This window comes from Hemicordylus capensis, chromosome 6, assembly GCF_027244095.1.
Source record: "Hemicordylus capensis ecotype Gifberg chromosome 6, rHemCap1.1.pri, whole genome shotgun sequence".
NCBI classification, from domain to species: domain Eukaryota; kingdom Metazoa; phylum Chordata; class Lepidosauria; order Squamata; family Cordylidae; genus Hemicordylus; species Hemicordylus capensis.
The window spans coordinates 7,833,765-7,905,685 of NC_069662.1; the positions used below are offsets into that span (position 1 = coordinate 7,833,765).

At 44.4% G+C, this 71,921-nt stretch overlaps 2 protein-coding genes, 1 long non-coding RNA gene and 2 gene segments (V, D, J or C); 2 read left to right on the forward strand and 3 right to left on the reverse strand.

Annotated features, from left to right (window-relative positions):
- Window positions 1–15,247: 15,247 nt before the first annotated feature.
- On the reverse strand, window positions 15,248–19,020 carry LOC128329651 (immunoglobulin heavy variable 1-46-like). The segment is given in 4 exon segments: window positions 15,248–15,461; window positions 16,327–16,361; window positions 17,021–17,052; window positions 18,663–19,020. Coding segments are annotated over 4 exon segments (639 nt in total).
- A 10,878-nt stretch (window positions 19,021–29,898) lies between these two features.
- LOC128329654 (olfactory receptor 6X1-like) lies at window positions 29,899–30,858 on the forward strand. The gene has a single exon (XM_053261199.1). It carries the CDS (start codon window positions 29,899–29,901, stop codon window positions 30,856–30,858), a length of 960 nt encoding a protein of 319 aa, XP_053117174.1.
- A 5,692-nt stretch (window positions 30,859–36,550) lies between these two features.
- LOC128329657 (Ig heavy chain V region 914-like) lies at window positions 36,551–39,936 on the reverse strand. The segment is given in 4 exon segments: window positions 36,551–36,554; window positions 37,983–38,289; window positions 38,816–38,973; window positions 39,882–39,936. Coding segments are annotated over 3 exon segments (372 nt in total).
- Window positions 39,937–43,167: 3,231 nt separating this feature from the next.
- On the forward strand, window positions 43,168–44,112 carry LOC128329658 (olfactory receptor 6X1-like). The gene has a single exon (XM_053261203.1). It carries the CDS (start codon window positions 43,168–43,170, stop codon window positions 44,110–44,112), a length of 945 nt encoding a protein of 314 aa, XP_053117178.1.
- Window positions 44,113–53,113: 9,001 nt separating this feature from the next.
- LOC128329202 (uncharacterized) lies at window positions 53,114–55,809 on the reverse strand. The gene is made up of 3 exons (XR_008309563.1): window positions 55,675–55,809; window positions 53,576–53,671; window positions 53,114–53,192 (listed from the first exon to the last, which is right to left on the reverse strand). It is a non-coding gene; the product is annotated as an uncharacterized LOC128329202 (long non-coding RNA).
- Between the last annotated feature and the right edge of the window lie 16,112 nt (window positions 55,810–71,921).

The following is a 71,921-nucleotide window of genomic DNA, read 5'->3' on the forward strand; positions in this document are numbered from 1 at the left end:
TTCTTCATGTTCTATTTCTTCATTGGTGTCTTTTACAGGGCATTATTATTAAGGAGCCAATAATCTGGTGGTTTTGCCTTCAGCTTTGCAATAGCTGTGTCCAGCCAAATTGAAACAAAGCACCACCACCACCACTCTCACCAGTATATAACGGCAGTTTCGCGTCACTTTGAAGGAAGCTGCAATTAGGAAAATAATGGGGAAAATCTGCATGCATGCATAGCACTGGAACTGATGGCTGAGACCATTGCAATCATCATGGAATTCTGTCCAGGCCCAGTTTGGAACAGATCATCCCATTTGTTCTCTTCGTTGTCTCTCTGATTATGTATCATCAGGTGATTGATAGGTGATTATGGGACAGTGGTCATTTCACTGTCTGGACAACTAATTATCTGGTTGGAGGCATTCATCTTTAGAATGGATCTCCTCTATTACCTGCTAATGCAGCTGTCCAAAGGAGAAGATATGACCAAAGCAACATGGCTTCCACTGGGCTAGGGAGAAAGGTTGACTACATCCTGGTGGGGAAAACCTTGCTTTAAAGTATTTTAGAAGAGGAAATGCATCTTTTCAATTTGCATATGGAGAGGGCAGTGGCTTCAAAATGCATGATCTGACTGAGTAGGGTAGCACTCCAGTTTGAGGGAGATAGGGGATTTAATATCCAACGCTCCCCTCATCATGTGATTTAAATACTGGGATGTGAAGAATCTGCTGGATAATGTTCTCTGATGTTTCTCTTTGGAAGGAACCCTGAAGTTTTCCTTCAAATGTCAGCCTGTCCCGGGACAGACTTCAAATATCAGTCTGTCCCAGGGAGACAGAATATGCCTGCAAGCACACTCCTCCATATGGGATTGGAAGGGCTGGTTACGAGGAATCCATGCTGTGGAATAGGAGACCTGTCCAGAGCTGACATGCTCCATGGCCACTCCTCTGGATCATTTCCATGTGCAGCTTTTCTGTGCAGATACAAACACTGACCATGGGGAGCATTTTTTTCTTGCTTATGAACCCTGGCTGACAGTATGACCAAAAAAAGGAGGCAGAGGGATAGAGAGAGAGAGAGAGAGCAGGCAGGAAGATGTTTAGAAGGAAAGCCTAATGGGTTGTATGGCAGGGTACAGGCAGATCCATGCTGGGCTGCCTGGGAGGACAATAGTGCCCCTTATTCCTCCACTTGGAAGCCTTGGGTGAGTCGTAAGAAGACATGGCAATGTTAGGAGCCTCTTCTATTGAACTATAGCTGATTCTTCTACTCTGTACCATGTGTCTCAAAGCACTTCTGCCTCTGCAGACATGTGTGATCTCCTCTTGGAGCACTCTGTGGTTTGGATGGCAACTGTTAATCTGCTGGATGGCAGATGAACGAATATGCCTTTGGGCCTCATTGGGTTTGGCCAGTTGACTGGACCAGGTGGCCTTTTGACTCATCTCCACTTCTGTGAGTCTAGGATATTCTGGGGCAATGATGAAGCTGTTCATTTTTGCTTTCCGTGTCAGAACTTCCTCCTCTCTTTTGCAAAGGGTTTAGGCATACATATACATTTGGTTTCCAACACTGTGCATCTTGCACAGTAATACACAGCAGTGTCTTCAGCTTTCAAGCCAGTCAGCTGCAGATAACCAGTGCTGATGGAGGTGTCCACGGAGATGGTGACATGACCTTCAAGAGCCTTAAGATAGATTGTCTCAAAGCTTTGTGTGTTAATCCTACCTACCCACTCCAGTCTTGTCCCTGGTGCCTGTCTGACCCATTGCATACCATGGCTGGTAAATGTATATCCAGATGTCTTACAGGTCAGTCTCACTGTCTCTCCAGGCCTTTTAATTTCAGGACCAGACTGGACAAACTGGATTTGGGATTGGGCACCTATAAACAAGAAGTGCAGAAGAGAATTTGTTCAGCTACAGTTGTTTCAGCTGAAAATACTGATGGTTTGTTTGCATTCTACCAACATCACTGCAGTCTTTTATCCAAGCTACATTACACAGGAGTCAGTGGGTTTTGCCTTCATTTTTGCTATAATTGAACCAAGCCACCACTGTCTACAGTATAATTGGCAGCTTGGTAGCACTTTGCTGGGAGCTGCTATTAGGAAAATGATGGAGAAAATCTGTGTGCATGGATTGATCTGAAGACCAAGGGCATTGCAGCTGCATTGAGATTCTATCCATGCCTCCACTTACATCAGTGGTCTCTCCCCTTCTTGTTGTCTTACCTGCTAATGAAGCTGTCCAGAGGAGAAGGCATGGCCAAAGAGACATGGCTCCCATTGGCTATAAGGAAAGGTTGATGAGATCCTGCAGGGGAAAACTTTGCTTTAAAGCCACTTAGAGAGGAAATGCATTTTCCCCATTTGCATATGGAGAAGAGAGTTGCTTCAAAAATGCAGATTCTGGGTGAGCAGGATAGCACTCCAATGTCAGGAAGATATGGGGATCTGTTTATTTATTTAAATGCACCCACTCTGAGCTGGCTGGGCTGGAGTCTGGCAGGCAAAATAGATAGCAGGCCACACAACCTCTCCATTCCAGGATTTTAGTGAACATAATTGAATTGCAGAGGGCAGGGCACCTTCCTTGCTCACATATGTTGCTTTGTGGTTGCCAGTTGGCTCATCAGCCATTGTCTGTGCAGCCCAGCATTGGCTGCATTTCAGCTACGTGTGGGTCTTCCACAGCTTTCCCCTTCTTCAGGGCTGGAAGGAACCAATCGGCAAGTAGGGGAGCAGGGAATCCAGCAACAGGGAATCCAATTGCAGGGAAACCAGCAACAGCCAACTGGATTCACATGTATGCATAAATCCCTACATGCAACACCGCAGGAACTATCAAGCTGGCTTTAGCAATGCCATGGTGCTGTTCCATGGTGAGCCCCCTGCTGGGACAGTGACCTTGGTAACTGACAGACTTTAGCCCTATTCAGAGATTCTGTTATATTGGCAATCATGTTCAAACTAGATATAGGCACCTCAAGTACAGAGTGCAAATAGGCAGTGTCCAATTGTATGTTTATTTAACATAATGCTTGAACAATTGTATATACATACAGATCTGTAAGTTGAATTAATAATAATAATTATTATTATTATTATTTCTTGTTTATACAGTCAGACAGGTGTTATTGACTTGTTTGTTTTATCCAGACATCGAGTCTTTCCCAAGGACCTGGGATGGCTGAATTTTATTGTCAGTTGTTATAGATATCGTTGCAGAATATAGGCTGTTCCTAGTAAAGCTGCTTTTTGTAATTGGCTGATGGTGATTTCTGTGGCCCCTATGGTGTTGAGTGCTCTTCAAGGTCTTTTGGAACTGCACCCAGGGCACCAATGACCACTGGGATTATTTGGGTCTTCTTCTGCCACAGCCTTTCAATTTCAATTTGTAGATCTTTGTATTTGGTGATTTTTTCTATTTCTTTTTCTTCTATTCTGCTATCCCCTGGTATTGCTATGTCGATTATTTTCACCTTTCTCTCTCTCTCTCTTTCTTTCTTTCTTTCTTTCTTTCTTTCTTTCTTCTTCTTCTTCTTCTTCTTCTTCTTCTTATTATTATTATTATTATTATTATTATTATTATTATTATTATTAAATTTGGGGAACTGTAACTGCTCCCCAAATTAGATGCTAAAAATGACTTACATGACAAGTCATTTATGAAAATGAAGCAAAATAAAATTCATAGCATTGAAAATGGTGGAACGGGAGGCCTGAATGCCCACTGAAATGATCAAAGCAGGTCAAAGAGATTTGTCCAGGGGGTTGTCCAAGGAGCTTCAAAAGAACCTCTAAACTAAAGAGGAAATGAGAGTGTTTGGTTTTGCATATTGTGGCCAAGATTCATTGCACCTGTCTTTAAAAGGGTGGAGTCCATTGAAGCCAAGTGATATGGTGTAGAGAGCAGGACTGCCTCAAGACATTTTGGCGCCTGAGGTGCAATTTTATCTATCCACCCCCAACACAGTACCTCCAGTGACTGTTGCTGGTATCTATCTGATGTTTCTTTTTAGATTGTGAGCCCTTTGGGGACAGGGACCCATCTTATTTATTTATTATTTCTCTGCATAAACTGCCCTGAGCCATTTTTGGAAGGACAGTATAGAAATCAAATGAATGAATAATAAATAAATAAAGTATGGCAGAATCGTGGACCTTTTGGTCTTGAGTGACCTTGCAGTTGAGCACAGGAGGGTCATGTTGATGTTCCTTGACCCACCAAATGCCAGTTCATTTCAAACCATCCAATTCTGCTCAGACTTTTCACTGGCATAACAACCTCTGGTTGATAGATTGATTAAGTGCCATCAAGTCGGTGCCAACTCTTAGCAACCACATAGATAGATTCTATTTTGTCTATCCATGTGGTTTTTTTGGTAAAACACAGGAGTAGTTTACCATTGTCTTCTCCTGCGCAGTGTGAAATGATGCCTTTGTCATTGTCACTGAAGTGATTGTCCACCTCCTGCACCTTCCTATATCTCTGATGACCAATATAGGTGCCTGCTCTCTTTAGCTGGGCAGCTGGGATGGCCTTCATGATTTGGGTGATCCTACTGGGAATATACTTCCCGAAGTTCTTTGCTCCTCCCTCCCAGGAACACCCACCTACCATGATGAGGCAGCATAGCAGGACTTGGGTGGGGGGGATAATAACCTCTACCTATATGTTATTGGTATATGTACTGCATACCTATAAGACATGCCACATAATATGCCCAGATTTCACAGCAAAAGCTTGTCCCCATTTTGTGCACTCTTGTGGTGGAGGGCAGACGGTCTTTCAAATATGCCAGGAGTTCTCAAACATCAGTCCCAAGGTGCAGTTTGACTACAACTCCCATCATCCTTAGCCACAAAGGCCAAAGGATGATGGGAGTTGTAGTCTAACAACATAAATAAATAATACACTAGAGAGGAAAGGCATGGCAAGAAGAAGAGGGAAACAGAACCAGTGGTGGTGGTGGGTGGTGGGATCCAGGGTGAATACCTATCACAGCAGCATATCTATTTCTCTGGCTTCTTCCTGTAGTGGTTGAAACACCCATCTATCTCCCTTCTTCAAGTTTTTGGGCCCAACTTCATAAGGGAGGTGCAGAGAAAGTCATCATCCTTGATACTGTTGTGGGTTCTGAAATGGCTTCAACTACTCAGGGGACAGAGTTCCGGGGGGAAGCTTGCATAAGCATGCCCCTGCTAACTGGGCAAAGAGGCACCTTTAAAGTGGTGATTCCCTTTATTTAGCAGGGGGAGAGTAACTGGCCCTATCCACTCCCAGCACAGCGTCCCTCCAGTGACTGTTGCTGGTGTCTGTCTTGTGTTTCATTTTAGATTGTGAGCCCTTTGGGGACAGGGATCAATCTTATTTATTTATTTATTTATTTATTTATTTATTTATTTATTTATTCTTTCTCTGTGTAAACTGCCCTGAGCAATTTTTGGAAGGGCAGTATAGAGATCGAATAAAATAAAACAAACAAACAAACAAACACAGCAGGGGAGAGTTCTGCAGAGGGGAGATCCAAGTGGTAATTGGTCTCTGCCAGGCTGATTGGGGGGGAGGCTTACATCTCAGAATCATAGAATGTTAGAGATGGAAGGGACCTTGGAGGTCTTCTATTCCACCCCCTGCTCCATGCCTACAGCATCCCTGAAAGATATTTTCCATCCTCTGTTTGAACACCTCTAGGGAAGGAGAGGGCCATTTGCTCTATGAGGAAGACGGTTCCACTGCCAAAATGTACCCCCACAAGCTAGCCAGTGGGGGGAGGAAAGGGGAGGCGAGGGGGCAAGGCAGCCCCTGATAGGGCAAGGTGGCTCCGGGAGGCCAGGTAGCATGGGTTCTTCTTCCCTATTGAAGATCCACCCTTGCTCCACCCCTGCACACCACAGAACGAGCACTTGTGTGCAGATGCACTGGAGATGAGGAGACTTTCTTCCATGGCTGGCAGCTGGTCCAAAAGCAGCTGGAAGGAGGATATATGACTACGATTACAAAAGTATATAAGCCGCCTAATGGAGCAGAAGGGAAATAGTTTGACTAGCAAGCCAAAGGTTGCCGGTTCGAATCCCGGCTGGTATGTTTCCCAAACTATGGGAAACACCTCTATCGGGCAGCAGCGATATAGGAAGATGCTGAAAGGCATAATCTCATACTGTGTGGGAGATGGCAATGCTGAACAGCGCAAGGAGCTGACACTGACTCGATGGCACACTTTACTTTACAAATGTGTATATTCCACTTTTCAATGAAAGTCAAAGCAGATACAGAAAAATAAATAATTATATAAAAAGAGAACAGGCAGGAAGATGGTCATAAAGAAAAGTTTTTTTGCTTATTTATTATTTATAGTTATATCCTGCTCTTCCTCCGAGGAGCTCAGAGCAGTATACATGCTTATTTTTATCCTCACAACAACCCTATGAGGTAGGTTAGGGTGAGAGATACATGACTGGCCCAGAGTCACCCAATGAGTTTCATGGTTGAATGGGGATTCAAACTCAGGTCTTCCCGGTCCTAGTCCAACAACACTCTAACCACTACGCTATGCTGGCTCTCCAAAATGCATTTGGTTGCCTAGGAAGGTAGAGGTAGATGCAGACTGGACTTACTAGGAGGACAATAATGCCCCCCTCGTCCTCCACTTGGAAGCCTTGAGTGAGTCACCAGAAGGGATGGAAATATCAAAAGGCTCCTGCCCTGTCCTTCAGCTGAGTCTTGCGCTCCATAGCTTATGGCTTGGCCTGCTTCCCATAGAGCTTCGGGCTCTGTAAACACACATGATCTCTTCTCTTCTCACTCTATAGTCTGCTTAGTAGCTGTTGGTCTGTTAGAGGGTGACTTGAATGAAACCCCTTTTGGGACAAGTGGGGTTTGATCAGCTGCCTGGACCAGGTGGTCTTTGGGCTCCTCTCCAGTTTTGTCTCTCTGGCATTTTATGGCTCAATAGTTTAGCAGTTCCTTTTTTCTTTTTTCCTGCTTTCTCTGCCAGAACTCTTTTGCAAGAGTTTTAGGGGTGCATATACATTTGGCTTTAACCACTGTGTCTCTCTTGCACAGTAATATACAGCAGTGTCTTCAGTTTTCAAGCCAGTCAGCTGCAGATATGTGGTACTGATGGAGGTATCCACAGTGATGGTGACTCGACCTTCCAGAGCCTTAAGATAGCTTGTCTGAAAGTTGTCTGTCCTAATCCACCCTACCCACTCCAGTCCTTTGCCTGGTGCCTGTCTGATCCAGTACATACGATAGCTGGTAAATGTATATCCAGATGCCCTACAGGTCAGTTTCACTGACTCTCCAGGCCTTTTAACTTCAGGACTAGACTGGAAAAACTGGATCTGGGACTGAACACCTGTAGGGGGGAAAACACACTAGAATATAATTGATTCAGTTTTCCTAGTGTATATTTCAGCATGCACTATTGATTGACCCCACTCTGCAAACATTCTCTGTCTTTTACATGGGTTATATTCTCTAACTTTGAAAGTGGGATAGAAATATTTGCTCCTTCATAGGGGCTGTAGCAGTGCAAAGCCAAATTGAAGCAAACCACCATTCTCCCCAGTATAAATGGCAGCTTTCTGGCTCTTTGGTGAGAGCAGCACATACAGGAGAGCATCTATGTACATGGTTAGATCTGGAGTTTAAAACTGAGGACCTTGAAGTCATAGTGAATACAGTTTGGGTCTCAGTTGAATTCTGAGATCTTGTTCTTTTTTCTCCTGTTCACTGCCTATTTCATCCTCTTTGGATTCTTTCACTAGCTGGGCAATGGAGTTTTTGAAGGAAGGTATCTGTCCTTAAGTATTGTCTTACCTGTTAACGAAGCTGCCAAAAGGAGAAAACATGACCAAAGAGACATGGCTTCCACTGGCAATGCAGAAAGATCGATGTCATCCTGCCTGGGAAAGCTTTGCTTTAAAGCCATGAAGTGGAAATGCATCTTTGCAATTTGCATACGAGGAGTGCAATAAAAATGCAGAATCTGACTGAGCATCCTGGCAGTCCAGTCTGAAGAAGAGAAGGATACTGATCGTTTTCATCATATATCCAGCCTAAAGCCATTTCCTCTCTGAAGGCTTGACAACTCATTCCTTGAAAAGCTCTGCTACTTTTGCAGCTTATAGGGATAGGGTCAGAGTCAAGCCTGCAAACCTGTCCATACGTTCACTCAACACTATTGCATCAATAAATTTGTCTACAATGCAGCTTTGGTAGGTTGTATCCAAAAGATTGTTCTAGCAAATGAGATTATATTCCCACCTGTGGGATGAACTGCTTTTCCTCGTGCCAAAAGTAAAGGCTGCTCCCAAATGAAACAACTGGAGAAATGACTATTTCAGCTTATTGGGTATTTCCATTTGGAGGGGTTCTGGGGTCTGTGAGTCTTCCCACCTAGGTTTTTATTTCTTTTATTTCTTTTTATTTCTTTTTTACATTTTCTGTCCCGCTCTTCCTCCAAGGAGTCCAGGGCAGTGTACTACATACTTAAGTTTCACCTCACAACAACCCTGTGAAGTAGGTTAGGCTGAGAGAGAAGTGACTGGCCCAGAGTCACCCAGCAAGTCTCATGGCTGAATGGGGATTTGAACTCAGGTCTCTCTGATCCTAGTCCAGCACTCCAACCACTACACCATGCTGCCGCTATAGGTGGTCATCTGCTGATTAGGTGTTCACAGGGGTGGAGCTACCATTGGGCGAAGGGGTTCAAAGAACCCAGGCTGTGCTCAATCAGGGGCCATGCTTCGCGGCCCCGACATGTCCCGCACATCAGACATGGGGGGCGGGGTTAGTGGGGGTGTCCGCCGCAGCTGCACACGGGCCGCCGGCAGTCCCGCTATGCCCCTGGGTGGTCATCTGCTTGGGCCAAGTGGGCCCCCTTTTTTATCGTCACCTGACATAGGAACAGACCATTAGTCCATCAGGCCATCCTCAGTATTGTCAACACAGACTGGCAGCAGCTTCTTCAAGGTTGCAGGCAGGAATCTCTCTCAGCCCTATCTTGGAGATGCTGCCAGGGAGGGAACTTGGAACCTTCTGCATGCCAGAATGCAGGTGCTCTTCTCAGAGCAGCCCCTTCCCCTAAGTGGAGTATCTAAAGCAGGTTTCCCCAACCTGTGGCCCTCCAGATGTTGATGAACTACAACTCCCAGTGTCTGGGTATGCTGGGAGTTGTAGTTCAGCAACATCTGGAGGACCGCAGGTTGGGGAAACCTGATCTAAAGTGTTCATGCATGTAGCCTCCCATTCATATGCAACCAGGCAGACCCTGCTTAGCAATGGGGACAAATCATGCTTGCTACCACAAGACCAGCTTTCCTCCTGATTTGATGTTGATGAGGATTTTTTTTGGGGGGGGCTACTTTACACTATGTATTTATAGGCTCTGTCCACTCTAGTGGCAGTTGACTAACTAGCATCATCCTTGGGGAGACTCACAGGTTTGGGTGGATATTTCAAGCATCAGCACAATTACAGTGACAGCAGGTTTTAATGGAACCATTTGGGAATGGACGCCTTTGTGGAGCTGGTTGCCTCTCCCACTCAGAGCCTTCAGACTTTCGGAGTGGTGACTTCTGTAATTCTCCCTGTAACCAGTAAACTCTTTGGCATTGAGAGGGCCCAAGTTTGACTGCTAACTATTTCAGATCCCTGTTGGATCATCTGATATAGGGAGAGGCAATTACTGACCATGAGGCTGCCTCCCCTTTGGGTTTCGACCACCACTCTAGTTCATTGGTTCCACCGCAGTTCCTTTAAGAACATAAGGATATAAGAAAAGCCCTGCTGGATCAGGCCAAAGTCCCATCTAGTCCAGCAGCCTGCTTCACACAGTGGCCAATCAGGTGCATAAGGCATCCTCAAGCAGGGGAAAGAGAGCAATCACCCCTCCCATTGGTGTTCCCAGGACAAAGTGTTCAGGGGCATGGCACCTCTAATTCTGATGGTGATATACAGCTATCCATGCTAGTAGCCACTGATAGCTCTATCCTCCATACCTTTGTCTAGTCCCCTTTAAAACCATCTAGATTATTGGCCCCCAGCTTCTCCCTATGGGATACTCTGTTGTGGACTGGAGCACATGAGAGGACGTGGACGGGGAAGTGGAGTGACTGTGGTTTGTAAAAACAGTATATCCCTTAACAGGATCCCTGTCAGAGCACCTGCCTGTGTACTTGAGTCTTGGGACCAGGGATAGACTGGGACTTCTATTGGTGTACCGATAACTCCGCTGCCGAACAGAATCCATAACCGAGCTGTCAGATTTGGTTGCAGAGTTGGCACTAGCAATGCCCAGGTTGATTGTGGTGGGTGACTGGATGTGCACTTTGGGACTGAATTGACAGGAACAGTTCGGGAGCTCATAGTGGCCATGAAAACTATGGGCCTTTCCCAAGTGGCCTCGGGGCCAATGCATGTTGCTGGTCACATGCATGATTTGGTATTTTGCTCTGATCAGGGAGGTGTTCCATTGGTGGGGACGCCAATGATTTCCTCATTGTCATGGACAGACCACCATTTGGAGAAGGACTTGACTCGAATCCAACAGATTACAGCACAGAGCATAATTGAAGATCAATGCTCTGGCAATACATGTGGCAAAGAAACAATTCTTTGCTACATGTATTGCATCCACAGGTTCACATCCAGTGGAATTGTTGATGGTGGCGGGGGACTTATATGGGCCCCTTCTGTTCCAGCTTTGGTGCCATCAGTTAGCCACTGTGAAGCTTTTAATGAAGCAGCTGCAGGCAGACCGTTCTCAAAGATCTTAATAAGCAGTGAGGGTCTTGAAGGAGAAGGCACTCTCTTAAATATCCCAGCCATTTAGTGCTTTATAGGTATTCACCAGCACTTTATATCTGCCTTCTGTTGTTTAACCAGTTACCAATCCATTGGAGGACCGTCCTCTTATCCCATAGCAGCTATGTTTGCTAATAATTTTATATATAATATTTTATATAATATTTTAATATCTTAGAGAGCGCCTTCTTTTACATGACCCCCACCGTACGTTAAGGTCATCTGAGGAGGTCCGTCTGCAGTTACACCGGTTCGTTTGGTGGCGACTCAGAGGCTGGTCTTCTCTGTAGCTGCTCCCGGGCTGTGGAATGCACTCCCAGCAGAAACTCGTAATCTTAATTCCATAGTGACCTTCAAGAGAGCCCTTAAAACCCATCTGTTTGGCCTGGCCTTTCAGGGATTTTAATTAGTTTTAATTGTTTTAATGCTAACCTGGTTTTCAGGGTTTTAATTGTTTTGCTAGTTTAATTGGTTTTAAAGATTTTTTTAAATTGGTGTTCATATTTATATTTCTGTTTTAATTGTTATTGGTTTTAAATGGTTTCTGTTTTTAATTGTAAACTGCCCTGAGCCATTTCGGAAGGGTGGTATAAAAATTGAATAGATAGATAGATAGATAGATAGATAGATAGATAGATAGATAGACAGATAATTTTGAAAGCCCAGGTATACAATATCTCCTCGATCAGTGCTATATCGATATGCTTGTAGACATTTAAAAAGAAGTCTAGGACTTTGATGAGCCAAGACTTGCCCTTGCAGATACCATACTGGTTCTTCCTCAGCAAGGTTTGCTCTTCTAGCTTCTTGAATAGGTAGAAGAGCAAACCTCTTTAATAATGCTAACTATCAGCTCACCCGGAACAGACGTTAAACAAACTAGCCTGTAGTATCTGGCCTGTAGTTAAACTAACTGGCTTTTGTAATTAGTTAATAAAGTGTGACTCAAGTTTCAACCCATTAAAAAGTGGTGTTGCCTCTTATTGGAACCTGGATGCAAAAAACTCATGCGTATTGCTGGTTTCAAGTCTGTAGTGGCAAGAAGCTAGTGCTAGCCCCAAACCTATGGCTTCCTTTAAAACTAAGGATGTGGAACGTGTCCTCGAAGTGGAAGGAGATTCAAAACCATTGTGAGGAATAGAGTGGTACTTATTTTGCATGAGTTCAATTTAGTGTCATTCAAAGCTCCTTAGTGCCACCTAGTGCCAGACATTTCCTTCCATAAGTCAGGGTTTTTGTCTGAGCTTTGGGTCCATTTCCACCACTGTGTGTCTGGCACAGTAATACACGGCTGTGTCTTCTTGCTTCAGGCTGTTCATTTGCAGATAGAAATTGGAGGTGTCCTTGGAGGCAGAGAATCGGCCCTGGATGGTTGGGGAGTAGCTGTTGCTACCGGATGAATAGTAATAAACGATCCATTCCAGTCCTTTTCCTGGAGCCTGTCGAATCCAGTACATGTTAGTGCTGCTAAGAGTAAATCCGCTCACAGAACAGGTGAGCCTGGTGGATTCTCCTGGTTTTTTCACTTCTGAACCAGATTGTGTCAGAACGATCTGTGAACTGGCCCCTGAAGCGAGACGAAACAGATAGGTTAATAATGTGTAAACATTGGATGGAATGAGGTTTTGCAGGGGGAATAAAATATCACCCTAGCCCCTCCCAAATAGCTGATGTTAAAAGACGACAACTTACATGGCAAGCTATTTATGAATATGATGGAATGTAAAAGCCATAACATTGTGAGTGGTTGAATGGATGATCTGAAAGTCCCCTTAAATGACTCCAGTAGGTTGAGGAGATCTGTCCAAGGGATTTGTCCAAGGACGTTTAAGACAGCCTCTGAAGAGGAAATGAAAGCACTTGCTTTTGCATATTGTGGGCGGGACAGGTTTCATATATGTTAAAAGGTGTGGATTCCATTGAAGCCAAATGATAGAGTATAGGAAGTAGGACCGTCTGAAAATATTTTGGTGCCTGAGATGCAACATGGGTGACACCCCTCTCCATCTCATAACCACCAGGCATAAGTCACAGGAGAATTACCCTGAGCAAACTTCTGCAGAAGACTATTACTGTGTTCTTGCACATGAACAGCCCTATCCAGGTAGGGCTGTGCTATCCTGGGTATGGCTGCTTGTGTGCAGAGCCTCATTCTTTCTAAAATATTCTCTTGCCTGCTGATGTTGCTGCCCAGAGGAGAAGGCATGGCCAAAGAGACATCATTTCAAGGGCTGGGGAAGGTTTTGCTTTAAAAGCCTGTGGACAAGGACGTACACATTTTGAATTTGCATATGGATAATACAGCAAGTTTTAAAATGTAGAATCTGAGTAAATAAGAGGGTGAAATGTTAAGTGTTCCATCAAGTCAATTTTTACTCCTGGTGCCCACAGAGCCCTGTGGTTTTCTTTGGTAGAATCCAGAAGGGGTTTACCATTGCCATCTCCCATGCAGTATGAGATGATGCCTTTCAGCATTTCTCTATATCACCGCTGCCAGATATAGTGCCAGCGGGGATTCGAACCGGCAACTTTCTGTTTGTTAGTCAAGCATTTCCCTGCTGCGCCACTTAAAGAGGGTAACCCTGTGCTTATTGAAATATGTTTTAATAACTTGATCCATATGAGAGAGACAAATACTACAAATCACCCCACTATCATGTTATTTTGTAGGGGGGGTGATTTGTAGTATTTTACTTACTGGTTTTAAAAACAGGTCTTTTCTAAAGGGATGCATTAGAGTGCAGTGGCAATATTAATTAGGGCTGAGCAGTTGGGTTGGTCTGACAGGCATGCTGGACCCAATAAAAAATGAAATTGTCAGCATGCAGCATGTAGACCTGACCTTCATGAGCAGGTAGACCTGGCTCCTGGCAGACCCCTGTTTTCTCCAGCAGGTTGGTAGACTTGGAGGCTATTCACACAATGGGAGAAAATCGGGCTAGCGGAGGCTAGTCCAATTTTCTCCCATCGTGTGAACCACTGGTCTTGGCTGCGAGCCCGGTGGTTCTCAAGCGGGTCACCCACTTCTGTAGCCCGGTGCTTAAACCGGGTTTGCAGAGCGAGCACTCCGAAAACCCAGTTTAAGCAATCGTGAGTAGCCCTGGCGCAGCTCCATACCATGGCTACTCATGAGTAGACCCCTGGCAGGAGGCTGAAAAGCAGCCTCCCGGCTCTGGGGTCTCTCCAGTATGCCCTGTGCACTCTTGCAGGGCATACTGGAGCTTCTGGGGGCCGCGAGAATTTGTCTAAGCCCTTTTTAAAGCCATCCAAGCTAGTGGCCATCACCACATCCTGTCACAGACAATGCCAGAGATTAAATACATACTTTGTGGGAAAGTACTTCCTTTTCCACACCTGGGTGCAAGGATTTCATGACAATTGCTGATGTCAGGTCTACGGTGGCAAGAAGTTCATGTACCTCAACCAATGGATTACTTTAAAAGTATGATAATGAGGTTGTTCTGGATTTGGAAGGGAGGAAAACTATAGCAGGAACTGATATGTAAAGGTAAAGTGTGCTGTCGAGTTGGTGTCGACTCCTGGTGACCCCAGAGCCCTGTGGTTTTCTTTCGGTAGAATACAGGAGGGGTTTACCATTGCCATCTCCTGCACAGTATGAGATGATGCCTTTTTAGCATCTTCCTATATTGCTGCTGCTCGAGATAGGCATTTCCCATAGACTGGGAAACATACTAGTGGGGATTCAAACTGGCAACCTCTGGCTTCCTAGTCAAGTCATTTCCCTGCTGTGCCATTTGTTGGAACCCAGGAACTGATATATACTTACTAGTGATTTGAGGCCCGTTAAATAACGGGTGCTAGTAGAGTTGTGCGCTCTAGGCCCCCCGCCGCCATTCCCCCTTCCGCCGCCGCCAGCCTCCATGCCGCGGCCGGTCTCCCCGGCCGGGCAAGGGCCCCAAAGTCTCCCCCCCGCCTGGTTTCGCCGCCGCAGCCAGGCCTCGGCGGCGGCTCTGCCACTACCTCGGCCGGCTTCCCCCGCCGCCTCTTCCCCCCGCCCGGCTTTGGCGGCACGGCCAGTCCTCGGCCATGGCTCTGCCTCCGCCTCGGCCGCGCCGGCTCCCGCCGCCTCTTCCCTGGCTTCCCTGGCTTTGCGGGGCTTCCCCGGCTTTGCCTCTTCCCCAGCTTTGCAGCGGCCGCTTCTGGCCTTTCCGCAGCCGGGCAAACAACCGCCCAACATGTCCGCCTGGTGCCTGTGTCTGTTTTTGCCTCGGCTGTACTGGGCATGCGCTCCGTGCATGCCCAGAACGACCGAGGGAGACACGGACACACACCTGGGTGACACGGAAGGACAGGCAAGGCTTTTATTATAGAGGATTTTCAGTTGTACTTATTTTCATTTGTGTTCTGTCCAAAGCTCTCTAGTGCCACCTGCAGCCATTTCCATTCATAGGCCAAAGTTTTTGTCTAAGCTCCAGGTCTATTTCCACCACTGTGCATCTCTGGCACAGTAATACATGGCTGTGTCTTCTTGCTTCAGGCTGTTCATTTGCAGGTAGAAGTTGGAAGAGTCCTTGGAGGCAGAGAATCGGCCCTGGATGGTTGGGGAGTAGCTGTTGTCAGTGGGTGAATAGTAATAAATGATCCATTCCAGCCCTTTTCCTGGAGCCTGTCGAATCCAGTACATGTTATAGCTGCTAAGAGTAAATCCGCTCACAGAACAGGTGAGCCTGGTGGATTCTCCCGGCTTTTTCACTTCTGGGCCAGACTGAGTAAGAACAACTTGTGAATTGGCCCCTGAGGAGAGAAAAAACAGAACAGTCATGTGAAAATGGATGAAATGATTTTTGCATGGAGGATCTTTTACTACAGTCTGAACAAAATATCACACTCTGCTCTCCAAAGTAGTTGAGGTTAAAGAACAACGACTTACGTGCCATGCCATTTATGAACATGGAGATATGTAAAAGCCATAACATTATGAATGTCAGAATGGAAGCTCTGATAGCCCACTGAAATGACTCAAGCAGGTTGAGGGGATTTGTCCACTGGATTTATGCAATGAGGCTTTAAAAAGCCTCGACAGAGGAAATGAGGGCTTTTGCTTTTGCATATTTTGGGCAGGTCTGCTTGCCTTAGTGTTAAAAGGGGTGGAGTCAATTGAAGTCACGGGAAAAGGTATAGGGAGCAGGAGGTGCTGAATAGATTTTGGTGCCAGAAATGCAGTGCAGATGATGACACCTCTCCTGTGAATGGCCACAAGGCATAACTCACTGGGAAAATATTCAGTACAAACCTCCATTAAAATGAATGGGGACTGTGGAAGAACAGCACAGCGTGCTTACATGCATTTCCTGATTATTAAAATGGTTCTTTACCAGGAGAACATTCCAATGGATTGTGCCCAAAAGGTCAGGCAGACTCTAAGCATTTAAAAAAAATGGAAGGGATATCAGTGGTCTTCTAGTCCACCCCATGTTCAGTTCTAGAAGCTGCTACATCTCTTAGAGGTGGCTGTCCAGACTCTATCTGATACTGTCTAAATGTGAAAGAGCTCACCAGTGCATGACACAGGTTGTCCCCCGGCCAAACAGCTCTTAGGCAGTTCTTCCTAATATCTAGCCTGAAGCTGCTTCCTTGTAATTTCAACCCAGTGATTCTAGTCCTGACCTGAAGAGCAAGAGGGAACAAACCACCTCCTTCTGTGTGACAGTCCTTCAGAAATTTGAAGATGGGGATATCTCCTCTTAGTAGTCTCTCCTGTGAGCTAAATATACCCATCTCTTCCAATTGCTCCTCATCATCTTTGATGCCCTTCTCTGAACCTGTCCATCTCCCATTCTGCCACTGCAGCAGTATCCAGAATCTGCCACCTTGAGCAACCATTTTATTTTGCCTCTTCAGGCTACCTTCAGAATATATAATTTTTAAGAGTGCGCAGTGGGAAGAGCCTAAAGTTTCAAAGTGCAGTATAAGAATTAGAAATGGCTCAGAGTCTGCCGAAAGATGTAGAAGCTAAAAATAAAGATGTCATACTAGGGAGATAAGGAAACGAAAAGGGAAACAATTGATTTGGAAGCCAATAGGTAAAGCTAGCATGAATTCCTGAACACACTCTAAGAGTATATCTGCTTCTCTGACTGCTTCCTGTGGTCATTGAGAGACACACCCAACCCTCTCTTTACTTCAGTTCTCTAGACCCAGCCTCTGATAAGAAGTCTATATGGTGGCACCCCATTTAAGGAATACTAACCTCCCCAGTGGGGCTTGCACCATCACTTTGTTCTTTTAGATGCCAGGTGGAGATCTTTCTGTTCACTCAGGCTTTGTAAAAGTGATTTTTTATTTTTATTTTGTAAATGTTTCATATTATATTTTGTATTTTGTTTTGTTTTGTGTTTGTGATTTGTTTGTCCTGTATTATTTCCTTTTATTGGATTTTTTGAATGTTGTTTTGTGAGACCCGTTATGGCAGGTCTCACCGATCGTGAGACCTGCCTCTGCATGTGTGAGCACTGTAAGATATTCCCCTCAGGGGATGGGGCCACTCTGGGAAGAGCACCTGCATGCTTGCATGAAGAAGCTTCCCTCCCCGGCATATCCAGGATAGGGCTGAGAGAGATTCCTGCCTGCAGCTGTGGAGAAGCCACGGTCAGTCCACGTAGACAATACTGAGCTAGATGGACCAATGATCTGACCCAGTAGAAGGCAGCTTCCTATGTTCCTATGCACATGCCCTGATCTTTTGTACCTTTACCACCTCTCTGTAGATGCAGGCACTGACCATGACAAGAGTTTATTTTCATGCTTAAGAACCCTGACTTTTGCCTGGCCAAAAGCAGCTGGAAAGCGAATGCAGAGAAACAGCAGGCCGTAAGTTGGCTACATTGGGAAACCAATAGGATTTCTTGCAAGGTAGGGGTGGATGCTTGCCAAGCTGTTATTGAATAACTGGATCTTAGAACTGGAAGGGACTTTGGAGGGTTTCTAGTCCAACCCCTTACTCAGTGCAGGGCTGCTAGAGCATCCTTGACATATGGCTCCCCAGCCTCTGCTTGGAAACCTCCACCTGGAAGTCCAGAGTGGCTGATAAGCAGAATTGGATCTATCAAGAGGAGGCTTTTACCTTGAGTATTGGCTGATTCTCGCATTCTGTAGCGTGCTCCTTGGCTTGCTTGCCCCTGGAGCTTCTGGCTCTGCAGATACATGTGACTGCCTCTTGCAGGACTCTGTGGTCTTAATCTGTTGATCTGGCTTGATCTGACTGAATGAATCTGCCATTGGTGCTATTGGGGGTTATATATTTTTATCCCCCAGTTAATTTTAGCAAAGCACTGAAGAAGCTACCCACTCCAGTTACAGAGTAGTTTGCAGAGTTTAGTTACTGCAGCTACTTAGAGAAGACACATGGAGATTCTTGTAGAATAAAACACTAAGTAGATTTACTGGTGAAGTACACCTTTGGATAAGAAAGACTTAACCCTTAATCTATAGACTACATAATAAATACTTAGGGAGAGAGAGAGATGTTTCCATCTGCTCTCTAAGAGGAAAGGAAGAGAATCTGTCTCTCACAGGGAATACCTGAAGAGTCATAGCAGGGGTCATAGAGTAGAGACAGGTTGAACAGCTAGGGAGACCCTTACTCAACTGTTTCTACTCTCACTGCCCCTAGTGGTCATTAGGATAGTTGGTGCAAAAGGTTGATGCACTGGATCTCCAACAGGTCCAAGTGTAGTTTGACCAGATGGCTGGCCCAGGTGGCCTTTGGGCTCCTCTCCAGTTCTGTCTCTCTAGGATTTCATGGCTCAGTAGTTTAGCAGTTCCTCTTTGCTTTCTCTGCCAGAACTTCCTCTTCTCTTTTGCAAAGGTTTTAGGTATGCACATGTATTTGCTTTTCACCACTGTGAGTCTTGCACAGTAATAGACAGCAGTGTCTTCAGCTTTTAAGCCCGTCAGCTGCAGATATGTGGTGCTAATGGAGGTGTCCACGGTGATAGTGACTCGACCTTCAAGAGCCTTAAGATAGAGTGTTTCAAAGTTACTTGTAAAAATACGTCCAACCCACTCCAGTCCTTTGCCTGGTGCCTGTCTGATCCAGTGCATAGAATAGCTGGTAAATGTGTATCCAGATGCCCTACAGGTCAGTTTCACTGACTCTCCAGGCCTTTTAACTTCAGGACCAGACTGGACAAACTGGATCTGGGACTGGACACCTGCAAGGGGAAAAACACAGAATATAGTTTGTACCATTCCACTGGTTTATTTCAGCATTGCAGTATTAATGGTTTGGTCCTGTTCTGCAAACATTGCCTGTCTTTTACATAACCTATATTATATAAGAGTTAATATTCTGTGGGTTTCACCTTCATTTTTGCTATAGTAGTGCAAAGTCAACCAAGACACCACCCTCCCCAGTATAAATGGCAGCCTAGTGGCACTTTGCTGGGAGCTGGACATAAAGGAGAACAAGATGTACATGCATTGATCTGAAGTTTAAGAATGAAGACATTGTAATTGTAATAAATTCTGTCCAGGTCTCAATTTACTTCTGAGGTCTCCTTCTTTCTCCTCTTCTTCATTACCTGTTTCATCCTCATTGGATTCTTTCACTAGCTGGGCCATGAATTCTTTGGCAGAAGGCATATTTAGGTATTGTCTTACCTGCAAATGTAGCTATCCAGAGGAGAAGGCATGGCCAAAGAGGCCTGGTTTCCATTGGTGAAGGTTGATGGTAAGCTGGTGGGGAACACTTTGCTTTAAAGTCTCTTAGGAGAGGAAATGCACCTTTTCAATTTGCATATGGAGAAGGGAGAAACTTCAAAATGCATGATCTGACAGAGAAGAGTAGCAGTCCAGGTTGAAGAAAAGAATGAGATTTCCTTTTTTAATACTCCCATCCTTGTAGCTGGGGACTAATGGGAGTTGTAGTTCAGCAACATCTGGAGTGCCACAGGCTGGGAAATGCAGGAGGGTGGGAGGGTAGAAAGGAAATTGGCAGGAAGAAGAACCAATCGCATGCTGGATGTAGAAGTATGGAGATCTGCCTAAGAGGGTGATACTAGGGCAATTCACATGATCCACACTGGGTTAGGAGAAGCCTCCTACCCTAATAAGGGAGCCAGATACCCAATTTTATATTGTGTGTTAGATAAAAACAAGGTGGAGGCAGGGAACTTGATTGTCAAGGGTAGGATGGGTTGGATATTTTCCCCACCTACCTCATTCAGAATCTGGGGACAGAATCTGGGGACAGAGAGGAGGGCTGGCCTTGTGGTAGCAAGCATGACTTGTCCGCATAGCTAAGCAGGGTCTGCCCTGGTAGCATATGAATGGGACACTAGAAGTGTGAGCACTGTAAGATATTCCCCTTAGGGGATGGAGCTGCTCTGGGAAGAGCAGAAGGTTCCAAGCCCCCTCCCTGGCACCTCCAAGGTCTTGTGTTTGGGGTATATAACATCATCACAAACTATTTTGTTGAGGTTTCCCATGTGCCCCTACAGCTGTAGCAAATTTGGTTCGAATTGGTTGGCGGTTCACAAGTTAGCCCACTTGCACTTCAAAAGTTTATGCACCCACCATCTTGGATCAGTGTGGATGACATCATCACAGTCTATGCCATTGAGGTGTCCCTGTGTGTCACTCATTGCAACTGTACCATACGTGGTTCAAATTGGTTTGGTTGAACAGACCACAAATTAATACACTTGCGCCTCAGATGTTCACATGGCCACCATCTTGAATTGGAGTGGATGACATCATCACACACCATGCCATTTGGGCATCCCTATGTGTCCCTGCAGCCATAGCAAATTGGGTTCAAATAGAATAGGCAGTTTATAAGTTAGCCCACTTGTGCATCAAAAATTTAGGCATAGGCTATCTTGGATTGAGGTGAATGACAGCCTCACAAACTATGCCATTGAGGTGTCCCTATGTGTCCTGACAACTGTACCTGATTTTGTTTATATTGGTCCAGGCATTACGAAGTTGATAGGGGGGACTCACGAACATGCAAGCAGAATGCCGGATGATCTCATAAGCCTACTGGAAGGTAGGCTAAAAATTAGCATTTCAACATTCATTTCATAAATGTCTCATTCTAACTTTGACTTCTGAAGTAGGAGATTTATCACCATGTATCATTTCGCACATGATATTCAGAACAGGGACAACTTCTCAAATACAAAGTGAACAGTACCAAAGCTAGACTGAAGCTTGAATTGGTGTGAGTATGTGGAGAGATTACCGTGTCCCATGCTACGGTGGTTTCCCCCTTAACGATGCAGTTGGTTGAACATATTGACCATACATTTTCCAGGAAACAGGGTATGCACTTTGCTGTATTTTTCTTTGGGGTATTCGCACTGGAGGAAAACACTGTGCTTGCTTGTACAGTAATATACAGCAGTGTCTTCAAGTTTCAAGTTGTCCAGCTGCAGATATAAGGTGCTGATGGCAGTGTCCACAGTGATGGTGGCTAAACCTTCATAATCTGTTGCATAGGCTGCCACAAAGTAATCTGTCCTAATATCCCCAACCCACTCCAGTCCTTTCCCTGCTGCCTGTTTGAACCAGAGCATCCTGTTGTTGGTGAATCTATTGCTATGAGATGCCTTGCAGGTCAATTTCACTGAATCTCCAACAGGTTTAACTTCTGGACCAGACTGGACATACTTGATTTGAGACTGGGCACCTGGAAATAGACCCAAAACAAGGTGGTTATTTATCCCTATCCTACTGCATTTGCCTTTTTTGATTTTTGAATTTTTAAATACACTACACTCCAAGAGACTGAAGTTTATCCTTCATGCTTGTTATACTGGGTTCAGGGAAAGGAAAGACAACCATGGAATATAAATCACAGCTTTCTGGCTCAGTGCTGAATGCTGCACAGAAGAAAGTAAAGAATGAAAACTGAGTGCACTTTTGGATCAGGTTTTTAATTTAAACTAACTTTAAACTGTTTAGTTATTTTTATTCTGTGAAATTATTTTTATTGTTTCCTTTTGTTTTATATTTGTTATGTTTTAAATTGTGTACACTGCCTAGAGATACACATATATCTGGCGGTATATCAATACGATCAATAAACAAACACATAAATAAACCCTCTAAGAAATTCGATCTCAGATCGTGGCCTGAGAAAATCCAGTTTGCACTACTTCTACTTCTCATTTAACTTAGCTCTAATACCCAAGAATGAATTGACACCACACTTAACCCCTCCCACTTTTTTTGGCAGTATCCAGATGTATCTATATCTAAATATAGCCAGTTTTTCATGATCCTTTAGTTACTCATATGCATCCATAGTGCCAGTAAGGCTGGCATCCTTCCAGTAGCATTATGTGAGGCTATAGCAACAATGTCTGGTTTCTGTACAGTTCTATTTCACTGTGGCCGCTACAGTAATAGAGGCCACTGTCTGCAACCTCCAGCTTCCTTATCTCTAAGTAAACTGCATGTATTGTGTTGTCCCTGGAGATGGCGAATCTTCCTTTCAGACTTTTCCGTACTATTGCTGAAGTGCCATCTGGGTTGATCTCTCCAATCCACTGAATTCCCTGGTCACCAATTTTCTGAGTCCATTGCATCCAGTGCTGGTTGACAAAGGAGGAGGAACCTTTGCAAGACAGGGTCATGTTTTCTCCTGGTTGTTTAATTCCTGAAGCAGGTTGGAGCAGGGTGTTTTGGGACTCAGCAGCTGGAAACAAAAGGATGGAAACAAATGTTTATGGATTTTGTTTAAAACTGGCCTATTGCCTTTGATAAGGTCAACGGTTGTCTTGCTGTTCTTTAACTCACGCAGCTGTACAGGAATGTACTTGTCTTATTAGACCAGTCAGAATGGCCATAAAATCATAAGTGGTGAAGTGGTCTAGGAATGTATTGTGTCCAACTTTTGTTCCAAGCAGGATTGTCCATGAGACCACAAGTCTCCCAGGTTCTGCCTCGACACTTATGATGGTTACTATCCTGATGGCTGTCATATAACTGGATGATACAGATGCACAATAAACGGACAGAAATTGAAAGAGTGGTTGAAGGAAAAGGAGGATGCGTTTTAGACAGTTTTATAGCAAGCAGTGCAGGATACTACAACAGAACCAAAGAAACTGTGGTCAAAATCAAGTTGCATTCCAGGCAAAAGATCTAATTCAATTATTATACTATATGGTCTCCATAAAGCATGGTTTCCATATACCAATTTCATTGGTCTAGAATGCATCAAAATGGCCACTGCCACTGGAATCTTTTAATTCAATGGATAACCTCCTGGTTTACATTGATATATTGGAGACAGCCATTTTAGGATAAAGTCAAGGAATAGTTAAATCTTTAGACACCTGAAAAGAGCATGAGTAGAGTCTTGCTAGATCAACCGAAGTCCTATATAGTGTCCAGGGTCTTGTTTCCCACAGTGGCCCACCAAATGCTTCTGGGAAGCCCACGAGCAGGAGAGGAAGGATGCCCTCTCTCCTGTTGTTGCTCTCCAACTGGTATTCGGAGGTGTCCTACCCTTGAATCTAGAGTTAACCTATAGCCATCTGGAATAGCAGTAGATGATCTACTGTGAACATCTTCATATGATTGCCAGACTCTGGACCCTATTTCAAATAAGGATCAAGCCATCTCATGCCTGCAATTCCCAACTAGCAATACTCACCTAAGAAGATACCCATTAGTATGCAAAGGTGTATTACAGCCTGCATGATAAGATGTGATCATGAGCGAAAATCACAACTGTATATTGGGAGGAAGAACTTGCAGAAAAGTTTCAGCCTACTGAGTGGTAGACTTTAAAAGAGCCACCATAGGAAGTGCCATTTGCATTGCAATGTGTATAACAAGGATCCGCTTGTTCTGGATTGTGGGTTCATCACCTCAACATTGGACAAGGTCCATAGCTCATTGGCAGAGCAGCTGCTTTGCATCCAGAAGGTCCCAGGTGAAATTCCTGGCTTCAACATTTCGAGGATCTGAATTAGCAAGGATGGGAAAGATTCCTCCCTCAGACCTTGGAAAGTCGGTGGCTGTCAACCTGACCATTGCTGTCCTTGTGAAGACATTATTAGTCAGGTTGTACTAGTCCAGGAAGAGTGCATAGCTGCTCTGATTGATTGATTGAGTGATTAAGTACCGTCAAGTTGCTGTCAACTCTTAGTGAACACATAGATAGATTTTCCCTAGGATGAATAGCTGCTCTACATCATGTGAAATTACTCTATTGCCCAATTGATTGATTGATTGATTGATTGAGTGCCGTCAAGACGGTGTCGACTCTTAGTGACCACATAGATAGATTCTCTCCAGGATGATCAGTTTTCAACTTGGCCTTCAACTTAAAGGTAAAGTGTGCCGTCAAGTCAATTTCAACTCCTGGCACCCACAGAGCCCTGTGGTTTTCTTTTGGTACAATACAGGAGGCCTTTTACCATTGTCTCCTCCCACACAGTATAAGATGATGCCTTTCAGCATCTTCCTATATCGCTGCTGCCCGATATAGTACCAGTGGGGACCACTGCTATTACACAATTTCAAAATTACACTATTGCACAAAAGTTTCTTTCAAAATATATGAGGTGTGCCACAGGTTGTGCTTCTTATTTGCACAATAAGACTGGGGGAGAGTCTTCTCTTGACTTTTTGGTGGTAAACAATACATACGGTTATTGAAGAAGAAATCTGCTGACCCTCTTATGTCCACAGCGATGTAGCCAAAACAGTGCAGAAGAATTACAGAGTGCATTCACATTCATGTTCCTTGGGTGCTTCCGCCCTCTAGTGGCCATGAAATAAATTAGTAGAACTCATAGTTCAGAGGTGATTGGTTGATCCTTTGGGGCTGGTAGGAGACAGAACTCCCTGCTCTATTTGTAGTAAAGAAGGAATTTCCCCTATATACAGATGAGGACCGGCATTCCATGTTGTCTTCTCTTGCAACATATTGCTTTGCCTCTTTGTGTAGGTCCTCTCAACCTGTGTGCCTTGCAAGCATCTTCTACTGTGCACAATGCTCTGGTTGTGGTATTCTGAGATATGGAGTGTGTGTGTGTGTGTGTGTGTGCACGCGCGCATGCACACATATGCACATGTGTGCTTGTGTGTGTAAAGAGTTTATAGCCCTACCATGTGTCCATGGTGAAGTAATAGACCAGTGATTCTCAAACTTGGGTCCTCAGGTGTTATTGGACTTCAACTCCCATAATCCCCAACCAAAGGCCACTGAGGCTGGGGAGTATGGGAGTTGAAGTCCAATAACACCTGAGGACCCAAGTTTGAGAATCCCTGTAATAGACCTTTGAGGCCCTTCCAACTCTGATACCATGAAGCGGAGGGGGGGAGAGAGAAACTGATCATTTTTCAAATAGCACAATTTGGATTTTTATGTCAACCTTTTTCTGGATGTTTCGAGGCTGTTCTCATGACCAGCCTAACCCAGCCTGGGGCAGCCCAGCTGGGTTTAGGCTGGTTGTGAGAAGCAGCGGGATCCTCTCTGATCCCTCGGCTCCCTGCCCATCTAACCCTCTTAAGAATCCCAGCTGTTAGCTGAGGCTAAGGGTCCGCTTGCACCCTTACCAGTTTCCGGGTATTGTGTGGCTCCTTGGGCTGAGTTCAGCCTGAGGAGTCACAGAGATGAACACATAGAGCGCCCATCTGATGGGGGAATCCCCAATGCAATATGTGTGCCACATTTTGCATTGTGGGATGTCTGGAGGCCAGAAGAACATGTTCTGGCCTTGGATACTTCCACCCTGCTCCATGCCTCATGGAGCGGCATAGAGCAGGGCTGTGCTGGAGGCACGCCAAGGACAGATGGTTTGGTGGTCTGGGGGGAAGCTACATTAAAAGCAGCCATCCCCATCCCCTCCCAGCCACCCCCAGTGATCATGAGAATCGCCTCTTCATCTTCTGAATTTTGGAAGCAAGATTTGATGTCAGTGTTCAAAGCGATGCTCCCTGATGACTTTTTAAGTTCATTCAGAACGTACTTATTCCTGTTACAAGTTATCTAATTATTAATTGTGCCTGAAAAATAATATCTCTGCACAGGCACAACAGCATGTACATACTAAACATTTCCAGTGGGGGATTTTTTGTGATGCAACTTTTCTCATGTCAAGTTGTGAGCCGTTGACTTGCTTGATCATCCAATGGGATGCGTGCTAAGCAACAATTTGAACCTCGGTCCTCTGCCCCCCACTGTGGTATGCACCACCTAGTAGCATACTGCCAAGAGCATGAGTTCAGCAAACCCAGTTACCCAAGTGGGGAAAATCTTTACAAGAGTGTCTGCTTATAATGAGGTCCCCAAAGGACCTTCTTATTTGCTTCTTCCAAACTAATTTGTTGCATGCACAGTTCTTCACAAAAATCAGTCACAGATAAAAGGAAACCAGTTCCAAGGTTACCCTGTTTGTAGTACTGATGATTGGTAGCTAAGGGAATAATCCACATTAAAATCTAATCAGAATCCACACTAGCCATTTCTTTCTCGAATTCATTATGGCTTACAGTGTGTCTATTTCTACAGCAAGGTCTTCATATTAAGCCTCTTGATTCGAAGAAGGGGGGGAAATGTAGGGAGAAGTCTGAAAAAAGAGCTTTAACTATTTTTTCATGGTCTTGATTCATATTCGTAAGTACCTTCTATCTTCTGTCTTCAACACTGTTTTTTGAGCCAGTGGCTGATGTCCAGATGAATGCTTCACTAATGCAAACATGTTGTGCTGCTGCAAGGATTTTGCACTAGCTCCTTCTGGTAAGTTGGGAGCTTGCATTCCAAATTAGAGTTGCCCCATTTGGACCCTGTTGTGCACCTCCTGCCTGGACACCTCTTCCTCATTCCATATTTGTTGCAGGGAATGATGCAAAGTGACCCACTAGTAAGCTACAGCCTTACTTTTTGTGGGGCCTTACTTTTTGTGGGGCTTCTGAATACCCCAAAATGACTAAATTTCAAGTTGTACATAATTGCTTGAAATATAAAGAAGGGAGGAAATACTCTAAAGGAGACATTATCATTCCGGTAAGACAAAAATATACTTATATAGCTAGTTACCCAATTATTTATCTCATTTAATTTATAAATCTGTGCAGAAATATCAAAATTTTATTGAGAGAAGAGCTTGTCTTGACTTGTCCCCTTAGCTAAGCAGGGTCTGCCCTGGTTGCATTTGAATGGGAGACAAGAAGTGTGAGCACTGGAAGATCTTCCCCTCAGGGGATGGAGCCACTCTGGAAAAAGCAGAAGGTTCCACGTTCCCTCCCTGGCAGCATCTCCAAGATAGGACTGAGAGAGATTCCTGCCTGCAATCTTGGAGAAGACGCTGCCAGTCTGTGTAGACAATACTGAGCAAGATGGACCTATGGTCGGACTCTGTATATGGCAGGTTCCTAGGTTCCTAACATGCTTCAGTACAGTACAGAGGGAGCAGTTATGGCTCTGAGCACATTAAATGGTCTGATTTGGGCTTGGCCCCACATAAAGCAGTCAGATTACACATTTTAAGATGCAGGAAGGTCATCTTTGCTTCCTAAGGACATAAGAACAGCCCTGCTGGATCAGGCCCAAGGCCCATCTAGTCCAGCATCCTGTTTCTCACAGTGGCCCACCAGAGGCCGCTGGAAGCTTATGTTCCTATGTTATCAGACCAGGACTCGCTTTAGACTAACATTCGCCATCATGATTGCGTCTTCAGATAGATGCTGTAACCAGGAGCAGTGCAGTGGGATAGTGCAGATGCACTGGGGCAGGGCCCATTGGTCCATCTAGCTCAGTGTTGTCTACATCGACTGTCAGAGTCTCCAAGGTTATTATATATCTGTTCTTATAGACAAATTTATGGAGGACAGGTCTATCCATGGTTACGGGTCAGGGCTATAGGCCACATCCAGCCTCAGAGGCAAGATGCCTCTGAATACCAGTTGCAGCGGAGCAACAGCAGGAAAGAAGGCATGCCTTCATCTCTTGCCTGTGGGCTTCACAGGGGGATGTGGTTGGCCATTATGTGAAACAGGATGGTGGACTAGATGGGCCTTGGGCCTGATCCAGCAGGACTATTCTTATGGCTGCAGGCAGGAGTCTCTCCCAGCCCTATCTTGGAGATGCCAGGAAGGGACCTTCTGCATGCAGGTGCTACTCTCAGATCAGCCCCATCCCCTAAAGGGACTGTCTTGCAGTGCTCACACATGTAGTATCCCATTCAAAAGCAAACTGGGGTGGAACCTGCTCAGCAGAGGGGCCAATTCATCCTTGCCACCACAAGACCAGCTCTCCTCCCTGCAAGTAAATGGAAGTAACTGGAAATGTATCTCGTACTTTGATCAAAAGCTAACTCATGGCTGTGTGGTTTCCAGTAATGAGCTGACTTTCACAACAATATTTCTATTATCATTTCCTTTCCCCAGACAGAAACTATTCTAAATATACAGGTCTCTTTCCCCTTTTCGGTTGCTGGCATCTCTGTTTGTGTGGTGCAGTAACTAAGACAATAGATCAGGGCGGCCTAGCTTTGGCCCTCCTGCAGATGGTGGCTCAAAGGTAAAGATAAAGTGTGCCGTCGAGTTGGTTTCGACTCGTGGTGACCACAGAATCATGTAGTTTTCTTTGGTAGAATATAGGCTGTGTTTACCATTGCCATGTCCCGCGCAGTACGAGATGATGCCTTTCAGAATCTTCCTATAGCCCTGCTGCTTGATATAGGTGTTTCCCATAGTCTGGGAAACACACTAGTGGGGATTCGAACCGGCAACCTCTGGCTTGTTACTCAAGTCATTTCCCCACTGAGCCATTAGGTGGCTTACAACTCCCTTAATCCCTGACTGTTGTCCACTGTGGCTGGGGATTCTGGGAGCTGTAGTCCAGAAAAAGCTGGAGGGCCAAAGTTGTGCAGCCCTGCAATAGACCATGGCCGACATCCTGCTCAAAACTGAACTTGAACAACTACATAGTGCTAGTGCAAGACTGTTGAAGAAGCTGCACTAACTATGGAGCTCACGTTCCAGACTTGTGATTCACCAGCACAAACAGGGTGCACTACCTGTGGCACAATTCCAAATTGCAAGAGCACAGTTCTAAAAATCTCCTTCCGGCATAAAGTGCTTGTACTACCACAGAGATTCCCAACCCTGACTGAACTACAACTCCCATCATCCCCAGGTACAATTTATTTTTATCATCATCCATGATCACCATCTCCACAAACCCATGTACTTCTTCCTGGGGAACTTCTCCTTCTTAGAGATCTTTTATGTCACCACGTTATCGCCCAAGATGCTGGCTAATCTTCTGGCATTTTATTGTAGCTGGGAATGACGGGAGTTGTAGTTCAGCAACATCTGTAGTACCACAGGTTGGAAATGCCCTTGGCCCACAAAATCCCTGCTATAAATCTCACCTCATGCATAAATGCACTAGGTGGCCTCAGGTAACCCTGTATCTATTTCCTTCATCTGCAATGTGTCATAATGTTTCTGGTCTACATTCCATGACTGTTGTAAGATTTCTGGTTTAAATGTTCCATATTTTTATTATGCATCCCAATCTGAATGTTTATTTGGAAGTCAGACCCCTTGAGCTCATTGGCTTAAGTGCCTAGTAGGGGTGTGCAGAAAACCAGCTGGTCCGGTGCGGTTTAAGTCTGAACCAGACCCAAATAGAACTTGGCCAGTTCAGTCCGGCACCCTCTCGAACCCCCCCCCCGACATTTATTAATTTTGAATTTTTTAAATTGTTACTTACCCCCTCCAGGGGTCGCTAGCACAGCTGCAGGGGCCTCTGGAGGCGCCTCCTGCCCCCACCTGCCTCTGAAATTGCCCCCCTCACCCAATTTGGGCACTCTTTGGCCCATGCTGGGTCTCATCCCTGTTGCGGCAGCCATTTTGGAGGCCACCGTGCATGACTAATGAGCCTCTGTGTACCTGTTTGACCTCGAACCTGTTTGCACAGCCTTGGTGGCTTCGTACTGTGTATTTTTCTGCACACAACGTGTAGAATTACTTCTTGGAAAGGGTACAATAAAACATCAAGGCAATATAAAGACCATCGTATCCAGTGTTCATTCTTGTTCCTTTCCCTCTCCTAGTAGTCTGAAGAGAGAGAAACAAACAGGACCTCTCCGCATAATGCTCCCGAAAAACCAGACCACAATCCACGAGTTCATCCTCCAGGGCTTTCCAGGCTCTCCAGAACTGCAGAAGTATCTCTTTGTGCCCGTCCTGTTTATGTATGTCCTCACCATCCTTGGCAACGTCCTGATAGTTTTCATCATCATCTATGATCACCGTCTCCACAATCCCATGTACTTCTTCCTGGGGAACTTCTCCTTCTTGGAGATCTTTTATGTCACCACCTTATCGCCCAAGATGCTGGCTAACTTTCTGGCAGAGAAGAGGGCCATCTGTTTCTCCTGTTGCATCACACAAGCCTTTTCCCACTTCTTACTGGGGGCGACAGAATTCTTCCTGCTGGCGGCAATGTCCTTTGATCGCTACATGGCCATCTGCAACCCCTTGCATTACAGCATCATCATGAACCATCAGCTTTGCCTCCAGATGGCCTTGGGATCATGGCTGGGTGGATTCTTTACAGTCATTGTGCAGACCGTCTTGCTCTGCCAACTCCCCTTCTGCGGTCCCAACCTGATCAACCATTTCTATTGTGATGTGACGCCATTGCTGAGCCTTGCCTGTGCCGACACACGCCTGCTCGAACTGATTATCTTGGTGGGGTCTGCTTTACTCTTGTTCAGTTCTTTCTTATTCACCGCTATCTCATACATCTTCATCATCTCTACCATCTTGCGCATCCCTTCCTCTTCGGGAAGACAGAAGGCGTTCTCGACCTGTGCCGCCCACCTTACTGTTGTGTCCATCCAATATGGGACGGTCATGTTCATGTATGTGAAACCCAAAGCAAACTCCTCCTTGGAGGTAAACAAGGTGGTTTCCGTGCTGAACACAGTTATCACTCCTCTCCTTAACCCCTTCATCTACACCCTGAGGAACAAAGATGTCAAAGAAGCTATGAGGAAAGCCACAGATATTAAAAAATATATTTTCCAGAGGGGATCTTATCTGAAGTGAGTCAACACGTATACCATTAATGGCAAAAAAAAGGATATTGCTTATCCACACATGATGCCAGGGTTCTTGACTGTAAGGCCTGGGGGCAAGTGGCAACCCCCATCAATCCTAAGGATGACCACTAGGTAAAGGTAAAGTGTGCCATCGAGTCGGTGTTGACTCCTGCTGACCAGAGAGCCCTGTGGTTGTCTTTGGTAGAATACAGGAGGGGTTTACCATTGCCATCTCCCACGCCGTATGAGATTATACCTTTCAGCATCTTCTTATATTGATGCTGCCCGATATAGGTGTTTCCCATAGTCTGGAGAACATACCAGCGGGGATTCAAATCAGCAACCTGTGGCTTGCTAGTGAAGTCATTTTCTCCCTGCTCCATTTGGTGGCCACTAGACTAATGGTTTATTGAGCCTGTGTCAACCATCAGCCAAAGCGGAAAACTCTGCAAAGACCCCTGGAACCACACAAAGGTGACTGTACCCATTATGCATTGCTGTAGTTTGTTTAGTGCCAGTGTGGCTCCTTTAAGGGAAACGGAGCCCTCTTGAGCCCCTGCACCATTTTGGAAGGCATGCATGGAATGCTGGGAAGAGAGTTGTCCTTCCCAGTGTTTTTCTCGTAGAGCTCTTAAGAGAGGTCGGAAACGGCCCTCCCAGGACGGAAAAAAAGGGCAGTACAGTGCAGAAGTCAGCACAGTCGGAATTGGCTCAAAGGTTTTTGTTTGTTTTTGCCAAAGTGGCTCCCACTTGAAAAATAGTGAGGATCACTGCATTAAGTGCTTGGTCTTGCAACTTGGCCCTGCTATCCACATTACTGAGGTTTGCTTTTTATGGTCCTTGGGCAGCTGTATGAGAGAAGTTCTCTAATCATCTGGGTAGCTTCCAGATTTGGAGGACGGCGGGATTTGAATCTACAGCTTCAAACCAGCGTGCTGAAGGCTGTTTGAACAACAAGACAATTTGTTACAGGAGTGTGCACGAAAAGCTAATCTGCATTGTTTTCCATTTCCAAAAGCCCATGAAAATCATTGTGTGAATAGCCTCTAGTACATCCAGGATCTAGCATAGATGGAAATCATTTTTGATACTGCTGATGTTGCTTTTTAAAGAGTCTGCAGTGCCATGTCCAATGATACCGCTGAAAACATCGTATGCATACAAGAGGCTTCTAGGGATGTCTTCCTCATCATGTGGCTGGAGATCAGAATGTGTTTGCCCCAGAATTGCTATGGGCATCTCATAACACTTAGGATGTACTAGTGATGACTATGATGGTACCAGACTGGTTGGTAGACTGGATGGTACCAGACTGGTCCTGGGTTTGATCCTTGACTTTTCCAGGTAAGACTGAAGAGCTGCTGTCAGTCAGAGTGGGCAATAGTGAGCTAGATTGACCAACAGTCTGACTCCGTATAAGGCAACTTCCTCTTTTCTTTCTTATTTCTCTACTAACAACATGCACATTTTTTCTAGCTGTTTACTATGAACATTTCCTTTTCTGTCAGGGCACGCAGGGTGATTTACAATTCCAAAAGGTCAAAGATTAGCAACAACAACAGAGAAATTAATGAAAAGGTAGAATGCTCTATGGCCACTGGCCGTCCCTTTAGGAGCTTCCTGACCTTGTGGTGGCCCAAAGGTTTTTGGAATCCTAGGTGAAATATGACTTTGCCACATGCCCTCCCCCCCCACCCCTGCATGGGGCGGGGGGGGGGGGGGGAGAAGAGAAATCTAGAATGAAATTTACATGCATTTACTTGACATTTGAAATGAACAATATATTCCAAAGGACTATTTTATTTTAAAATATTTGTATTAATTATAACACAATTATACTGTACAACTATACTGTATATGTGTCCCCTAGAACATGTCGAACAAAAACAAAAATCCCCTGACTACATGGGAAAGAGAGATTTTTTTTGCAGTTGGGTCTAATTTTAATGAATTATATGGATTTTGAAGATTTTTTTTTTAAGAACGGTTTTTAAAACCATTTTTGTTCCCACCATTTCTTTTTCATGGCAGATAAATGTTATATTTTAAATATGAAGGTCAGGAGGGAGGGATGATATATATCTTTGTGGTGAGTTTCCCTTTTCCTTATTAAAATTTAATTATATATGAATTTCAGTTGCATTATGTATTATTTAAAGAAAAAGAAAAAGAAAAAGTTATAGAGACACACATGCGCGCCCGAGCGCGCACACACACACACACATACACTGTATAGGGTAAACTGCCCGGTAGCTGACACTTTAAGAGATTTTGTGTTTAAAATAATGTATACATTGAAGTAATGATCCTGGGATACTGAAATAGTCTATTAATGCAGTTTGACTCCCTTCATCCAATTCCACAATTCCACATTCATTACTTTTCTGGGATTGAATGTGTGTGTGTGATATATAGAAATATAGATATATATATTCTTTTCACACTTGAAGCTGACTAGGGATGTGCATAAAACCGGTTCTCCCGGTTCGGTTCGGATCCGAACCGGGTCCGAACCGGACCAGGGTGGTTCGGTTTTGGTTTTGCCGAACCACCCCCCCGGCTCGGTTCGGATCCGAACCGGTTTGGACCGGTTCGGATCTCAAAAAATAGCTGGTTTGAAAGGGGACCTTGTGTTCTACCTGACACCCAAATTTCAAGTCGATTGGACCTTCCTCTGATTTTTGGTGATTTTTTAAAGTTTTAGTGACTTTGGGGCAGTTCGGGGGCATAGCATGGGATCTGGGCAAAAGGAGTGGGGTGGGGTGGTAGTGCCTAATGGGTGCAGGCTACCACCCCAATTTCAGGGGGATTGGGCAAAGGGCTGATTTTTGGTAAATTTCTGAAAATTTCATGTCTTTGGGGCAGATTGGGGCAGATTGGGGCAGAAAGTGGGGGCTGGGGCAGAATAGTGGGGTGTGGTGGTAGTGCCTAATGGAGGGAGGCTACCACCCCAATTTCAGGGGGTTTGGACAAAAGGCTGATTTTTTGAGAATTTTTGAAGTTTTAGTGACTTTGGGGCAGTTTGGGGGCAGGAAGTGGATCTGCCCAAAAAGAGTGGGGTGGGGTGGTAGTGCCTAATGGGTGGAGGCTACCACCCGAATTTCAGGGGGATTGGGCAGAGGGCTGATTTTTTGAGAATTTTTGAAGTTTGGGTGTCTTTGGGGCAGATTGGGGGCAGAAAGTGGATCTGCCCCAAAGGAGTGGGGTGGGCTGGTAGATAGTGCCTAATGGCTGGAGGCTACCACCCATCCCCAATTTAAGAGTGATTGGGCAGAGGGGTGAATTATGGTGAATAGAAAAGGTGTGAATTCTCATTCTATCATAGCAAATGAGATATTTTTCAATTAAACAACTCTCATGACCCCACTTTCACTTTTTCACACTTTCCTTTACTATGAATAATATGAGGAAGTAATCAATTTAGCACACTTCACCTTATGAAGACAAACCTCATACAAATGAATTCACCATAATTCACCCCTCTGCCCAATCACTCTTAAATTGGGGATGGGTGGTAGCCTCCACCCATTAGGCACTATCTACCAGCCCACCCCACTCCTTTGGGGCAGATCCACTTTCTGCCCCCAATCTGCCCCAAAGACACCCAAACTTCAAAAATTCTCAAAAAATCAGCCCTCTGCCCAATCCCCCTGAAATTGGGGTGGTAGCCTCCACCCATTAGGCACTACCACCCCACCCCACTATTTTGGGGCAGATCCACTTTCTGCCCCCAAACTGCCCCAAAGTCACTAAAACTTCAAAAATTCTCAAAAAATCACCCCTTTGTCCAAACCCCCTGAAATTGGGGTGGTAGCCTCCACCCATTAGGCACTACCATCACACCCCACTATTCTGCCCCAGGCCCCACTTTCTGCCCCAATATGCCCCAATATGCCCCAAAGATATGAAATTTTCAGAAATTTACCAAAAATCAGCCCTTTGCCCAATCCCCCTGAAATTGGGGTGGTAGCCTGCACCCATTAGGCACTACCACGCCACCCCACTCATTTTGCCCAGATCCCATGCTATGCCCCCGAACTGCCCCAAAGTCACTAAAACTTTAAAAATTCACCAAAAATTAGGATTTTGCCCAATCCCCCTGAAATTGGGGTGGTAGACTCTACCCATTGGGCACTACCACCGCACCCCCAAATTTTGCCCCTGGGCCCCTTTTACCCCCCCGAATCGATTCGTATTCGGATTCGGATTAAATCCGAATCCGAACCAAATCAAGGGTGATTCGGGTGACCCAGATTCGGGCACAAAACAGAACAGGGGTGATTCGGTTCGGGTCCGAGCCAAATCACCCGAAATCCCAAATTGCACACCCCTACTAAGCACACACACAGAGAAGAAGCAGGAGGCGGAGTGTGGATTCTATGATAGCATATTAGAGTGCATTGATGGTGTCTCATTGAAAATCTCATTTGCTATCATAGAATCCACACTCAATACCTCAGAAACAAGAGAACCCTGTACCCATGGGGGTGCCCCTACCAGAGATCCCTGTACCCCATGGGTTAGAAACCCATGGGGGTGGTTGGCACCCTATGTGCACTACACCACCACTTGCTCTGGGCCACCCCAGCACCCCCATGTGCACTTATAGGGCTGCTGAAAGCTCCATTATAACTTATTATGAGGAAAAACCTTAAAGACGCGTAAACTTCAAAAATCACTTAAAAATCACCTCTTTGCCCAATTCCTTTCAAATAATTCTGATAGCTTCCTTGCCCACCCTAGGAACTACCACCCACCACACTGCACTCTACGACACCCCTTTCCCCCCGACGTGAAGCTATACATTTGCTGCAATCCTAATTATTCTCTATGAGGAATTCAAAAACACTTAACAATTCACCAATAATCAGAGGAGTGTCCAATTGCCTTGAGATTTTTTGGGTGGTAGGCACCCATGCCTGTCTACCACCCACCCTGCTTTTGTGCTCCTAGGTCCTCCACAACAGGGGATATGGACTGGTTCGGGTCCCATTATACTCAATGAGAAAAATAATTAAAAATATTTCAAATATTCATAAAAAATCATAGGGGTGTCTGATTGCTTCAGGGTTTGCATGGTTATTGGCATCCATGAGTGCTCCACAATAAGAAATAATGGCCTGGTTCGGGTCCCATTATATCCTATGAGAGAAAAATAAAAATATTTTTCAAAAATTCATAAAAAATCGTATGAGTGTCCGATTGCTTTGGGGTTTGGGTGACAGGTACCCCTGGGTGCCAGCTACCATCTGACCAATTTTCAGCTTTCCGAACTGATCCGAACCGGTCCGAACCGGTTCGAAACGAACCACCCCCAGTTCGGTTCGGATTTGAACCGAACCAGGGGTGGTTTGGTTCGATCCGAACCTCCGAACCGGAACCGGTTCGGACCCGAACCGGTTCGGATCCGAACCGGTTCGCACATCCCTAAAGCTGACATATACTACTGACATACTTACTTGGTACTAAATTCTGACAGTTTAGTAACTTAATGCTGAACATTACATTAAACTAAAAGATAAATGACTAAAACGATAAGCAGTAAGAGTGAATCATTGTTGAGTAAATGACAGAAAGAAAGATGATACATTTTCATGGACAGAGCCCACAGTATAGCAGAAGGCATAGGGCAAATCAAATATTTTTGTCAATCTTTATGACTTGGAGTCACTCTCTCACACACAGACTGATGCAAACTCTCAGCTGCAATGAGAGACGACATCACATCCGTTACCATGGAAACTCTCCGGGAGATTACTACTTCCCCTGGGTCACTGTTGTTGCTTACATCACAGCAGTAGGGGTGTGCGAACTGGTCCAGACCCTGGTTCAACTTGAACCAGGGCAGTTTGAGTGGTCCAGGGACAGTTCAAGTGGTCTGGGTTCAAATTGGACCAGCCTCTCCCAATGGGGAGCCCGTCTGAGTTCTAACTGGTCTGGCCCTGGTTCAAACAGGAGCAGTTTGGACTGGTTTGGGGGTCTACTCATAAAGGGGAATCTGGTGAGGATTCCTTCTATGAGTAAAGGGTCATGAGGGCTTCCTAGGCATAGAGGGGGCCGGAGGGGAGTCATAGCTACTTGAATCATTTATGCCAGTGATCGTGGTGGCGGCAGCGAGGTGGAAGCAGCTCCCTCCAACCCTGCTGACCAACTCCAGAATAGCCCAGGCTGGCTGTTGCCCAGTTTGGGCATTCTCCAGCCCAGTTTAGGCCTTTGCAAACTTGGGTGTGCGCAAAGTCCCAAATTGCGTATGCAAGGGCATTAAGCAGGCCAGAGAAGACCTGAACCATGCCTCAGCTGGCCTGGGAGGAGGCCAGTGGGGATGGGGGGGGGGAGCTGCTGTCCCCCACCGCACCCCAGACGCCAGTGGTGGAAGTAATTCAAGTAAGTAGTCCTGACTCCCCTCCTGTCCTCTCTAGACCTAGGAAGCCCCCCTGCCCCTTTACTTGTCATGGGGAATCCTCATCACATTCCCATTGATGAGTAGACCCCTTAACAGTCTGCTAACTGGTTTGAACTGTTCTGGCAGTTGAACCAGACCAGGTCTGGTTCGATCTGAACTGGAATCGGACTAGGCTGGGTCTGTTCGCGCATCCCGTTAGGATCTGAACCAAACTGGCTGGCAGTTCCATGCACATCGCCACACAGCAGCTTCCCTCACTCACGCCACAAATAAACAACTGGAATGTTCAGTAGCATTACGCCATATTTTGGCTTAGAGACTTTATGTCATTGCAAGCACAATAATTCACCCACTGAGGTTTCAATAGGTAGAGAGCAATATGCTGTGGTTAGTATCAACCAAATACACACTCTGCCTAATTCTACTTTTAGTCTACGTTTATTGTCCTCAAATACTTTATTTCTAGGGAAACCATTTTTCATGGCATCTTTCACTTCCTTGTTCCTGAGGGTGTGTAAAGCATGGTGTATTTTATAAATACATTTTGTGGGGTTTTTGTGGGGTTTTTGTGGGTTTTTTTAAGGGAAGCAGGCATTGAGGAAAGATTGTTTACTTCAGCGGAAAGTTGTCACTGGCTGTTGGTGACCATTTTGAGACAAGCAGTTGAACATCCCTCAGAGACTGTTTTTGTACGGCTCAGCTGCCTTCCTCTCTCACTGTGGGCCCACCTTGCACAATAATACATGGCAGAATCTTCAGGCTTCAGGCCCTTAATTTCTAGGAACAGTTTGTTGTTGGGGTTGTCTCTGGAGATTTTGAATCGCTCTTTAAAAATGTCTCCATAATACTGAGTGTCTCCGTTGCCGTTGGTAATGGAAGACACCCACTCCAGGCCTTTGCCTGGTCGCCTCCTTGCCCAGTGCATCCCATTGCTTGTGTATGTGTATCCAGATACACTGCAAGACAACTTTACCGATTCTCCAGGTAATTTCTGTTCAGCACCAGACTGGACCAGCTGGATTTCAAGCTTCACGCCTGTAAGGAAACAGTGGTGAAAGTTTGTGATATGAGAATCAAAGCCTAGAAGTCCACACTTCCCCTCTTCTCCTGGTTTCTGCCCACCAGATCGATATGCCTGCATGTGGACTGCATGTCTTCTTGGGTTGAAAAGTCTGGGTGGCCTCCCCTTCTCGAGGCGACAGGGCCCAGAAGATGGTAAATGGGAGTGAGTGGCTTGTGGATAATCCCTTCACTGGAATTTAGAGCTATCATAAAGGAAGAGCTATCATTAAGAAGTTTTCTCAGCTTCCTAATTTTTTTTAGGTTTTAATCTCTGGTTTATTTTTAAATTGTTAAATTGTTTTAAGTTTTTTGTATATGTTTTAAAATTGTTTTATGCTATTGTTAACTGCCCAGAGATGAAAGTTTGAGGCAGTGTACAAATTTGATAAATAAATAAATAGTGTTGGATATCAAAAACATTTTAAAGAATTACAATTGCTTGTATCCATCTTACTTCAACTCCTCTCTGTAACAGTTATCATCTCAGAATCTTGCCTACCTGAAAATCCTGACATGAAATAAAGGAAGTAGAGAAGGCAAACGTTGTCCATTGTAACCATCCTTATGTTCTCCTCTGACCTGATGTTCTAGTCTAGTGAGATGGTCAACGTGGACGGAGTGGCTATTTTAACAATGTTGTTCTGTCCTCTGATTTGCCTAGCAGTTTGACAAACAAATGGGATCAAATCAATTTTTGACCACTTCCTTCGTTTGGGAGGCACAGAGCATATTTAGGGTGGTACCGGCAAACTCATGTGTGCTAGGACTTTATAGGATCAAATGACATGTGGCATGAAGTTATTTGTTCCTTTTCTCCAGGGTTTGGTGGGGTCTATCTGTCTCCCTGTCTGTCTGTCCAAAAAAGGAGCCTCAGAGGTTGCCATTGATTGCAGAAGAGCAGTAGGAAGGAAAAGCTGCTTAAAACTTTCTCAGTCAGTGTAGACAATACTCAGCTAGATGGATCAATGGTCTGACTTGGTATGAGGCAGCTTCCTATGTTCCTATGAAGGTGGCAATGAGGCTGGTTTTCAATTGAATAAATGCAACTAAAAAAAGTCATGCAAGTGTGTGTAATATGCTGTTTCCCCCATCACACTTTTTAAAGCCTGCTTTCCTTAAGAAAAGTAAGTTTGTGAGATCACCCAGCATAGTTTGTGATGACGTCATCCACCCCAGTTCAAGGTGGCGGATGTGACATGCGAACCGTCTCACCAATTTGACCCAAATTTGGAACAGTTGTTGGGACATATAGGGACACCTAAATAGTGTAGGTTGTTGTGATGTCATCCACCCCAATTCAAGATGGCAGACATTTGAAATGAAAGTGGGCTAACTTGTGAAGCGCCTACCCAGTTTGCACCAAATTTGGTACAGTTGTAGTGACACATAGGAACACCTTAATGGTGTAGTTTGTGATGATGCCATCCACTCTAATTCAAGATGGTGGATGCATGGACATTTGAGGTGCAAGTGGGCTAATATCTGAAGAAGGTAATTCTCAGTTAAGATTGTAGGCAGATTAGTTCTTACTAGAACTACCTATTTATCTTTTTAATACCTTTTACCTTCCATTGTGACAGCATTCCATTGTGACTCAGGCTGGGAGATTTAAGGTCTTGGTATGGCACCCAGACTAGAAGTTAGGGAAGTTAGCACAAGAAAGTTAGGGTTCCCCACCCTCCCCTGAGCTGCACTCCTGCTCCTCCTCCATCCTGTTGCTTCCATCCCTCTCACCCTTCTTGGTTGTGGCTGCAGCATTGCTGCCGCCTATTGGCCAAGCTGCAGCCCCCTATGCCCAGAGACCTCCCCACCCTCACCTGAGCCCCGCTCCTGCTCCTCCCCCCAGGAGCAGCAGCAGTGGTTGACCGGGCCAGTCCTCGCTGCTGCCACCACCATGGCCGCTCGTTCCCCTCAGGCTGCTGACAGGCCTGGGCCCGTCCCTTGCCTGCCTGCCTGCCTCCCTCTGACAATGACCTTGTTAGCCCCAAACAGCAGCAGTGGTTGACTGGGCCCTTCCTTGCTGCTAGTGCTGCCATGGCCACTCATTCCCCTCAGGCTGCTGACAGGCTCGGGCCTGTCCCTTGCCCTTCCTTCTGTCTCTCTTTCCCCTTCCCTTCTCTCTTTCTCCTCCACTCACTCTTCCCCACTCTTTCTTCCCCCTCCCTTCATGTTTTCTCTCCCTCCCTCCTCCCTCCCTCCCTGAGTTAACAGGTTTTGTTCATCTTGTTTCCTCATTTAATTCACACAACGGCATCCATATATATATATATATATATATATATATATAGAGAGAGAGAGAGAGAGAGAGAGAGAGAGAGAGAGAGAGAGAGAGAGAGAGAGAGAGAGAGAGATTCCTCTTCTCTACAATCAAGAACATCTTCCGATCAGTAACAGTTCCATTCCTACTGACCTTAACCATCACAGGCTCCTCCTCCTTATCTGCATATGGAATCCACACTGCCCAATCACCACAGTGCCACAGGTGCCTCCTCTCTATCTGCATATGGAATCCCCACTGCCCAATCACAATGGTGCTTCTCCTCTCACAGGCTCCTTCTCCCTATCTGCGTATGGAATCCCCACTGCCCTATCAGGTGCTTTTGCTTGAGAACTCTGTCTGCCAATCGCCTCCTTTCTGCCACGTCCCCATGCATGGCCTGTCTTGGAGAATTAATAATAAAGATAAATAAAGATGGCCCCCTTTCCCCAAAGGGCTCACTTTCTAAAAATAAAGAAATGCACCAGCAACAGCCACTGGAGGGATGCTGTGCTGGGGTTGGATAGGGCCACACTGGCCCAGCCAGTTGTTCTCCCCCTGCTCAACACAGATAATCACCATTTTTAAAAGGTGCCTCTTTGCTCATCATCATCAGGCCTGTTTTAATTCCATGAGCTTTTTCAAGTCCTGAAAGAACGTGTCTCGTGTTTCAATTTCCATTCAGAGTTTCAAGTGTTCTGACTTTTGAAAAGTGAAGAACTTCTTACTTTCCCCAATAGTTCTCTGTGTGTTCTTCTCTCTCTGGTGATTTCATCTCCCCAGTGGAATAATTAGGAAAGACTGAAATAGTCATTCCCAGGAATTAAACTCAGAACGTTCTATATAAAAACCACAGCTTCATTATCCACGATCTTCTCAGGTTGCCCTTCTTTTGGTCCCTGGTCTCAGAGAAGTCCATAGTACTAGGGCCCATGGAAGGGCTTTCTCTGTTGCTGCCCCTTCCCTTTGGAATTCTCTCCCACCCCCAAGATTTGGTCTGCTTCCTCCCTTTCAGCCATTAAAACTTTATTCAAGACATTTCTTTTCTGCTCAGCATTTGCCATTTAATTTTTTAAAAAATCTTGGATGCTGTTCTTGTTTGTACACTGCCCTGAGTCTGTAGATTGGGCAGTATATTAAATCTGTAAGTAAGTAAGTAAGTAAAATAAAATAAAATAAAATAAAATAAAATAAAATAAAATAAAGGGAGCAGCAAGTGGAGTGCATGAGTTATAAGAAATGTTTGGTAGCTGGTCATTCCTGTGCTCACTCCCACATATACAGGCAAAGAAGGAGAGATAGATAAGTCACTTTTCAACTCCATAGTCATCAATTCCTATGGATAATATATTCTGCAAAGCAAACCGTGTGTTTCCTTTAGGTGTCCCAGCAAAGAGTAAAATATGTGACTATGATGTGTTTGAGAAAAAAGCAGAAGATGGGCAGCCCAGCATACAATCTGGACACCTGATCATGTGAGTAACCCCTGCTTTCTTTTGTCAAGAAATGTTGGATTCTGTTGGCTATGATACATGAAGAACCCCAAATAGACTCTAAACCCTTAAGTATAAAACCTTATTTAATCCAGCATATAACATATATTATAAAACAACCACTCTTGTTTTATACTCTAGTAAAAATTTTACAAATGATCCATGTGAAAAATATAATTAAAAGATTTTATTTGTTGACATACTGTGCAACATTCTGCATATGTTGTAATGGAATGTCTGTGTAGTTTTGCAAGAGCATTCCTGTGCAAACACATACAATTGCACAAATACAGTTGTGCCATGTAGGGCTATGCAGAACTGGATCTTGCTGAATCAGTTTCAAATAGAACTGGGCCGGTTTGACTGGTTCAAACTCGTGCCAGAACAGCCCCGCCCCAAAGGGGAGCTGGTCAAAGTTCAAACCCAACTGACCCCGGTTGTAATGGAACTGATTCAGAACTGGTTTGGAGGTTCGAGGGGTATGCTTTTAAATCTGGTGAGTATTCCCTTTTACAAGCAAATTGGGAAACCCTGCCTTTAAAATACTTCTTCTAATGGTGGCTTCTATGGAATTCTTTGCCATGGGATGTGGTGATGGCCACCAACTTGGATGGCTTTAAAAGGGGCTTAGACAGATTCATGGTGGACAGGTCTATCAATGGATACTAGTCTGGTGGCTGCAGGCCATCTCCAGCCTCAGAGACATGATGCCTCTCAATACTAGCTGCAGGGGAGCAACAGCAGGAAAGAGGGCATGCACATACCTCTTGCCTGTAAGCTCTGCAGAGGCACCTGGTGGGCCACTGTGTGCATGCTGTACTCAATGGGCCTTGTGACTGATCCATCAGGGCTGTTCTTATATTCTTATGTGGCCGGGGTGAAAGATCACCTTGCCACTGCTGCTGGTAGGACAAGTGTCCTACCCAGGTTTGGGAGCTATGCATGCTCCCAATTTTTGGTTGTGTAAGAGCAAACAACTAGGTCTGTGCAAACCACGTCCCTAGTTTACCAAATTTCAGAGGACCAAATTATAAGCTACCCTATAAACTAAACCTTTCTCTTGCCCAGAATGACATTTCTTGTGTTCTCATACAGGTGGTGATGGAAAACCGAACAGTTGTAGCTGAATTTATTTTGCTGGGGTTTCCCAGCATCCAAAAGGTGTATGTTCTAGTGTTTGTGGGTGTCTTGGTCATCTACTTCTTGACTGTCACTGGGAATATTGTCATTGTCACCACTGTGGCTTATGATGCCACCCTCCACAAGCCAATGTACTTCTTCCTTGGAAACCTCTCATTCTTAGGAATCATCTATGTGACATCTACGATACCCAAGCTTTTGGCTAATCTACTAGTTGTCAAGAAATCCATCAGTCTAGCTGGCTGTAAAGCTCAGGCTTTCTCTCATTTTTTCCTGGGGGCCACAGAATTCTTCCTTCTCACTGCCATGGCTTACGATCGCTATATGGCCATATGCCACCCTCTTCATTACCATGCCATCATGAGCAGCAGGGTCTGTGTTCAGTTGGCTTGTGGCTCATGGTTTGGTGGCTTGATGACTGTCTTGGTACAGACTATTCTAGTCTTCCGACTGCCTTTCTGTGGTCCCAATATAATCAATCACTTCTACTGTGATGTTGGACCACTTTTGAAATTGGCTTGTACAGACACTCGTCCCATCGAGTGGATTGTCTTTATCATTGCCACGGTTGTGGTTTTCAGCAATTCCCTGTTGACAGTAATTTCCTACATCTTCATCATCTCCACTGTGATGAGAATCCCATCAGCTTCTGGGAGACAGAAAGCTTTCTCTACTTGTATCGCTCACTTAATGGTGGTCATCATGTTGTATGGGGCAATCACTTTTATATATGTCAGGCCAACAGGTCACGCCTCACTGGGTATGAACAAAGTGGTATCCCTCCTGAATACTTTGGTCACTCCACTGTTGAACCCTTTTATATACACCCTCAGAAACAAGGAAATGAAAGATGCCCTGAAAAAGAGTTTCACCAGGAATAAAATATTTGAGGAGAACAAATGGTAACTAGAAGTAAGATTAAAAAATATTTGGGATATCATACTACTTACAAAACTAACTTATTTTAAAAGTACAAAACTGAAAGCAGTCATATTTGTAAAATGATGGATTCAGTATATTACTTTTTGGAATTCAGAATTTGATGATGACGCACTCCCTTCCTCTTTGTTATGATTGTACTCTATTTTTGTATTAATTTTTTTTTTCATTTAAAAAAGTTGAGTTATGCACAGTGTGAATTTGGTTGAATCTAATTGCACTTTCCACCTAGAGATGTATAAAACTCAGAAAATGCATGTGAACAATCCAAATATTTGTACGGCTTCTCCAGATCAGCCAGTGCATATATGGATAATCTATGATGTGCAGATGTTTTTCAACAGGCAACTGTGGTTTCTGGGAAGGTACTGTTAATGTAGCCAATGTCCTGCAGTTATATTTGATTGTCTTGATTTTAAGTCCCATTGTGACGACAAAATCACTAGGTGACCTTGCTCAAGTCACTCATCAAGGCACATGACCATGATTTCTGGCAGGGCTCTCAAGTCCTCTGACATCCCTCAATGCAACATGCCAGGAATGTGGTGCATTGAGGGATACTCCCTTAGCCAGGTACTCTTGCCACCTGGCTCAGTATATGCTCGGGCTGCATACAACCTGAGCATACACACAACCTCAGCACCACGGTTGAGGATGCCCTCACACACTTAACCCTGGCTAAAAGCTGGGGTTGAAAGTTGGGTCAGCACTCCACACGAGCAGCCTTGTGAGGATAGCCTTATCTCAAACTCTGTGAAATATGAACATTAAGAATCTACTTGGCACAGTGCATAAATACTGGATGAGAAATCAAAGGATGAATGGAATGTGTGACCTACAAACCCCTTTTTAAAAGAAAGAATGTAATATTCATTTAGGGAACAACCATACCCAATAGAGGAACATAGGAACATAGGAAGCTGCCATATACTGAGACAGACCAGTGTCGGAAGGCGTCCCATAATGCACTGTGCACTTATGTGGTGCATTATGGAGGTTCTGAGGGCCTCCTGGCCCCAGAAACCCCCTGCTGCAGGAAGGAGCCCGCCATCATCTGGGTGAGCCATACGCCCAGGGAGAGCAATCCGCCCATGGATCACAAGGGAGAGAGTATAATCTGCGGGGGAGGTAAGCATTTCAAGGCTTCCTTCCCTCACCTCTTTTGAGCTCCCTCTTCGATCATGAGAAAGGGCTCACAGTGTGACTGTTATGCCATGGTGACAACACTGTGGATTGAGCATAATGACTGAACTTGCCAGTAGTCTGACTCTGACTCTGAACTTGCCACTAGTCAAGTCCAAAGTATTCAATAATGTCACTCTAGCACAGAGGATGGTTGCAGACTCTACAAAGTAGTGAACTAGAACTGAGAGGTTCAAATCCCTGAGCAGCTACAAAGTTCAAAGTTCACTGAGGAACTTGAGCCAGTCCCATTGTCTTAGCATAACCGGCCTCCCAGGGTTGTTGTGAGAATAACATATGATAGGAACAAAATGAGTCCATGAAGAAGAAGAAGATATAGCCCTCCCAAGTTTAGCATAACTTTGCCTCTAAGTCTTTTGCATCAAGCACCAGCTGAGCACAGCTGAGCCTCTATGCCTAACCGGTTCTACAGGTTCTTCTGAACTTATCAGAATGTGGCAGAAACATACATCCCACTGTCGTGCAATGCTCAGGGACATATTTTGAAATGGTGCAGAGAGCTTCTTGCATAAACTGAAAATAGGAAACCTAGGAAGCTTCCTTCTACCAAATCAGAGTCAGACCATTGGTCCATCTAGCTTAGTGTTGGAGACCAATCTTGGAGATGCCAGAGAGGGAATCTGGAACCTTCTGCTCTTCCCAGAGTGGCCCCATCCCCTAAGCACAATATCTTACAGTCTTCACACATGTAGTGTGCCATTCAAATGCAAACTAGGGCAAAGGAGACAATTCATGCTTGCTACCACAAGACCAGCTCTCCTCCCTAGGAGCGCTTCTTGAAATTTGCACACACATCCCGGGCACAAGTGACGGTCCCAGAAATCATGTTTTCACGTATCCATGGTCAGGCAGTTGAGACCCAACCTCAGTATATGTGGGTAAGGAATGGGTTAAGAACCACATATCCGCAGTTCTAGGTGGCTGGAAATGACCTCCAAAGTCATTTCCGGTCACCATTTTGAAGACTGGAGCCATTTTGTTGCTCTTGTGTGTTAAGAAGCCTTTCCCCCATGATTTTTCATGGAAAACTCAGCAAAATCCGGCATTTGGGAGGCATTGCTGGGCAGCTGGGGACCCGCAGAGTACAGTATGGCACTTTCTTTCCCTGATTTCAGCCATTAAAAACCTTTTCTCAAGTGTTTTTTTGCCCAGCAGGAACCTAAACCCACAATTGTCATAGACATAATGCTCCATTATCCACTATTTCATTGCCCATGGAAATCAGTGGGAATGGAAACCCCATGGCTAATGGGGTCCACCTGTATTTTAACCTACCAGCAGCACCAACATTTCTAGTGTAGCACCTGAGCTTTTTTAGTCAGGGTTTCAGCTATTACTAACAGGTGATAGTGATGGTGATTATGTTATTATAAATTTAATTGTAAAGCACCCAGAGACACAAGTTTTGGGTGGTATAGAAATATTTTAAATAAATAAATAAAAATACACGGGTTTCTGTTGGCTTTCTTTCTGTGCTCATTTCCTGTTCATAGCATAAGAGAAGTGGGTCCTTCCATTTGCATGATGACTTGCATGATGACTTCCCTGGACCAATCAGTGGCTTTTATTTATTTATTTATTTATTTATTTATTTATTTATTCGATTCCTATACCACCCTTCCAAAAATGGCTCAGGGTGGTTTATACAGATTAATAATAAATAAATAAGATGGATCCCAGTCCCCAAAGGGTTCACGATCTAAAAAGAAACATAAAATAGACACCAGCAACAGTCACTGGCTGTACTATGTTGAGGGTGGATAGGGCCAGTTGACACCATTGAACATGGTATTCTTCTGGATCACCTCTTTGGGTTTGGAACTTGGGGGCATGATTATATAGTGGCTCTGGTCCTACCTGGAGCATCATCTCGAGAAGGGGGATGGCTGCTCTACCTCATGTCCAGTGTCCTATGCCGTATCACAGCAATTCATTCTGTCCCCCATGCTGTTTAAGATATACATGAAACTACTTGGAGAGGTCATCCATGGCATGGCCTATGGCAGGGTTGCCCAACTTCAGCCCTCTTGCAGATGTTGGAATACAACTCCCATCACCCCTGACTCTTGGCCTGATGGTTATGTGAGTAGTAGTCCCACAACAGCTGGGGGGCCAAAGTTGTGCAGCCTTGGCTGATGATCCCAGCTCTACCTCTCATTTAAGTCAGCAGATACCAGAAGGGTGGTGGCCATCCTGAACCAGAGTTTGCTTTGCTGTTCTGTTATTAAGCCACCCTGAGCAGTATTGCATTGGGAGGGTAGGATACAAATATTTTAAACAAACAAACCAGCAGAAACACTTTAGCCCATAACAATATAAATATCTTTTGTGAGGTAAAAATAATTTTCTAATTAATGTATAAATTGCAATCCCTTCAGAGTAGGGGTCTATGAGTAGGGGTCTATTTTCTCATCTGTTGTAATATATTACATTTATGAACGGTGTTATCATTATTGTGATTGTTATTGTTACTAGTTAGCTAGTAAAAAATATTAGTAAAGACTGGACCCAGTGTATTATATACTGAAATAATATTCTGACAAATGAAAATGTATTGCATGGAATTATGGCTATGATTTAAGATGTTGCATCCTTGTATTCTCTTGTGTGCTAATTTATGTATGTAAGCTATTTTTCTTTCTCATTATCTCCACTTTATATCTCTTTTGCTTTTCCCCCCTGAAATAAAAAAGACACCTCCCCCACCAAACATTATGAATTCTTTTGATTTACATTGACCTTTTTTTTAAACACATACTTTTTATTGAATTCAGACAACATCAAAGACAAACACAAATAATACAAACACTCACAAACACACACTATAAGGACTTCCATCTCATCCTTGGAACAAGTGTTATTACCAAAATTTACATTGACCTTTTAAAGGAGCTCCAAGATCTAAAATATTCTGTTAATTGGCCCCATGAGAACCATGATCGTTCTTAAGGGCTTCATTCTGTGAGGATGAGGAGAAAGTGAAGTTACAATAAGGTGTCCTAAGCCATTGTGGAGTCATTGAGGATAGATGCCTGTCCATGCAACGCAGAGGGAAGTGAATAGGGAGTCGGAAAAGAATGGGGTGGGGGGAAGAGAGCAATGATCAAACTCAAGCTGTGATAGATTATTTAGGTTTTAGAAGAGAACCACTTGTTGATCAAGAAGCTCCAGCATCCTTTTTTGTGTGGGGGGGATCAAAAATGGTTCAAAATATGTGCCTCAATTTTTTTAGATGTTCTCACCTGATTATTCATAAGCAGTGGTAGAGTTCCCCTTAAGGCAACTTTCTAAACACTCTTCCCATTGCTGTTGCTCCCATGATTTATTAAAACGTGCAAATTCTGTGGCTCAACTGCTGTTTCAGAGGCATCTGATAACATGAATTAAGAAAAAGCACAACAAATAAAATTAAATTACATTAAAATCGACTTAAGTTTGTAGCAGAAAATCTGGTGAACTGGATGAGGGGAAAAGATCAACTCCAAACCTAAATGTCATTAAGAGGAGTGGGAAAATAGGTGTGTCTTCAGCTGACATCTGAAAACCATCAAAGAGGGCATAAAATAATAATAATTATTATTATTACAATTACATTTATATCCTGCTCTTCCTCCAAGGAGCCCAGAGCGGTGTACTACATACTTGAATTTCTCTTTCACAACAACCCTATGAAGTAGATTAGGCTGAGAGAGAAGTGACTGGCCCAGAGTCACCCAGCTAGTTTTTTATGGCTGAATGGGGATTTGAACTCGGGTCTCCCTGGTCCTAGTCCAGCACTCTAACCACTACACCACGCTGGCTCCCACCCATAAAATGGATGGATGGTGTGAGGAGGTCCATCTATTCAGACTAAAAGCAGTATTATTTTATGCTTCTTAAGCTTCAGCAGTGTGGTAGAAACTTGGCTTCACAAAGATTTTAGAAGCTTCCCTGTTGGCTCAGCCTCTGAATGGGAGTCTCAAAGAAGTTTATTTTAATCTGTCATTAGGAGGGCCCCTCAGTTTATTTGGAGGCATCACTTAAGTGAACTCAAAGCCAGCCCTGTCTTTCACCAGATCAAACCAAGAACAGATACCAACATCAGCTTGGTAGCCCACCAGACAGTCAGTAAGCGGTTTTCTAACAGCTGAAAAGAAACAGAGAACCTTGTGAAATATTGAAGGCTGACAGTTGTGTATGACCTGAATAGGCAAAATGGGTGTCAACAGATGCATGATGAAGAGGATAGTGAAGATCAGTGATGGGAAAAATATGAAAAAGGGATCCAATCTGAGTTAGATCCAGGCATGCTGAAGATTACAGGTTCGATCCTTGGTATCTCCAGGTAAGGTAGGCTGGGAAATGCCAGTCTGAAATTTGCTGCCAGTCAGTGTAGACAATAGGGGTGTGCAATTCGGGATTTCGGGTGATTCGGCTCGGACCCGAACTGAATCACCCCTGTTCTGTTTTGTGCCCAAATCTGGGTCACCCGAATCACCCTTGATTCAGTTCGGATTTGGATTTAATCCGAATCCGAATCTGAATCGATTCGGGGGGTAAAAAGGGGCCCAGGGGCAAAATTTTGAGGTGGGGTGGTAGTGCCCAATGGGTAGAGTCTACCACCCCAATTTCAGGGGGATTGGGCAAAATCCTAATTTTTGGTGAATTTTTAAAGTTTTAGTGACTTTGGGGCAGTTTGGGGGCATAGCATGGGATCTGGGCAAAAGGAGTGGGGTGGGGTGGTAGTGCCTAATGGGTGCAGGCTACCACCCCAATTTCAGGGGGATTGGGCAAAGGGCTGATTTTTGGTAAATTTCTGAAAATTTCATGTCTTTGGGGCAGATTGGGGCATATTGGGGCAGAAAGTGGGGCCTGGGGCAGAATAGTGGGGTGGGGTGGTAGTGCCTAATGGAGGGAGGCTACCACCCCAATTTCAGGGGGTTTGGACAAAGGGGTGATTTTTTGGGAATTTTTGAAGTTTTAGTGACTTTGGGGCAGTTTGGGGGCAGAAAGTGGATCTGCCCCAAAAGAGTGGGGTGGGGTGGTAGTGCCTAATGGGTGGAGGCTACCACCCCAATTTCAGGGGGATTGTGCAGAGGGCTGATTTTTTGAGAATTTTTGAAGTTTGGGTGTCTTTGGGGCAGATTGGGGGCAGAAAGTGGATCTGCCCCAAAGGAGTGGGGTGGGCTGGTAGATAGTGCCTAATGGGTGGAGGCTACCACCCATCCCCAATTTAAGAGTGATTGGGCAGAGGGGTGAATTATGGTGAATTTATTTGTATGAGGTTTGTCTTCATAAGGTGAAGTGTGCTAAATTGATTACTTCCTCATATTATTCATAGTAAAGGAAAGTGTGAAAAAGTGAAAGTGGGGTCATGAGAGTTGTTTAATTGAAAAATATCTCATTTGCTATGATAGAATGAGAATTCACACCTCAGAAGTTTTGGGGTGGTAGCCTCCACCCATTAGGCACTACCACCCCACCCCACTCTTTTGGGGCAGATCCACTTTCTGCCCCCAAACTGCCCCAAAGTCACTAAAACTTCAAAAATTCTCAAAAAATCAGCCCTTTGTCCAAACCCCCTGAAATTGGGGTGGTAGCCTCCACCCATTAGGCACTACCACCCCACCCCACTATTCTGCCCCAGGCCCCACTTTCTGCCCCAATATGCCCCAATCTGCCCCAAAGACATGAAATTTTCAGAAATTTACCAAAAATCAGCCCTTTGCCCAATCCCCCTGAAATTGGGGTGGTAGCCTGCACCCATTAGGCACTACCACCCCACACCACTCCTTTTGCCCAGATCCCATGCTATGCCCCTGAACTGCCCCAAAGTCACTAAAACTTTAAAAAATTGCCAAAAATCAACCATGAACCGAATCACCCGAATTTTTCATGCCCGAAATTCGGGTGATTCGGCTCGTGCCCGAAAAATATCGGGGGACATCAGGGGTGATTCGGTTCAGCCCTGAATCACCCGAAATTGTTCATTTTGGGCACAGATCGTTCTGTGCCCGAAATTTTTTGCACATCCCTAGTAGACAATATTCAGCTTGATGGACCAAGTGTCTGACTCACTTTCTATGTTCCTAGGTGATGGAGGGCTCCCAAATATACAAAAAGGGGCTCTCTCTGTGTGTAGCAGTCATCTGTTTTTCAAGGTGAGGCCAAAAGATAAAAAGAGAAACACATCCAGGAAAAATATATATGATATAAAGCAGCACACGCACACCAAAGATATACATGCAGCATGTTCTGTTTGTGCGTGAAACATTTATACATACCATGCATGAGACATTTTCTGTTTCCTACACAAGCCAATCACCAGATTGTACGTCACTATTCTGAGAGGACCTAGCATGGTCTGTGTAGAAAGTAGGGAGCAACTGCACTAAAATCATGTACCTGCAATTGAATTACCATCTTGAACCAACCTAGCAATCCACACATTTTATGCATTCACACAATCCATCTTTATGGTTGGGAGTCTTCAGGAGAAGGCAGCAAATTTACATGGCATGCAATCAACATATGAAATTCACTATCGCAAGCCTATCAATGGCTGTCAGTGACATAGTTTTGTGTGCACACAGTATACCTGAGGACCAGGTGTTGAGATTAAGTTGCTGGAAATGGAAGGGGATAGGGCTGTAACTCAGTGTTAGAGCATCTGCTTTGCATATAGAAGGTTCCAGGTTCAATTCCCTGCATCTCCAGGTAGGGCTGGGAGAAACTTCTGCCTGAAATATTCGAAAGCTGTTGTCAGTCAGGCATGCCCTCAACTCCTGCCTGTGGGCTTCTCAAGGCATCTGGTGGGCCAGTGTGTGAGACAGGATGCTGGACTAGATGGGCCTTGGGCCTGATCCAGCAGGGCTGTTCTTATGTTAATCATTAACATCTGGACTGCTGAAGCAGGAATGCTTCCATGGCACATTCACAGTGCAGCTTTAGTCAGGATGTCAGCCAGTACCCTTTGAGTTATTTTTAGCCAAAGTTTTCTCCAAGAGCAGAAATGGAGGAAGGGTCTGCTAAATAAAGTGCTAACATTTTAAAATCTGTTATTCCTGCTGGAAATCAAATGGGGTGGGGTTGGTTCACCTGAGTCCTCCTCCTCCTCCTCCTCCTCCTCCTCCTCCTCCTCCTCCTCCTCCTCAGGATAACTGTGGCAGTCTCTCTCCGAAGGCCTCCACCACTCGCCCTCCAATTGCCCCTCATCACTGGCTTAAATCCCTCCTAACAAATTATGCATCCCACGCCCCCACTAATTGGACCTCTGCCCTGCCATATCAGGCTGCTCTCACCCTTATGCCCTTCAGCTGTGCCTCTGTCTATGGCTGTTTCCTTCCTCCCTTGCCTCCACCCTTTCCCTGGCCCTTCTAGCCCGGCTCCTTGGTTCCAGAGCATCTTGGCTGACCACTCATTGGATTCCTCTACCCAGCTGCCCCACCAAGTCTGAGATCTCTCTGGTCTTGTCTGCTGAGGGAATGTCAGATCTGGTAAGGCTGGTGGGAACCCCTGCCAGACACAGTTCAAGGTCAAACCAGTTCAAACTCAAACCAAGCCAGTTCAGCTGATACAACCAGGAACCGGACCAGAGGTGGCTGGTTTTCTGTCAAACCAATTCAAACCAGTCTGGAGGAGGCTGCTTCGCAGTCAAACCAATTCAAACATCGGAGCTGGTAAGGCCGGTGGGGTCTCCTGCCAGACAGAGATAAATTAAAATAATATGTCTTGTAAATATCATTAACAAACTCTGACTTCCAGAAGGTGTTTGTTTGTTTGTTTGTTTGTATTCTCATGATTAAGGAAAGGTTGGGGTTCTTCATTAACAATTCTTGAACCAAAGGATACACCAAAGTTTGTACCTAAAAGTCAAGAAAATAGTACAAATATTTAGTGTTGTATTCTCAGCCTGGAAGGAGACCTGTTCTCAGAGAAGGAGTCCTTCCATTCACATTCCAGCATTCCATCACATATATACAGACTAAGGGTGTGCATGAAATTGATTTTGTCTATGGGTAACTGAGTAAACTTTTAACCTTTCCCCCATACTCCCATAGGATCCTATGGTGTGGTTTTGGGTTGTTGTTTTGAAAGGTTAAACATTTGTTAACCATTGCCCACTTGCCCATTTCTTTTGTGGGCTGAAATAGCCCATTTTGAGCACGAATCAATTCAAGCTCGAATTCTTTTGCAGATGCCTTTCTCTCTTCTGCTTGTAAAGTAAAATCTGCAGAAAATAACCTACTTAATGAAGCTTGAGATTGTCATGGGAGACCTCCTCTTTCTTGGAATTCATTATCATGGGAATTCATGCACAATTAAAGTATCTTCTGTTCTGTGACTTAAGTAGAGAAAAGGAAATGAAGGTGAGTGTGTGTGTGTGTGTGTGTGTGTGTGCGCTAAATGTATGTAAAAAGTTTTAATCACAAGTTTCACAAGGTGCAATTGTTCATGAGAAATTCTTGAGAAGAGGATGTTCTTAGGAGACCAAAAGGACTTATGCAACCCACCCAAAAGTAATTGTTTTTCCAAAAGAAGACTTTACATTCACATAGATCTGTGCTAAGAACACAGACAGGAAGACAGTATTTCCTTAGAATCTGAATTTCACTGACCCATGCCTAATACATATCAGTTTTTCGGGTGATGTTAAAAAGAGAGCAAGTGCAAGATATAGACTAGAGCACCATTCAAGGATCAGTACGATGACCATTTTTGATGCTGTAGTGACATTTAGCTACACAATTTAACTGCGAAAAGACCATTCACTGCAATGTGTTGTTGGCTGCCTTTACAGTGGTTTCCTCTTCCTTTTAAAAAATCACATCTCATGGAGGCTTATCAGACAGCAGGCTATACCATGAGTTGACCCCGAGGCTTTACTGAAAATTGGGGGCATAAAGGATACTCCAATGCAGAGAGGGTTTTGTTCTCCAGGCATGATCGTCTGTGGGGAGAGTGGGCTAAGCATTGAGCATTCAAAATGGCAGGGGGAGGGGGAACCCCTGCAGACACCCCCAGTGGCCGCTGCAGCACCCCCTCCCAAGGCTGCCACAGCCCTCAGTGGTGTTAAGTCCTTACTTTTTAAAATCATTTCTAAGGCCCCCCACCCTGTTCCCCTCAAACCAGGCCTGAACGAGTTCAAATTCAAACCAAACCAGACCCGGCTTGAGTATGCACAGAACTGAACTGGATTCGGTACAGCTTGAATCCGGTTCTATTTGAGCCGAACCGGGTTTTCCAGTTTTGTGCACACCTCGAGTAGGTAGTATTGGTATGACAAGAAATGTAAGATGTGGCGACAAACAACAGATACTGGGATTGGGAAGCCCTTTCAGATTTCAGTTTGAGAAGACAAGATGTTCATCAATGTTATTGGGTCCACTTTAAAGTGGGTTCAAGATTAAATTGCAAAATGTGGCATCTTTTAAACATTTTTTGTTACTTGTTTTTACACCTTGGCTCACATACTTACATACTGTGCAGTGAGCTGCGGATCCGAGATCACTACTTCCAAGCCACTCACCAGCCCATCATCAAATTGCGCCCATCATTCCCAATGGGAGCAGGTCTCAGCTGCGATGACGCAATCCATCAGAGGCATGGAGGAGCCCCCATTGTTGCTAGCAGTGCCAATGGGCTGGAGGACGGCTTAGAAGTAGCTAGTGCAGAGCTCTCAGACCCGTGACTCACTGCAGAGTATGTGGGCTGTGCTAATTAAAGGTGGTAATGTTGCAATCACAGACCAAGAGTTTGTTCTTTCTTCGAAGAAAGGGGTCTTTCTCTTTGGCATTTATAGCTAACAGGATGTGGAGAAAGCATCTGAGAAAATTCTCCCATATTTATTTTTGGGAGGAGCCCCTGAAGTTCAGAGAGAGTTGCAGTTCCTCCTGGGGGGAATCCTGAAAACCTTGAAATTTGCTGGTGGAGGAATCCAGGATTTTCTTTGGGGAAAAGCTCTACATCTATAGGAGGGGCATTCAAAATGTTTCAACATCAATACCTTTCGACTTGAAATGGGCTCACTCCGCTAACCTCGTTTAGGGGTAGGAGTTCTTAGGCAGGCTAGCCGCCAGAGAACCACCAGGCTCACCCGCAGGCCCGGTGGTTCTCACAATTGCTCAAAACCGGCTGGACTCCCATAGCCCAGTTTTGAGCAATCGTGTCAACAGCTTCCTTGTGTGGAAGCAAGGTAGGAGGAAAAGCTACCCAGGTTTTCATCCTACCTTTCCTCCACACAACTACTTCTACCCGGGTCTTCCTATTATCTTGCTTCCACACAACCAGCTCCCAAACCCATGAACACAGTTTTTGATTGTGTGAATGACTTCTATGTGTGCTTACCTGGGAGTAAGCTTCAGTAAACAGAGTGGGCCTACATTATGAATAAACACATACATACATATGGCAGTAGCATGTTCAGGGCTGTCCCTACGTTTTTGGTACTCTTGACAAAGTTCAACTTTAGCTCCCCATCCAACAATAAATGTGAAGCTCCGGCTTTAACTTGAGTCACACAGGCAGCTCCTTTATGAGGTCAAATGGCCAGCCCATGCTGATAACCAATGAATGGCTAGCCCGTGCTGGATGCCAGTTGATTGGGGCAAAGATCTAACACTTCAGCGATGAAAAGATGCTGCTGTTAATTTGGAAATCTAGTCTGAGACCATTTCCATTTGGGATTGAATGCTGAGGCAGACTATTCGTATTCAAGAGTGGGAGTGCAGCTTATGAGACAAGCTGTTTATAGGGGGCTGATACAATGGGGGGGAAAGACTGTCTTTTGGGGTGCAGGATGTGAAGACGTAATACAGAGTGCAGTATTATCTCTCGCATGCTTACACCACTGTGCAGTACTTCAGATATTTGATTGATTGATTTGATTTGATTTGATTTGATTTCTATACCGCGCCCTTCCAAAAATGGCTCAGGGCAGTTTACACAGAGAAATAGTAAATAAATAAGATGGATCCCTTGTCCTCAAAGGGCTCACAATCTAAAAAGAAACATAAAAGAGACACCAGCTCACAATCGTAAAAGAAACATAAAAGAGACACCAGCAACAGTCACTGGAGGTACTGTGCTGGGGATAGATAGGGCCAGTTACTCTCCCACTGCTAAATAAAAGAGGATCACCATGTTAAAAGGTGCCTCTTTGCCCAGTTAGCAGGGGCTACCTTGCAATACAAGATGGAGAGAGAGAATAATTTCGAGAGTGGAAAAGCCAGGCAGATGTTTTAATTCTTCTGCATTAGTTGCTCCCTGTTGTTCAACTGGGGCCTCAACACAATGATGTAGCATTTAGGAGAAAAGATGCAACCCAACAATCCAGCACTGGAGGATAAGATGGAGAAGATCTCCACAGCTACCATCTCTTTCCCTCTTGTGCTCAGGTAGGTTGGAACAAAAGACAGCCACACACTGCAAAAAGCCAACATGCTGAAGGTAATGAATTTGGCTTCATTAAAACTGTCAGGTAACTTGCGAGCTAAGAATGCCACCATGAAGCTGGCGATGGCCAAGAAGCCCATGTAGCCCAAGACATAGTAAAACATGGTGGTGGACCCTTCATTGCATTCCACAATGATTGCATCAGTTACTGAATGCATGTCCAGTTGTGAAAATGGGGGTGCAGTTGCCAGCCAAATAGTCCAAATTCCTGCTTGAATAAGAGAGCATGAAAGGACAATGCAATAGGCCAGTGTTTTCCCCAACCACTTCCGCATTTTTGATCCTGGCTTTGTGGCCATGAAAGCTAGAACCACAGTGATGGTTTTTGCCAACACAGAAGAAACAGCCACTGAGAAGACAATGCCAAAAGTTGGTTGGCGGAGAAGGCAGGTCACTCTCCCAGGTTGGCCAAGGAATAGCAAAGCCGAGAGGAAGCAGAGAAGGAGCGAGATGAGGAGTGTGTATGTGATATCTCGGTTGTTGGCAGTAACTATGGGGGTGTCTCTGTGCGTAATAAAGATTCCAAGCACCCAGGCTGTGATTAGGGAAAAAGAAATAGCAACTACAGCTAAGCTGATCCCTAAAGGTTCTTCATAACTCAGAAAGCTTATTGTTTTGGGGATGCAACCATTTCTGTCCTTGTTTGGATACTGATCTTCTGGGCATTCTGAACAGCCCTCTGCATCTAAAAAGTAGGAAAAGTACAATGTAAATGTCATTTCATTGTCCTTTATGGACAATGTTCACACTCCCTTCAACATAGCAGTGCTTGCTAAAGCTGACTTCTGCTTTTGGATTCAGGGTTTGAAGGTTGTCCTTTAAAATGCTTGCTGCTCTTGGTCTTTGATTGGGGTTTTTTAAAAACACAGTGGCCAGTGTCTTGACTGCACCACTTCAAGAAAACTGTGTAACTGTGATATGTCATGGTGACAGTACTCCCTTTAACAGGTATTCTCAGCTCTTGTTGACTCCCATAATCCCCAGCACAAGGCCACTGCAGCTAGGGATGTTGGGAGTTGTAGTCAAAAACAGCTGGGAATCTTTGAGGGAGCAGTGCATGGGGATTGGAATTATGCTCTTGTGAGCCATGCCACCAGTACCGCACCTTGTTGTGTGAGAGTAATAACCCGCTGGCAGGACAAACCTGTTGACAGGACATGAGTCTGTATTGCAAGTGCCAGACTTTGCACAATTAGCTAGTGCAACAGGCTTGCACTAGTGCAATGTTCTTGTGCAAGTGCAACATTAGTCAGGATGTCAGCCAATGTTTTGTTTTATTTTTTAAATTTTAGGTCCACCTAAAAAGAAGGGGGCCCCCACACCATCTTCCCACCCTCACGTTTTAGCACTGTTATATCACCTACCCTTCTGGGCTGAAATCTTTCCATCTGGGCATAGATCACAATCGTAGCAGCAAAATTTTTCCCCTTCTTTCTTTTTCTTCTCATAACCAGCCTGACAATGATCATTACACAGAGACCGCGGTAACACCTACCCAGAAACACAAGTGAAATTTCATGTAGGATAGAAATGTGTTATTTTTATTCATTTTTATATATATATAAACATTATATATAATATTATATATTATATATTATATATATAATATTATATAAATTATATATATATAGTGTGTGTGTGTGTGTGTGTGTGTGTGTGTGTGTGTGTGTGCGCACTGCAAGATATTCCCCTCAGGGGATGAAGCTGCTCTGGGAAGAACAGAAGGTTTCAAGTTCCCTCCCTGGCTTCTCCAAGATAGGGCTGAGAGAGATTCCTTCTTGCAACCTTGGAGAAACCGCTGCCAGTCTGTGAAGACAATACTGAGCTAGATAGACCAATGGTCTGACTCAGTATATGGAAGTTTCCTATGTTCCTGTGTTTCCTATACCACAACCCTTAAGTACACTACTGCTTGGGGCAGCTACCAAAGTCAATATAAACAACACTCTAGTAACAATATAAAACCAATAAACTAGAACAAACTCAAAACAGATCTCAATTGAAACCAAAAATTAAAATTACAAGTTAAAAAGTTAAGAGGTTAAAGGCTTTAAAACCCACTGAACATATGTTAAATAAGAATAGTTATCTGATCTACACAGAATGAAGTGGGCAGTTGACTTGGACTAATGGAGAACATTGTGCATGCAACAATCAGCAGGAACCCATCAGCTAGCACGTTTCTAAATATGGCAGGTATTCATTTGCGGATGAAGACAGCTAGTCATCCCAAAGCTTTCTGTGAGAAACAGAGGATTTCATCTGGTGGCTTATGAGATAGTTGTGGCATAAAAAGAAACATTGTCCACATTTGCACATAGCATGGAACCATGAGTCCAATGGAATCATAGTTTCATGCCCTCAGCAGTTCCATGCTGAGAGCCAGCGTGGCGTAGTGGTTAGAGTGCTGGACTAGGACCAGGGAGACCCGAGTTCAAATCCCCATTTAGCCATAAAACTAGCTGGGTGACTCTGGGCCAGTCACTTCTCTCTCAGCCTAACCTACTTCACAGGGTTGTTGTGAAAGAGAAAATCAAGTATGTAGTACACCGCTCTGGGCTCCTTAGAGGAAGAGCGGGATATAAATGTAAAAAATAATAATAAATAATAATAATTTGGACACACTGGAGAGTCACTGAGAGGGGGAATGGGCTGTGAGGTCTTCCTTCCTGACAGAAAGACAGCTCGCACAGCCAATCGCACTGGAGTTCAGGGAGGAGCTTCCTCCCTCAACTGGTTCCAGGGTTCACAGCCTGCGGTTCTGAATGTGGATGTACTTCAGGCTGCCTGGAACATCAGGTTGTGGTAACAAAACTCACTACAACCCGAGGGCTCCGACTGGAGTTCCAAATCTGAGCCCCATTTGCCTGCCTTTGGACATAACATCCTTGGAAGTGCTTGCTCATTCAGCTGTGTTTACGTGCCAATGAGGCCATTATGTGGCTCCCCCATATACCTACCAAATATTAATCAGGGCATGGCAGATCCCATGTTTAACTTTTTTTTTAGAGGAAATAGATCATCCTACAATTCACAACAAGTACAGATATTGGTCATTTGAATTCTGAGTTCTGTCATCTGAATTCTGAATCCCTGCCACAGAGGTTAGGAATAGGCTGCATCTTTCTGCCCATAGCACACCATAATCAATCAATTAATTAATTGACTATGGTGTGCTGTGGACAGAAAGATGCAGCCTAACCCCTGTATCAATGGGGGAATAGCCAGGAAGGAGGACTGGTGCCCATGTTTGGCATGGGAGCAATATTGGGCAGAGGTATTGGGCACACTCTCAGGGACGTCTGATGTTTTGGGACCATACAAGGGGGCGAAACCATGTGTGATGCCAGTTTGACTTCTCATGATATTTACAGTCTTGTGTCAGCTGTCAGACCCTATTAGAAGCAAAACCTTATGATGCAGAAACAGAAAAAGCTGGAGGGTGCTAAGGACTGAGGAACTTGTGTCTTCTCCACCTAAGCATCACATAAAGAACCAGAGATGAGAAACCTGTTAGGATGGTGGGGAAAGAAGTGCCTAGACTTGTCTACTCCCATTTCCCTTTTCTCCCTTGTACATGGGATGAGGGCGACCTAATGGTGCTGCAGGAAATGACTCACCTAGCAAGCATGAGGTTGCCGGTTCAAATCCCCGCTGGTACCAATATTTGGCAGCAGCGATATAGGAAGATGCTGAAAGGCATCATCTCATACTGTGTGGGAGATGGCAACACCCGTATTCTTCCAAAGGAAACCACAGGGCTCTGTGGTGCCAGGAGTTGATATCGACTTGATGGCACATTTCCTTTATGTGGGATGAAGGGAACTCTAGGGTTGGTTCGACAGTCTGAACACCTATGACAGGCTTATCTAATGCAGCAAAGAAAATCCTGGGCTCCTGCAGAATGGTGTGGCCACAGAAAATAGTTTAGAATACAGACCTGGTTAAAACCTCTGTGCCATGTGATGATATCCTCATAAATGAAGAATTTGTTTCTTCCTTGAGCCTGGAGATTCACCCTTCCAACTCTCACCCTTTCAAATGAGGCATTTGGGGTTGTGACCATGTTCATGATGTCAAATGCACCCCCTCTTTCCCTCCTATCATTAAAAGATACAGTTTCTCCAATGGAGTTGTTAAATGAAATGCCTTGAAGAAATGGGTGCAGCTGCAGGGAGTGAGAAAAAGAAAGAGCCTACTGGAATCTTCATGCTGAGATTCACACACACTTTCCCTCAGCACATTCCTTAGGGTGAAGCATGACTCAGGGCAGTGGGAGGGGATGTGAGGCCCAACATGAAGCAGTGGCACCGAGAAGCAGGGGTCCTGTGTTGCATAGATTTCTGTCTGGAATCTCCGTTTCCCACCATGGCCAGTTGGAGGATGGCTGTCACAGCAGTTACCCTCTGACCCAGCTGCACAGAGCACCACGGGGCCCAGTAAAGTCAGAAGGCAGCTGTTGCAATAGACAAGAGCTGCATTGCAGACCACCAGCAGAGGGAAATCTCAGCACTGACATGAGTGGAGCCAGGGGCATATCTAGGGGCAGGGCACGTGCCCCAGGCGCCACTTGAAGGGGGGGCGCCATTTTTTAAAATTATTTTTTTAAAAAAAATGGCCACTGAAAACAAAATGGCCACTGTGCATGCTCAAATGGCCTCTGTGAGGCCCCCATGCCAGGCCTCGCGGAGGCCATTTGAGCACCCATGCCAGGGGAGCGGTAACCTTTGCAGACCCACCCCACAGCCTTTAGGGGCTACAGGTATTTTTTTAAAAAAATTAATATAATATAAGTCACTGTACACATATTCAGTTTGGCACTATGTACACAGAATCAGGGCTTGTGAATGCTGAGCTGAAGCTTGTGAGCTAGGATTGTATTCATTTGCTCTTACTTTGCTTCTTGTGATAAGTGAGTTAAATGTGATGTCTTAATAATATGGCTATTAATGGTGAGTTTGTCTTTCAATCAGTGTGAAATTAGTATTAATTAGCCTTAGTATTAAGGCCCACTGGGAGTTTCTTGCTCTCTTTCTCTCATTTTAACTGTCTTTCTGAAATACTAGAATATATTCCAAGCAGTGACACAGTTTACTCTGCATATCTTTTAATTATTTTCAGAGTAAATAGGGAAAAGTCAAATTCTCCATTTCTTTTAAAAACTTATGTAATAGTAATGCTACAATGCATAGTAGAGAATTAGACATTAGTTTTCCAAGTATACCTCCACATAGTATTTGGGTATTTCATGAGCCCCAGCATACTGAAATTTGTAGTTTTCTAAATTGTTTTTGAAATTTTAAAAGATTAACGAGCTTGACTTGTATTTCTCAGCTGATATTGTGGTAAAGTTATCTGAAAATGGGTGTTGGATGTTTGGACAAGGGGCGCAATTCAGTGCTTGCCCTAGGCGCTATTTTCCCTAGATATGCCTCTGAGTGGAGCACAGCTTCTGCCAACTGTGGCAGACAGCCTCCAAATCAGTCAGCCCCATTGCAAACTCACACGGGGGACCCTGCCACGATAACTGTTGCTAGGTGAGGGTGAAGCTTTAAGCCCCACCCTCCCTTTAAGGAGAGGAGAGCTGGTCTTATGGTAGCAAGCATGACTTGTACTCTTAGCTAAGCAGGGTCTACCCTGGTTGCATATGAATGGGAGACTAGAAGTGTGAGCACTGGAAGATATTCCCCTCAGGGGATAGAGACGCTCTGGGAAGAGCAGAAGGTTCCAAGTTCCCTCCCTGGCAGCATCTCCAAGATAGGGCTGAGAGAGATTCCTGCCGGCAAACTTGGAGAAGCCACTGCCAGTCTGTATAGACAATACCGAGCTAGATAGACCAATGATCTGACTCACTATATGGCAGCTTCCTGTGTTCCTATGTTACTAAGCGATGCCTCTATTCTCCCACCCCTAGGGACACTGATCATGTGATAGCAAGCATGAGTTGTCCCCTTTGCTAAGCAGTGTTGACCTCAGTTAGCATATCAATGGGAGACTACATGTGTACACTGTAAGATCTTCCCCTTAGGGGATGAGACCACTCTAGGAAGAGCAGCTGCGTGCTTGCATGCAGAAGGTTTCAAGTTTCCTCCCTGGCATCTCCAGGTAGGTCTGAAAGAGACTCCTGCCTGCAACCTTGGAGAAGCCATTGCCAGTTTGTGTAGAAGAGGGATTCTCAACGCTGGGTCCCCAGATGTTATTGGACTTCAACTCCCATAATCCCCAGGCCCAGTGGCCTTTAGCTGGGGATTATGGGAGTTGAAGTCCAATAACATCTTGGGACCCAACATTGAGATTCCCTTGTGTAGACAATACTGACTTAGATAGACCAATGATCTAACTCAAAATATGGCAGTTTCCTATATTCCTATGTCTGACTCAGTAAATGGCAGCTTCTTATGTTCCTATGACCCAGCTGCCTTTCCATTCTGACACACTTCTATGTAGTTTCATCTAGATCATTCAGCTTGAAATATGGCTATTACTCCAAGTGAAAAAGAGTGAAATGTTCATAGCTCTCACCGCCCCCTCCCCCTGCCCAGGATTATATATAGGAGAAAACGTAAACCCGCAAAATTATCCTAATGTTGATAACCCCACTGCATGAGGAGAACATGAATCTTGTTTCATCTTGTAGTAGTAATCTCTTCATGAGGGTGGGGGGAGACTTTTCCTTGTTACCTTCCAAGGACGAGTATCTTGAAATATCCCTTTTTGTCCCACCATAAATCTGTGGCTAGTTGTAGAGGAGTACATAGCATGGAAAGCATGTGCCACCGCATAGACAGCATTATAAATACTATAGCTGTGACCAGTCATCATCATTTCAAACAGTGGTGCAGAAAGGCTGTCTAGCCTCTCCTTCCCACTACATAGATTTTCATCCTCTGTGGAATCTTGATGACTCGGAAATGAACAGTCAAATGCTTGTTCCCAAAAGTCTTTGAGAAAACTATTTCCTTTGGTGTGGTAAGGTTTAATGGTCTTCAGAAAGTTCTGGAATCCTAGAATCTCATTTGTGTGAATTGTGAAGGAAAGGGCTCCTTGGAACAGCTGGAAATTCGTGTTTCTCTGAAGGCCTGGTGATATGAAATCAATCTCACTTGTCAGAATCCACACTTTTCTAAATGATGCACTTTCCTTATTATATGGATCTCGTAGAAGCATATAAGTTCTCAACAATACCATTGTTAAAGTGTTTCCATACATTATAAATGTATTGGCTTTTTTCTCTATGAAAGGAGCATAAGCTATTGACATGAGAACATTAACTTCTTCCAAGCTTTTAATGTAGGCTTGTTTGGGGATTCTTACTGTGAAATCTGAACATATTCCATTTTGGGCAAATGAGGATTCCAGGGTCTGTAAGAAATTTTCCCCACTATCATCATCTACAGCAAATAGGCCAACCAACGTCCATCCAAAATGGAGAAGCAACTGGATGATGCCCATATACTGATGGGCTTCATTTGGGACCATGTGATAAAAGGAAGGATGCTGTGTTTCCTCTGTGTCCTCTGGGGGGAAAGAGCCATATGTGAGCTAAAATAAAATGTACAGTTCTTTTAAAAAAACGCAAGCATTCTCTGTTTGCATGTGCTTCAGTAACAAATGGATATTTGTTAATGTAGTTGTTCGCTTGGTGGGAATATAATAAAATCAAGGGCTGACCATCTGACTAAAGTTACTGGTGGAAGTCCCATTAAGATTAAAATCACAAATTAGGCATCCCTACCTTTTCCTTTTAATTTCAATGGAACTTCCTTGAGTAAATGTAGGATGCTAGTGAGAGCCTTCTTTGGCTGCATTGCCTGAAATTTCAGGTATATGGTGTACTTTATGGAACATTTTTCTGCACCACAAAATCATGCACAGAATTAGTGGAAATTCTCATATGACCATTCATGGATCCTACCTGTGGAATTTTGTAGAGACCTAAGATTTCTGCCATGCAAAAAGAGGTCTCAGCACCAACCCCACCAATAACGGCTATAATGTTTTTCCGGGTTCCACATTTGAAGTTGGGGGAAAATCTATATGATTTAAAGAGCAGGTCCAGAGTTGTACGATAGGTCATCCTCACATCATAGTAGCTGTCATCGATGTGGAAGCCGAGGGTGATATTGGGCAAGATCTTGCGATTCTCGTTGATTTCTTTTATGGCAAATGCTAAGGCCAGGACATGCTGGTGGAACTTCATCACCATACTGCAAATGCAGATAATTTACTACACCAGAAGAGAATTCTACAATGCATCACTTCATTATAAAACAATACCAGTCATTTCTGTTTCTAGCTGTTTACTATAAAGATATCCCCTTACCTGCTACAGATAGCTTAAAGTCAATCAGTAATGATTCCCTTCAACCCAAATCTAATTTATTATGCATCATGATTCTGGCATTTATGCTCTTCATAGTACTGTTACCTCTTGCTTATGCATTTGGACTTAAAACTATTTTCACATCCATCTGTTGGATTCAGAACATAGGAACATAGGAAGCTGCCATACTGAGTCAGACCATTGGTCTATCTAGCTCCGTACTGTCTTCACAGACTGGCAGCAACTTCTCCAAGGATATAGGCAGGAATCTCTCTCAGTCCCATCTTGGAGAAGCCAGGGAGGGAACTTGAAAGTGAGTCCCAACTACAGTGATTGTGTACTGCAGGAAAAACAGGCAAACCCAGGATGAGTGTGAGATCAAATCCAGAGTACCCCAATTAAATGTTGATTCTGTACCACACCAATCCAGGATTCACCCTTTTTCCTGCAGCGTATGATCACTGTAGCTAGGATTCGTGAGACTGTGCTCACCTGACTTCTGGTGGAGCGGCTGAGCATGAGAACCAGCCCTTAATCTCTATTTCCCTCACCACATTCTTTTCCAAACTAGGATGAGTTCTCATAATGGGAGAACCAAGTCCACATTTACTGCAAATGTAGTAAAATGAACAAACACCAGAAAGCAGTTGAGATGAAGGAGTAAGCCTGGGGTAGACCAAGCTTACATTAACTTTCTTTGAGCACTTATATAAGCCATTCTTAGAACGTGAGGCTGTTCACATGAGCAGCCCAACCCAGGTGCTTTCCCAGCAGATCCTGGCACTTCTGAGAGGAGAGCTGGTCTTGTGGTAGCAAGCATGACCTGTCCCCTTAGCTAAGTGGGGTCCACCGTGGTTGCATATGAATGGGAGACTAGAAGTCTCCAATTCTCTGGGAAGAGCAGAAGATTCCAAGTTCCTTCCCTGGCTTCTCCAAGATAGGGCTGAGAGAGATTCCTGCCTGCAACCTTGGAGAAGCCACGGCCAGTCTGTGTAAACAAAACTGAGCTAGATGGACCAATGGTCCAACTCAGTGTATGGCAGCTTCCCAGGTTTCTATGTTCTGCCCCCCAATAGCCTGACTTTTAAAGGTGGCCCTTAACTGGGGTTAGAGGGCACGCCCTCAACCCCACGTTCTGAATCATGTGTCTGCTTGGCCTGCATAGAGCCCAAGTGCACACAGAGTTGGGCATGTATAGCATCCAACTCACAGGGGAATCTGCCAATGCACCACACTCATCGCACAGTGCATGGCCAGGACCCATTTTCCAAGCCTCCAGTGATACGCGCTGCTGGAACATGTGGGCATGTGCCAGCACACCAAAGAGGACTTCCTTGCTTGTCTGGGTGGAAGGTAGGTCCAACCCTGCCTCCCCCTCCCCGCTCTTCTTCACCACCATTGTTCCCTCTGACAGGGATCCCCAGATGTTATCTACAGTTCCCAGAATCCCCAACCAAAGGCCACTGCAGCTGGGGATGCTGGGAGTTGTAGTCTCTGGGAATCCCTGCTAGAGGGAACAGTGTTCACCGCCCCTGTTATGGTCATGAGAATGACCTCAATGAGAACGACCTTAAAGAGAATGACTAAACTCATATGATGCAATACAAGCATGACAGGAAGACTTACTTTGGAACCTCAAACAGTTTCTGAGATGGATGGTGTTCAAAGGAAGCATCATAGAAAGTGTAAATCATCTGAGAAGCCATCCCAGCAATGAGGAGGTCCCCTGGCTGGTACCACTCATGTGGAACAGGGAAGGGGTCACTTACAGGACACTCTAGATTATTTACTTTGCAAACCACCAGAAGCAGCAGGGACAGCAACACCACTAGCCTCAGTATAGTGGGAGCAAAGCCCATTGTCTCTATCAACTGCAGCAGCCTTACAAATCCTCTACATTGGACTGTCGCTGACTCAGCGTATACACTTCTTAGCATTAACACGATTACAAATGCATGCTGGAATACTTGCCGTGATTGCCAGTACTCAGATTTCTCAAGATGGGTCTACAAAATGGAAAAGGGGAAACTATCACAGAGCAAACTGACAGAGTCTGGCCTCATCCCTATGTCCAGCACTCAATGGTGCACGGCTTCTGGAACCTCTTTAAGGCTCGCTTTATGGTTGCTGCAGTTCCTTCTGAAAGGCTGCTGAAGTTTTGTCCAGGTGAGCAGATGACTATGATTTGAATGATTGCAGGGGGAGATAATTACCTCTGTGGCACTTGGCCTCTAAATGGCACTTCTGGTTTAAAAAAATGCTCTGGCCCATACGTCTCTTTGCTCTCTCAATCAATCAATCAATCTTTATCACGGTCAAAGACCAGCAAAGGGTATAATACAGTAATACAATAAAATAGATTATGAAAAAGAATGTTTTCGGGGTGGCAGCATTTCTCCCTGCCACCTCTGCCCCCATTGTTGATGGGAAAAAGCAGAAGAAGCGTGCGCCTGCCGCGCAGCCTGCGTACACAACATGCAACGTGCGTGGCGGGCGCATGCGCAGAAGCAACTTCTACTTTTTCCAGTCAACAATGGGGGCAGGGGTGGCAGGCAGGAATGCTGCCGCCCTGAACACTTCATAAAAAAACAGAGCACCAGACAGAGGCGTATCTAGGGAAAATAGCGCCTAGGGCAAGCAGTGGAATTGCGCCCCTTGTCCAGACATCTGACACCCATCTTTCAGATAACTCTACTATAATATCAGCTGAAAAATATAAGTCAAGCTCATTAATCTTTTAAAATTTCAAAAACTATTTAGCAGTGGACGTAGCCAGACCAAAAAATGCTGGAAAACTACAAATTTCAGTATGCTGGGGCTCATGAAATACCCAAATACTATGTGGAGGTGTACTTGGAAAACTAAACAGAAGTGCCTGTCTAATTCTCTACTGTGCATCTACTAGCATCACTATTCTATAAGTTTTAAAAATAAATGGAGAATTTGACTTTTCCCAGATACTCTGAAAATAATTAAAGGATATGCAGAGTAAACTCTGTCACTGCTTGGAATATATTCTAGTCTTTCAGAAAGACAGTTAAAATGAGAGAAAGAGAGCAAGAAACTCCCAGTGGGCCTTAATACTAAGGATTTCACACTGATTCAAAGACAAACTCACCATTAATAGCCATATTTTTAAGACACCACATTTAACTCACTTATCATAAGAAGCAAAGTAAGAGCAAATGAATACAATCCTAGCTCATAAGCTTCAGCTCAGTATTCACAAGCCCTGATTCTCTGTACATAGTTCCAAACTGAATATGTGTACAGTGACTTATAATATATTATTTTTTTTACCTGTAGCCCATTTGGGGTGCTTCCTATAGACTGGGGGGGTCTGCAAAGGTTACCCCTCCCACTGCTGGCCTCTAGGGCCTCGCAGAGACCATTTGAGCATGTGCAGTGGCCATTTTTTAAAATAATTGTGGTTTTTTTAATGGCCGCTGAAAACAAAATGGCCACCATGCATGCTCAAATGGCCTCTGCGAGGCCTGGCATAGCCTAAGGCCTCACAGAGCCATTTGAGCATGTGCAGTGGCCATTTTGTTTTTGCTGGCCATTTTTTTAAAAAAAATTCATCAGCACAGTGCAGGTTATTGATATTTCTGCCTCCAATTTTAAAACCATGCTCATCTTCTTCCATTCTAGCTTCTCCCAGTATATGTTCAGCATATACATTGAATAAATAAGGAGAAAGTATACAGCCTTGTCTTACTCCTTTGCCAATCTGGAACCAGTCTGTTTTACCATGTTCTGTCTGGACTGTGGCTTCCTGCCCTGTGTATAGATTTCTCATGAGAACAATGAGATGTTCTGGGATGCCCATTTTCCTAATGATATTCCACAACTTGACATGGTTGATGCAAGCAAAGGCTTTTCTTTAGTCAATGAAGCACATATTGACTTCTTATTGGTATTCTTTGGCTTTCTCAATTATCCAGCGTGCATCAGCAATAATGTCTCTTGTTCCTTGGCCTTTTCTGAAACCAGCTTGAACATCCAGCATTTCTCTTTCCACATAGGGCTCTAATCTGAATTGGATGATTCTGAGCATTATTTTAATAGCATGTGAAATTAATGTTTTACTGCAATGATTTTTAAAATGATAATTTGATATGTCTTTGTGATTGCTATCTTGGGAGGGTTTTTTTCCCCTTGATGGTGCAGGATATAAATGATATAAATACCCTACAAAATGAATTAAAAATAAAGGCGAGTATCAGGTGAAAATCAGGTGGAGAACTCAGGAATCAGTGGTGGGCAGGTTCAGATGGCACACCCATCAGGAGTGCCTGCTCCCTGAGAACCACCTATTCCCTCCTACATACGTGTCCGAGGATCATGTGAAGCCACCTATAGTAGAATGCAATGCAGAACCCTTAAGAAGCAGTTAAGAAGGGAGAGTGATCCTGGGGTGGACCAAGCTTACATGGACCTTCTTTGAGCACCTGTATAAGCTATGTGAGCAAACTCACATGATGCAAAACAAACAAAAAGGAACCCTCACTTTGGAACGCCAAACAATCTTTGAGAAGAATGTTATTTGAAGGACACTTCATGGAAAATGTAGATGATCTGAGAAGCAATCCCAGCTACATGGAGGCCCCCCACCTGGTACCACTTACGGAGGATGGGGAGAGGGTCACTTATAAGGCATTTTAGATTATCTATGGGGCAGCAATAGTAGCAGCACTAATAGTCTCAGTGTAGTGGCAGCAGTGTAGTGGTCCTATCAACTATATCTTGTCAACAACATGAACAGTGTTACTTATGCGTGCCTGGAATAGAGGCACAGATTGCCTATACTCAGATTTCATATTTAGTCTACAAAATGAAAAGGGGAGGCTATCAGAGAACAAACTGACAGAGCTTCGCCTCATTTCTATGTCCAGCTTTCAATGATAAAAAAAGTTTTATATCTTCTTTCAGGTTTGCTTAATGATTGCTCTAGTTCCTTCCGAAAAGCCCCTGGAGTTTTCACAGATGAGCAAAAGACTGTGACTTGATAATTACAGGGGAAGATAATGGCTTATGTGGAGTTTGGTCTCCAGATGACACTTCTGGTAAAAATGTACTCTGACGGCACTTAATCAGTAAATCAATCGATCAGTTTTCCAGGAGGGTCAATAAGTTTGCTCTGCTCTCTAATGGGACACAAAATGGGTGATGGATTCCAGTTCCTCAAAAATAGCAAAGTCAGATCTTTAAATGAAGCAGTCAGATTAATTAAGCGTGCAAAAATGTAGGGCTGTGTGAAATTATGGGAGCCTATTTATATTTAACCTGCTTTGACCCCCTTGGACCTGAAATGAAGCACCATCAGGGGAGAGTGGGATCGAAGTAAAGTAAAGCAAACTGGACCAAATCCTTGGATCCCTCAGAACTTCATGATGCCTCTCCCCCGCCCCCGCCGCCATCCCTCAAACTACTACAGAAGATTGGCAGGCAGGAGTCCACAAAATGCTGGTCTTTCCCTTTTCTCCCCACTGCAAGGGAGCAAGCAGCCATTTTTCTGCAGCTTGATTGGACACTCTCCACCTGTTCTATGGAGTCCTGGGAAATAGTGCAGGTCCTTCTGGGATCCGTAGTCTCCTATGAAGCTGTGCCTTCCCTCTCTCTTTTTTGTTTGCAAAGTTAGATCTCCAGAAAACTTTCCCCTTCTTAATGAATCTCAGAAAATGGCATGGGAGAACTCTGTCTTCTTAGAAATCATTCTATTGGGAATTCATGCATAACTTCAGACACTTATATTCTGAGAGAGCATAAGGGAGAAGAGTATGAAGGTGAATGAAACAAACTTACTATAACCATAACTGATGTTAAAAGGGCTTAGGCAACCATCAGTATCTTTGAAGCGAAATTTCTCCAGATGATTTTGTGGCAGATGGGCAAAACAGTTGCTTCGATGTTCTAAGGGCATAAATCAGCCATTCAAAAAGTCATACTTGGTATGATTCTCTGTTGCTGTGATTCCATGCTAAGAATAATAGACACTGCCCCCCCACCCCGGCCGCTAAATATAATTGAACTGTTTATCTATACCTAACACAATTTGATCTTATTTTGAAAAAAGGCCTGCATACAAGATGTGGGTGAAAGCACCAGTGAAGGATTGTGGCAATGTGTATTCTTTCTGTAAGTTTCCCTACAGAACGTGAACTTCTGCAGCATGTTGAGGGCTGAGTTTAAGTGCACCCCATTGTAAGGTTTCTCTTTTCCCTATCTTAAATATTGAGGAGCATTATTTCACAAGATTTGAATGAATGATTAATTATCCTCCTATCAATAAGTAAATCTTATATGAATGCATAATATGCCACAGAACTTCTGCTGGTGAGAATTTAATGTCAGACTCTTAATCTAGATCTTCACAAAGCTTCACTTATTTTTCTTCCTGTATTATATTTCTTGGTTTTATGCATGTAAACTTAACTCTGGCTTATTTATTTATTTTTTGATATTAAGCTCTTATTTTCATCAGCATAGGAATACAATGTAAATTGCTTTTAAACTCATTGGTCTTAATGCCTTTCCTGCCCACATCCAAAATGACTATAGATTTTATATATGATCACCTGTGATGTTTCCAATATTTCTTTCCTTCCTTCCTTCCTTCCTTCCTTCCTTTTGATATTTAATTCAAAGAGATCACGAGCTGGTGGCATTGATTTAAAATGTTAGTGAGTTTTGCTTCATTCATTGATACATATTAATTGGAACCATCTCACTTCTACAATTCCTTTTTTAGCTTTCATTGCAGAAGAAGCAATGGTAGTACAAAAGAAGTTAAGTTCCATATGGATTCGGTTTGTGC

Bases quoted from the DNA above. Each gene is read 5' to 3' on its own strand.
- LOC128329654 (XM_053261199.1), top strand. From the start codon at position 29,899: ATGCTCCCGAAAAACCAGACCACAATCCACGAGTTCATCCTCCAGGGC.
- LOC128329658 (XM_053261203.1), top strand. From the start codon at position 43,168: ATGGAAAACCGAACAGTTGTAGCTGAATTTATTTTGCTGGGGTTTCCC.